Genomic DNA, 69,909 nt, shown 5'->3' on the forward strand with positions numbered 1-69,909 from the left:
CCCAGCAGTGGGACTTTAAGCATCACCACAACCCTGCGGGGAGTGTATTGTTATCCAAATTTGCTCCAGTTTGGCTAGCTACCTTTGTGTTTTCAAGCTCCACACCTCGGAGGAAGGGTGGGGCAGGAGAGAGAAGGTCCCTATTTTAGGGTCCAGGTTTCAAGAGACCCGAGGTGCGGAAATCACTTTGGAAATGCAGATAAGCTTTGCAGTGACTCCTCTTTCTGCCAGACTGCAGTTTACAGCGCGTGTATGATAGAAACCACCACTATTTATATCAAGAAATTCCAACTTGGATCCAATAGCGAATGCTTGTTGAATCGAAGTAACAAACTAGCATGCTTCCAATGCGCAAAGCAACTGGCCCGTGTAGTAGTGAGTCATAGGGCAGAGCAGGGTTTGGTGGAAAATTGTATTTTAAACAGTGGGGGGTTCGGAGGTGCATGGCAGGTTTGCCTGGGTTGGGAAGGGAGGAGTGCGTGCAGGTAACAGCTATGGTGCCTCCCGGGATAAGGTTCGCAGAGATGAGTTGGCGGTAGTCACGCTCAGGACCACGCACACAGTGGGCGCTCAGTAAGTGTCGCTCAAGACATAGAGTGGGGCTCGCGCGGGAGACGCGTGTCAGAGGGGCGTGTGTGCGTGTGTGTGCGTCTCTGTGTGTGTGTGTGTGTGTGTGTGTGTGTGTGTGTGTGTGTGTGTGTGTGTGTGTAGGGGGAATCCCTTTCTAAGAATTTGGCTCCGGGCGCACCCCACATTTGGGGCCAGACCCTACGTCTGGGCGGGATGCCCAAGGGCGCCGCGAGCCAGCCTCCAGGGCCCCGATGCGGCAGGGGAACGGGTGCTCCCCGAGTGCCGAGGGTCCCCGCGCGCGCCACTCCGCGGAGTCGGGGTCAAGGCCGGGGCGGCCGGGTGGCGCGGGCGGGGTGTCCGGACGCGCGGGGCCGGGATGGGATGTGACGAGCGGCGCGCTGTGCATTGTGGGAATCCCGGGGCCGCGGCGACTGGTTCCAGTTCACTCGGCAGCGGCGCCGGGCGGAGGGGGCGAGCGCGGGACGCGCGGGCGGGAAGCGACGAGAAGGCGGGCGCGCGGGCGGGCCGGCGACGAGCGCGGAGAGAAAAGGCGCGAGCGGACCCCAGGGCACTCCGGCCGGACCCCGTGCTGCTGCCGCCGCCGCCGAGCTGCCCCGTAAGTGCCGCGCGGGGCCCCCCTCGCCGCCGCGCGCGCCGGGGCCGCGGGAGCCGCCGGGGAGCGGCCGGGCCTGGCGCGCGGCGGGCGGCGCGCGGCGGTTCCCGCGGCCCAGGTCGGGGCCTCGCGGGCACCGGACGCGCTCCCGGGCCCGGGCCGTGCCGCGCGCTATTCCCTGGTTTTGTTCGGAGCGCGAACCCGGAAACCAACTTCTCCCGCGGCCGCGTCCCGCGGCCCGCGCCGGGGCGCTTTTGTGGGGAGACAGTGGCGCCCGCCCCGCCCGCCTCCCCCGGGCGACCCTGCCCGCAGCGGCCGGCCGGGCCCGAGGCCCCGGAGGAGGCCCCGAGGAGGCGCCGCGGTGCTGGCCGGCGGCCGGGGCCTGCGCGCCCGCGGGTGGCGGTGCGCGGAGTTGGACTTGGTGAGGCGCCCGCGAGGGGCCTCGCGGGCACAATGCGTGGGGCCGGGGGCCGGGGGCCGCGGCGCCGGCGTGGGCTCGGGGTCGGCCTGGAGGCCGGGTGTGCGGGTGGGGGGTGGGGGGCTGCGCGGCGGGAACGGAGCCAGGCGGACGCGGGGCGGGGATGGCCAGGGATGGGCCAGAGAACCGGCCACGGGATCCCCGGCCGCTGTCGCCGGGCTCCCGGGCCGCCTTTTGTTTTCTTTGTGGTTGGGAGTTTTTTTTTTTTTTTTTTTTGAAGGTAACTCCGGAAGGCTGCGGAATCCCAGGATGGAGCTGGCCCGTGGTGGGGGGTCGGGGTGGAGGAGGAGGCTCACGGGGTGGTGGGGTGGGGGGTGGCGTGAAGGGGCCTTGTGGCGAGGAGGAGAAGGTGAGCGCGCTGGACGCTGCTGGCCTGGTCACCTGACAACAGGTGTGCGCGCCTGCGGGGACCACCGGGGCGGGATGGTGTCAGCGGATGGGTCGGAAGGTTCTTGATTCAGGCCAAGATGTTCAGAAGCCTATTTTCTGAATTAGAAAGTGAAATTTTCTGTAGAACGCGCCCGCCCCCGAACCTTGATTTCAAGGATTACAATTACCATGCAAGTCCTTTTAAAATTTTAATGATCCAATAAACAGCGCATGAGAATAGACAATTAAAGAACGGGATTCCTTGTTAGCTTCTCGTTTTCTTCCACCTTTGTGGTTTGAGGTTTTACCATTAAAAGGGGTTGTGGCCAGGGGAGTGCTTTGTTCCAAGGCTCCGGAGCTCCAGTCAAGGGGGGGCGGGTGTGGGTAGAGACTGGGGGGGGGGGATTGTGAACTGCTTTGGAGTTGAGACTCCCACCTACCACAGGCCATCTCAGGGGCGTTAGTCTGCTCTGAGAGAGATTGGCAACTCTGCAGTGGACACCTCCTGCTACAAATGGAATGAACACTGCGTGCAACTAACCAAAGTTGGTAGTCATCTCAGTTCTGTGCAAGATGCTCCCTGATAAGGATGTCTTGCTTTTAAAAGCCATGCCTCCCCTCTCCACCAGACAATAACAAAAACAATCCTCAAGGCTTTAATTCCACCCCAACCTCCAGTCTTGGGAGCGTGGGAAATCTCTCCAGGTTTTCTTTTTCTTTTTTTTTTTTAAATGGTTGTTATTGTTAATGCATGAAGGAGCAGGAAAGGGGGTTCAGGGAGATTGGAAGTTGAGGCCGGGCCCTCAGGATAAAGAAGGGGGGGGGACTCACCTCATACTAAACATTTAGTTGTCTCCAACATTACAAACAGCCTTCTGGTCCACAACTTGGTGCCTCTGCTTTGGTCTTTACTGAATGGGCTGGGCGAGGCAGTGAGGGATCACTTCTCACTGCCATTTATTCTGGTTCTGAAGACCACAGAGCTAGGCAGGCTTGGAGTTCCTGCATCTGGGTCCCAGCACTGATATCTCTTCAGGGCTGACATAGCCTAAAGCCACTTCTAAATAAACAAAAAGCATAAACTGAAAAGCCCAAGTTGACAAATACCAGCAAGACTGTGTGGTACACTTATCAGATATATACTTATGTTGTTTTTTTCTAAAGCCCCCCCCCCCCCAATTTAATAGGTTGGAAAATGGCAGGGTAGAGTGGAGGCTCTCCTGTGGGGTCCCCCTTCATGTTCTGTGGGTTTAGAAGTACCCTGAGCCCCACCTAAACCCTTATGAATGATCTCAAGTGGGTCAACCCTGCATTCCAAAGAGTTGTATAGCTTGTTTGCTTGGATCAAGCCTGCCAGGTGAGGTGTAGCCGTTCAGCAAATATTTCCTGAGAACCAGTCATGGTGAGTCGCTGGGGGCACAGCCTTGACCAGGAGAGTCCTGAGGAGGGGGACACAGGCCTGATGGCTAGTGTCGTGCTCCCAGCATGGGAACTAGTCAGGAGTGAGCTCTGATGAGGAACACGAAGGACATGTAGAAGTTGGCTGGGGGAAGGAGAGCAGGAGGAGACACGTGTTAGAAGCCTGGGGAACCAAGCCCCATATGCAGAGTCTTACTCAAACAATGAGAGCAGAGTTCAGAATGGAGGACTGGCGTTTTCTCGGAATGGCTGATGCAAGTGGGGAGTCAGATAAAACTGGTGGGCCAAAGGGGCCAATCAAAGGATCCTGATTACAGACGAACCAAGTCAGGACTGTACAGCAGGTAGGATGCTTGCCTTGCACTCGGCAGACCTCAGCATCCCATATGGTCTCTTTGAGTACCAATAGGAGTGATCCTTGAATGCAGAGCCAGGCCCCCAAACCAAAATATAAAACAAAAAGACTGCACCAAAGGACATAGACCTCATCTGCAGAGCAGTAGGGTGTTATCAAGGACCCTGCACAGAAGAGAGATAATGTCAGATGTTCTTTATTCCTACAGGGAGCTTTTAAGGTTTCAACAAATGCTGAGTGCCACGCCAGTGCCCTGCCCTAATGAAGCTTGTGCTCAAGCTCTTCCTCTGATGGCCTTCCACTAGAGTGGTTATCTTAAGAGTATGACGCTGTCTCAAAGGAGAGACAGTGTGAAGTCAGGTTTTCTTTCTTCCCGTAGAGCAGACAATTAAAATTGAATGCAACTCTGGAGCGTGCAACATGGTGCATTCCAGAGGGGATGGTTCAATCCCGGTTGGCTGCCTGCAGATTGTTTCATGGTGAATCGCACTTGTTGTTTGCGTCTTACCCCAGCACTAAAACCTAACACACAAGGTAGTTGTGTCTGCTGAAACAAAACATGCAGTTGAGGAGTTATTTGCTGTCGACACAGTTATCCTTCTCTCCTTTTCTGCAGTCCCTTGGCTCACAGAGGCACGCTGAAGCTTCTTTCTTCATCTAGCTCACCCTGTGATGGAGTGTTTTATGAATGGAGAGAGCTGTTTTTCCTGATTGGCTTGAGTGTGAGAGCAGGTTCTTCGTTCTGAGCCAATTAGAGTGCAGCTTGTGAACCCCCAGCTCTGTGAGAGAGCTGTGGAGTATATCCACCTGCCTCTGGGGACATGACAGCAATGATACCGTTAATCACTTGGTGTGATAGAAGTAAACGAGTGCGAACACTGAAAACAGGATTAGTGTCCTGGGCTTTCGAATTAAGGGTCTCAGTTGCCTTCCTGATTGAAGTTGATGGGAAGGTGACAAATGCGTCTGGACATGTGGGCATTTATCCAGCTATAGGGAATGCATGGGGCTGTCTGCCCACCACAGTGACACATGTGTTGGTAGCTGGTTCCTCCCTCAACTGGGGATAGGGCAGCTGACAAGCAGCTCCCCAGCAGTTCTAATCAATATTTCGTTTAGGATCAATATGCACATGTTCGTTGCGGAGATAATAAAATACAAACTTCACAGTGACTCTTCCGGTGGGTTCATGAGTGCTGTGATGATCTGTTTCCCCATGCTTTAACGGGGCCTGTCTCCTGCAGATTGGCAATAGTTTCCTGTTGTCTGTGTTACTGAGCCTATTTTGTGACAAGAGGAGAGGTCACTGGAGCCATGGACTTGTCAAGGAGCCTTAAGTCCTCTGTATGGCTCCCCTTCCATGACCAGGCAGTTGGAGTGTTCCCTTTTTAGAAATCCCCAAGATGACTCCACAGGCCTCCTGCGTTTTGAAGGTCTGGGGCTCCCACGGAGATTTGTCTGTGTGGTGCATATTCATGGCTCCAGAGAATTCCCTTTCCTGCTTGTTCCTGCCACATCTCAGAGCCCTGTGGCCTTTGAAATTCTGTGTTTGTCTTTTGTCAAGAGAACCCCTCTTGCTGTAAAGTTCAACTGATAAGCTGCCAACCAGCCAGCATTTGTGAACCTAGCAGGGGTCAGTAGGATCATGGGGTCTTGGAGATGCAGAGGCGAGCATATCCCACAGGTGTGTTCATCATGATGGAGAAGCACGTGGGTAGATGCCACTACTGCGAATGCTGCCCAGGGTGGCTGGCATTGGGTGTTCCTAGCAGCAGGCGCTAGCGTAGTAGTCAGGCCAGAAAATGCATCTGCAGAGTGTTTCACGAATGCTGAGGAAGGAGGGAAAGAATGGCGGGGAAGCGAGGGGGTCATTCGGAGGGATTATTTAGCTGGGCTAGGGACCATAGCAGGATTGTCTACTGAGGAAGTGGGAGCAATTGGACCTGGCGGAGTCCTGGTTGCTGGGATTAGCAAAAGATGGATTGGCGGTGAGTGGGGGCTGAGTCTGCCATGGGGCTGTCCTGTGTGAGACGATGGCTGTGGGCACAGACAGCCACAGAAGAACCAGAGAAGGGAGTGCCCGGGAGGTCTGCATCAACAGAGAAGGCTCTGGGACAGCTTGGTCGCCTTGCCCCAGATGTCTGAGCTTGTCTTCCAGGCTGAGCCAGTGTCAGGTGCCAGACGGTGGCTGTGGGAGTGGAGGAAGGTGGTGTGTGATGCAGTGAGGAGCCCGGAGAGGTGTTTTCTGGGGGAGGTGTAGAGTTGTGGGTAGGTGGGTAGGCTGGCCCTCTGCCCCTCTGAGTGGTAGAGGGCTTGTTGTTTTTACGTCTGTCTCCTTCACGGGACCTCTCTCATTCCTGTGGGAAGATGCTGCCTCAGTCTTCCTTCCATTCCTCGGGGGCCTGTGCTTGGATACTTGGCTTCTCAGGCAAGCCTGGCTCATTGCTTTCTGCAGCCCCTGTCCAACATCGTCTAACCGCATGCCCAGGGGTGAGCTGCTAGTTTCTGCCAGCATGTCTGTTGTGCTTGATTTATAGTTGAAGGAGCGGCAGCGATAAAGACCACAGGGATCCCTGCGGGATCCACCACAGACTCTTCGCTTCCTGTGCTGAGAACTGTCACAGAGGACAGCGACCTCATGTAAAGGAAGCTGGGACCGTCACTGGCTTCAGAGCGTGGCGGCTCCTCCAGGGGCGAGGGCTTCTACTGTCTGGCCAGGCCCCTCATGGACAGTGAGTCCAGGAGGGAAGGACACTGCTTTGTCAGTTTGACAAGAGCGTAGCTTTCTTTCACTCCTGTGAGTAAAGCCAGATCCCTTTTCTATGATGTAGGATTGTCTTGTCTTCCAGGAGGGGTGGGGTACAGGACACGTGTCAGAGAGCGTCCAGCAGGTTTGGACTGGTCACTCAGCCCCGGCTTCAGAGTCAGCTTTCACGTTGGTTTATTGCAGGAGAGATGGTGGGTTTCTTTTTTGAGGGGTGGGGGTGGAAGCTAGGGGACGTTCCCTGCTTTTCTTGCAGCTTGATGCGGCCTGGTCTGTAGCATGATCAGGGTTGGTGTGCCTGCCTCCAGGCCAGCCCCGGAAGCCTCCGTGTGCTCTTCCATAGGGCCCCTTCCCTTCTGCAGTGATCCTGGGGATTGGGCTTTGAGAGATGGGAAGAGTCTGGATCCATGGATCGGCCTATCATGGAAACCCGCTTCCGGCTTGTCATAAGCGAGAAGGAAGCTGTGGAGGCCTGTCTGTGCAGCAACTTGTGTTGCCCTACAAATATCCAAGATCAGTTCCTGAAGATGCCTCCGATACATCACGTCCTCATGTGTGAGCTGTGCAGAGAGCTCAGTGAAGGGCGGGCCCCATAGACACACGCTTCTAGTCTGAGGGCCCGTGGGTCATCATCTCCTTTTGAGAGAGAAAATCAACCCATGGACAAGGGGCAGTAAGAGGCAGAGCGATGACTCGGTTTAGACCAGATCTGACTTTGGTTCTCAGGATTGTGTTGGCCATACCCAATAACTAGTAACCTCACAGTCTGCTCACCACGTGGGTGCTCTCACCTCTAGTGTGAGCAGAATGCAGATAACCGTGGGATTATCTGGGGATGGCCTGACTTTAAGGTGATGCTCCAGATGTTAGGAAGAGCCTGGCTTAGTCAGAATTACGTCATGGCTCTGGCTGCAGCTTGAGAATGCATAGTTACACGTGGCATGAGAACATGGGGTGGGGGGAGATGCAGGACTGCTTCCATGGAAGAGGACAAAAATATATTGGGGAATGCCATATCAGAGAAGATCTTGACTTGATGAAATGTGAGGATGCTTTTCTACCAACCAGTGGCACTTGGAGCAAGGGGAGCCCCGATGTTCAGCTCTCTCCTGGGACCTAGGCAGGAGTGGACTCCCGGGGAGGCAGGTACACAGACGTGTATTGGACAGTGCAGAGCGGCAACCTAGAGTGGCGACCTAGAGCCATTCCCCTTCATGCTCAGGGTCCAGCAGAAGGGGGCAGGCATGTGGGCGCTAGGTCAGCAGGTCGATGAGAGGACCAAGAACATGGCAGGCAGGAAAAGCAGCACCAAGAGGCTCTGGCCAAAGCAGCGGGTCAGGAAGTCAGGCAGCCCGGGGCATCTGGTCCTGGGCTGAGGCTGTTTGTGGCAGGCTCAGAGTGAGGGGGAAGCAGATGCCAAAGATACGTTGGAGTCTCGAGAGAGTGACACGAGGAAGGAATTGAGGCTTTCAGGTTGATGCCTGTCTGGTAGTTTGATGCTTGATGTTGTCACTGTGAGGATTGAGACATACAGTCAAAGTCCCTGGGGGACATATAAGTGCGCCCTGCGTGGGCAGTCAGAATACGGAGAGGCCTGGCACCCAGCGGACAGGTGCGCACTGCAGGGGGAACTCTGATTTGCCAGCACGTTCAGCCCTTGGCTAGCGTGGAGGGAAGCACCAGATTTAAGGAATAAGAATGTCTAGGCCTTCTATGTGTGCCTGCCACATCCCTCAGACACTAATGGCTCCTCTTTAGAACTAACACAGACGCAGCTCAAAACACAGCCAGGCAGGCCCAGGGGAAGCCTGGTGATGGGGCTGAGCTGGGTCAGTCATCACTTATCAGACCTGTCCTGCTGAATGAGGGGAAAGCTCTTAGATCAAAGGCCTTGGATGGAACCATGACACAAGTTTGGTAGTAAAGCAAGAGACTGCTGGGAAGCCTCCCAGTGACTCTCCCTGCAAACAGCCACGTAGATGTGTACATGTAGCATCCCCTGCCCACTGGAGCTTGACATTTGTTAGCAGGGTATTGTCAGAAAATGATGCTCTTACCAGCAACAGAGCCAATGGATTGCTCCAGAAAAATTAGAACCCTCGATAGTTCCCAGCAATCAATTAAGACTTGGTATCCTTTTGATAAGATAAAAGATGGGGTTCACGTCACAAGAGGCTTTGGCCTCTCCCCAGCACAGACCTGGGCTTGAGCCAACTTAATCCTATTGGATCTGTTAACCTCCACTCCCATCTAGAGGGCTTGGGAGTTCGGCTCTGACATTTTTGACCATCTGTCAGGCAAGTGAAATAAATACTGTTCTGGGCCCCTGAGGATTAGGTGTGTCCTTCAAAGAGGGGTGGGTGTCAAGGTAATGGGCACTCCTAAGTCTGTGGTGTCTAGGAGTCCACACACCTGACTTAAATGAGCCAGTAACCCAGAGGCCTGCTCATGGGGCATGTGGCCTGAGCGTCAGTGTCCTCTTGGAAAGGCTTGCCTGGCACCCAGGGCAGGCCCAGACTCATCCCATCCCCTCTTCCAGCACCCTGCACCGGCCTTTGGAGATGCTCGACATCCCCCTATCCTGGAAAGGAACGTGGCTTGCTTTATTATCTCTCTACCCCACATCTGCCGTATGCCCTGCTCCCTGTATTCCCAGCTCTCCCTCCTGAAGCCAGTGCCTGAATGTGTTGGGTGGATGCTGTGAGACCTCAGGGTGTGTGCTGTGCCTGGAGGAGGGGGTTGTTGCACTGGGGGAGGCGGGAGAGGCTTAGTTCTGACTGTACGGGGGTGGGAAGTGCACCTAAGTTCAGAGAATGGGGCACTGGCTGGGACCCTCAGTGCAGAGGAAGGTATGCAGAAAGGACCAAGGAGGACCTGGCAAAAAGGCACCGCCACTGCAAAGATGTGACATAAGGGGTCAAGGGGGGGTTTTTGGGAAAGCATGTCTGAGTTCAGATCATGGGAGGCACATGGTGACTTGATGGAGGTGCCAGACCCGGATTTACAGGGCGTTACAGGGGCCTGCCTTTAGCCCAGAGTCAGACTCTACTCACGTTTGAGTGTGCCGTGTGATCCACCTGAAGCAGGAGGATGGGAGGAGAGCAGGCGCGGGAAGGGAGACCTATCCAGGAGACGTTGGGGATCCTGTGTTCGATGCCCTGAATACAGTCGGAGTTGTGGTCGACCAAGGGTCCCGCCAAGGCTTCCTGGGGACTCAGCAGCACTATGGTTGGCGACTGATCAGGCCAGAAAAACACTCTTCTCTCTGCTCTGAAAAGAAGCTCATCCAGCCAACGCAGTGCTCAGAGGGCCCCTAATTCTAACTTGCACCCCAAACTCTGGGGAGCGTTCTAGCCTCCCCAGGTGAAGTGTTGAAAGGTAGACACAGTCCTGTCAGAGAGACCCTGGGCCCGGCTTCCTTCTACGAAGGCTTCAGCAGACAGGCTCGCCGCAGCCTTCGTGTATAAAGACACAATTATTAAGCATCTGGGGAATGTAGCCAATAAACCCCATTTTCTTTTTAACTGTGTGATGCAAAAGGCAAAGCTCTTAAGAGCAGGCATGGTCAGATCCCCTGTAAGTGGAAGTGGCCCATAAAATTGATGTCATGGTATAAAACATGGAGAGACAAATCATTCTTCTTTTTAGGGGCCACAAAACACTGCCTTGGAGTGCGAAGGCATGGGGTTCTCAGGTCCTGTGCCACCCAGGAGATTGGGGTGCACTGATGGGAGGAGAGCTGTACCCGCGAGCCTGACGCTGTGTCTCTTGCCTCTGCAGAGTGCTTACTGAGCCACCCCCAGGACCACCGCCATGTCGAGCCGGGGCGGGAAGAAGAAGTCCACCAAAACCTCCCGGTCCGCCAAGGCGGGAGTCATCTTCCCTGTGGGGCGGATGCTGCGGTACATCAAGAAAGGCCACCCCAAGTACAGGATCGGAGTGGGGGCCCCTGTGTACATGGCTGCTGTCCTGGAATACCTGACAGGTGAGTGCCCGAGTCAACCATGGACTCTGCGGTCTCAGACAGAGCCTTTCCACACAGCTCTGTTGGGGTTTGCTGGGCCTTTTCGGGTGGCCAGTGAACAGTTGCACTGAGACTCATGGGGAGTGGATGGCTATTTTGTCCCCTTTGCTTTGTCCACCCTGTTTGGGTCTGCATATGTGTGTGGGTTTGCGTGTTTATATTTTGGTTGTTACACCTTATCCAGTCCACTGTGAGTGTCCCCTAGTGTTCAGGTAATGTGCTGTACACCTGTGCTTACTTTTCTTTCCCAATCCAGGATCCGTTTCAGGACCATGCTTTCCTCTTTGATTTAATCAAAGCAGCTCTCTGCCTTTCCCCAAGCCTTTGGTGGCACAGGTGTTTCAGAAGTGCCCGGGCCAATGATCTTGCATGGTCTCTCCTTCTGGGTGGACCTAGTGTTTGGGATTAGAAGTTGTGACAGAGGGTCAGCGAGGCTAGCCTGTCCCTGGTGATGCAAGGTCAGTCCTTGGTGAAGGTGTTCAGCTGGACTTCCCCACCACACACCCTCTCCCTCCGTGTCAGCAGCACCCTTGGAGATCTTTCTTGGTCTGTGGCTGCTAAGGTACTTTATAAAACAGCTACTTCTCTGTCTTGGTCGTTTGTTCTAACACTCATGAACTAGTATTCTTCTGTCAAGAGGAACTTTCCTTGTCCAACTCCCCGACTCCCTTTTCTTCTCTTCCATACTATTGGTTTTGGTTTACTTATTTATATCTTTCAAATGTAATGAGTTATGCACTACCATGTCATTACTCACTTTGGTGCTCAGATGGTCCCAGATTTGTCCTACAAGCTGATTCTTCTGCCCATTTCCTTCCTTGTTGACACTGAGCTGGCCCTGCCCGGGACTCGACCTGCTTGCTTTGAAACAAGCTCTTTCTGCAGAGGGACACTGGACCTTTTCATGGTTAGACTCTGATGGGTAACTGCCTAGCCATTGTGGGACACCAGCTGGTCAGGCCTTCCTCTCCATTTTCAGCGATGAGCCCAGCCTCAGAGCATAAAAGGACTTCCTTAGGGCCCCCGAGGATCAACACAGGCCGAGGAGGAACCCAGATCCCTCTACCCTGTTGTAAGGTTTTTCCCATTTAGTGCTTCACACATGATCAAGCTGGTGACAGGATGGACACCCTTAATTTTTGTAGCCACCTCTCCTACTATCTTGGCTGGAGCGATAGCACAGTGGGTAGGGAGTTTACCTTGCACGCGGCCGACCTGGGTTCGATTCCTCCGCCCCTCTCAGAGAGCCCAGCAAGCTACCGAGAGTATCCTGCCTGCATGGCAGAGCCTGGCAAGCTTACCCGTGGCGTATTTGACATGCCAAAAACGGTAACAACAAGTCTCACAGTGGAGACATTACTGGTGCCAGCTCGAGCAAATCGATGAGCAACGGGATGACAGTGACAGTGACAGTGACCTCTCCTACAGCTAGAGAGGGGAGACTTAGCTAGACAAGGTGACTCTTTCAAGGTGGACAACCAGACAGCTGAAGTGCTGGGCTGCTCCTTCCTTGTCCAGGTCTCTCAAGGAGACTGAGAGCTCCCCCAGGAGGAGAATAAGTATCTTCCTGCTCTGTGGGAAGCCGCTGTGCCTGAGAAGTTGTCGCAGTACTGGAACGAGTCTGTGCCTGCTCTAGAACTTTTGTCCCTCTGCTTATCTGAGACGCTTACAGGCAGCATGCCCGGGAACACGAGCTATTCCAGATTCTCAAGATACAGATGAGGAAACAGGTGCAGAAATTGTGTGATGCCTCCAGGAGGGCCATGTCTAATGTGAGTACCAGCAGGAGAGCTGGGGAGACAGAATGAGACAGGAAACACAGAACAGCCTCGTTCTTGTAGGAGGCCTGGAGCCCCAGAGCCTGGAGAGACCCCCTCAGTTCCGGGCTCTGGTGTCCTTCCAGCTAAAGGGGCAGCAGTCTCTGTTCCACCTCCCACAGAGGGGTTTGGGTGTCATGGGGAGCTGCCCTGCTGGTCAGAGCTAACCCATTTCTGCTTCCCGGGTCCCAAGTACCACAGCATCCCTGTCACAGGTATCTAGATGGTCACTAGACTCTGTAGGTCAGCTTCATTTTCTTCCACAGTTTTCTTTGTTCAGTTTTCAGCGCCACAGGCTGGAGGAAGCCTATTGCCCCATGACACAACTGCTCTTGGTGCCGCAGAGAAAACCTGTCCATTAGCCTTGTCTGAATCTGAGCATGGTGCTCATGGGGCCAAAGTCCATGGCTCTGTTCTGGAGGGGCGGAGACCTCAGCTCTGCACCACACCCCTCATGCCAGGGAGGAGTGGTGCTGAGCACAAAATGCAGAGGAGATGGTCTGGCTAGTGTAGCACAAGGACCCAGTAGAAGCTCAAGGGTCGGAGAGATTGTGCAGGGGGTAGGGCTCTTGCCTTGCATGCAGCCTGCCCAGGTTCAACCAACCTGATACCACACATCACACATGGCCATCTGAGCCCTGGGAGTGATTCTGAGCAGAGAGCCAGGAGTAAGCCCTGAGCATATTGGTTGCCCGCCCCTCCCCGGCGCTCACCCCCACTTAAAAGAAAAAAGTGGTAGCTGAAAGCTAATCCTTCCTCTCTGGCACCTGCCACAATGACTTGACGTTGGCAGAATAAATAAGTATATATTGCACATATGCTGCCTGAACCCATGTGCTGCTTGTGCCTATATGGCTGGGCACATGTGTTGCCAGATGTGTTGCCTGAGCACATGTGTGTACTGGGGCTCTCTCTGCCTATGGTGAAGCCCACATTCTCCCTTGAACACCTTATTCTCTCTCCCTTTGCTCTCCCTCCTTCCCCTTCCTATAAGCCTTCAAAAAAAAAAAAGTATACATATATACTGGGGATCAAGCCCAGGGCCTCGCACATGCCAGGCACATGATCTACCACGGAGCCGTATCCCCAGCCCAAGATCAGTGTGGATCTTCAGGTCATGCCAGCAGAGGTCCAGTGAGGTGAATCTGAGCTGCATCCTCGGCCTGTGTGTGCAGCTGTTGTGCAATAGCCGCTCCAGATGGTGGTGTTCAACATCCTGAGCCGTTGGTGTGCTCAGTCACGACTGCGGCCACTTGTTTCCTCTTTGCCTGATGGGGTCGGAACTGAACTGAAAGTTGACGTCTGGTGTCGATGTTACATCTGTTCTCTCAGTGTAACAGTGCTATGGGACAGTGTTTCTCGAAGCGCCCCTCCCCCCAAAGGGACACTGGAACAATCTGGGGAGCAGATTGGGCCTTGGGCACAAATTGGGGAATGCTTTCTGTTCATTTGCTTAAAGACAGTAGATTTCCAGGGAGCACTCACTGCATTTGGATTTATTTTGCTTTTTGGGCCACACCTGGCAGTACTCAGGGCTTACTCCCGGCCCTGCACTCAGGGATCACTTCTGGCAATGCTTGGGGGACCATATGGGGTGCTGGAGATCAGACTCCGGTTGGCTATGTGCAAGGCAAATGCCCTCCCCGCAGTTCTCTCTTCCCAGTCCCCAAAGAAATTTATTTGAGCTTAGGAGCCTCTGAGAAGTGTGTAACGCTTTTTTATGGAAGGATTTTTCAGAACCTTTAACATACTAGTGTTGCCATGGGTCTCCAAGGGGCGGGAAAGGGGATCTCTCCAGGTTCCCCCACTTTTCACGAAGGGCCGTGGAGGCTCACATCCTGCAAGCGTGGGACATGGCACTGTGTGAGGGACATGTGTGGACTGGGCCAGGAGCAGCGGCAGTGTGAGGGGAGCTGGGTAGTGAGACAGAACCGAAAGCCGCGAGAAAGGATGAACGTGGCTCTGGTTTGCTGTGGCGTCCGGCGTAAAGCTTGGCCAGTTGACTAGGACGCCTGGGTCTTCCTGAGGCGGGGGTGTGGGAGCCGTCCCCGACCAGCTGAGCTGAGCACCCTGGGCCCTGACTTGGGGAGGGCCTCCTGGCCACCAGGCCCAAGGTAGTGCCCGCGTTTCAGAAGCCAAGAGCAGCTTCCGGGGAAGCGAACCCAGGAGGGAAGAGGAATCTGAATCTTTTCACTCGGCTCCTGAGAGAACAGGCCGGCCCCGAGTCTCCAAGCCCACAGAGATGTCTGTGCATGGCACCTCTCTTTCCGGGGTGGGGGTTTAGAAAACCCATTCATGCTCTAGCCTGGTCATGTGCCACGCTCTGCCTCCTTGACCTCCTGAGACCCTCTCTCAGAGGGTTTCTGACTGGGGAGAAGGTGGGAAGACTGCAGAGCGGGACTCCAGGTGACGTTGCATGTGGTGGCATGGAAGGAGGCCCGCTGGCCTGGAGACATGTTCTCTGCCCCGTGTCAAATCCCGCTGCCCGATAAGGTCATGGCGATGTGCATTTGTTTCCTTCTCATCTTTGGATCTTCTCTACAAACCTCTGAATTGCCTCTGCCGATTGTCTTCTTTCCTCCCTCCCAAGCCCTGCCCTGCTTCTGTTCATGTTTAGGAGCTCGGCCTTCCATCTCCTTTCTTCTGAGGGGCCCAGCAGGTCTGTGCCCTCACGGCTTGCACCCTGTTGGAAACTGCCTGGTGGCCTTTTGCTAACCTGCTGACGTCTTGCTCCTAGCAGGGCCCTGCAGGGGATCTCATGGCCGCTCAACAGAGGGGCTTGGGCCAGGCTCTTAGACCTCACATTTACTCAATAAAATGCCAAGGAAAAGGTATGGCTGTTAAAATGACCCTTGGCTGTCTGGGTTTGGCTCACAAGACAATTATCCTCAACTTGGGTTTTGTCTTATTTGGTATCTGACCCCTCAGTTGCTTCAGAAGTGTGCGTCCTTTTGTTGTTAGTCACTGGGCCACTTTCTGTCACCAACCCCCCCCTCCTGTAAGTGCCGGAGAGAGTCCTGCTGTGCTGAAACTCATTTCCCAAATAGTCATCATACTTGACATTTCTGACATGGGAGGAGAAGGGCCCGCAGGGTCTGGAGGACCGAGATAGGCAGAGCCTGTGGCCGGCTCAGTCACGTACCAGGCTTCTGCTCCACAGTCCTGCCCAGGACAGCCGAGTGCTCCCTGTGGGGACGTGCATGCCTGAAAACAGAGCAGAAAGAAATGAAGGGTCCACCTGGGGTCCTGAGTGCTCTGAGGCCCCGGGGCCCTGCGTCCCCAGCTTGACTGTGATCACACCGGCCCTCCAAGGCCAGGGAGCACTTGAAATCACCTGTGTGGGCACTTTTGCTGGCTTTGCTGCTCAGCCCTCCCTCCAGCCTACCTTCCTAACATACCTTCTACCATATCCTTTTCCTTCAAACACATGCAAACACAGGAAGGGTGGTGGGGGTGGCGAGAATTTTGAGAAACCAGAGGATTGCAGTTAGAAAAAGTTGGAAGCTTTTTTTTTTTTTTTTTCCCAGCTAGGAGCTGAGGAGATAGTTCAAATGGTCGAGTAACAAGGCTAGAATGTGGAAGGCCCTAAGTGCAGTCCTGGACATAGTACCGGGAGCCTCCCCAGTGGACACGACCAGGCCTCACCCCAGCCTCTCCCCGACCCCCTGCCTCCCCGGCTCACTGGGTGTGGGCTCCATTAAAACAAAAGAGAGAAACACCCAAGTTGAAACTCTGGTGTGTGCTGTACCTGGCACGTGCAGATTCATATTCTCTCTTCTGGTTAGCAAGGAATTTGTGCTCAAAAAATTTAAGAAGTGAAAACTTACTTACAGTTTCAGGGGCAGAGATGACAGATGCTAGCCAAATAGATGACAGCCTGCCTTTTTTGTGTATACGTACATGCACGAAAGGGGCGCGGGCTGGTCTCATTACTTGTTTTATATCTGTTCTTCATTGATGCCAGTCATGGAAGGTTGTCACTCTCCATAACCGTACATGAGGCTTTCTGCACCCTCCCAGGGGGACTGTGGAAGTCTCCCACGGTCACTGGAAGAGAAGATGTTTAGCTCGATGAGCCTTTGTCATTTCCCCGATGACGTGGGTCAAGGCACCAGCTGGCTAGTAGACCCTGGTGGGCCAGACCTCAGGCCTTGAGGCTGAGGCTGGAGAGGGGGGATATCAGCGGGGATGACTTCCCCAGTGCCTCCCACCCACCATGTGGACGTGGCAGCCCAGCTGTGGAAATCTTTGGGGTGCACAAGAACCTTCTCTGGGGCTCAGACACCAAGCTCCCAATCTCCTCCAGTGTTTCTCAGTCTATTTCTGACGGTGCCCGACCTTGATTCCTTCCTTGTGCCCCCTGCCCCGGATCCCTACCCTCATTCTTTGGCACCACATTGATGCAGTTTTCACCTATATTCCCTGGAAATATCCTGGGAGCCCATGGGGTTCCCCAGTTGAGAATAGCTGCTCCAGTCCTCATCCCATTCTTCTATAGTCTTCTCAAGATTGTGCAGGAGGGTCAAAATGGGACCTGGGTCCCCTTCATGGAACTATGGCCCCATACTCTCCTGTTCGCTCGGGACCCCAAGCTTGGACGGCATCCCTGGGATCAGGGAAAGGAAAGACCTCATTCTTTCTCCTTAGGAGTGTGACCTGTCTCCTTTTTCTCTACGTGCCTTTTGCACAGCAGAAGTTTTAGATTTTAATGGAGTTCGTGCAATCAGTTCTTTCTTCAGTGAATTGTGCCTTGGTGGTGTGTCTCAAACAGCCATCCATAAACCTGGGGTCATCTGGGTTTTCTCTTCCATCATTTCCTAGGAGCTTTGTAGTTTTTGTGTTGAGGCATGTGATCATTATCAGTTCATTCTTTTGCCTAGGGTATCAGGTCTGTGTCTAGAGGCCCCGCTGCGTTCTCGAAGACGAGCCTCCCGCCCAGAAACCTCTGTGGCCAAGGAGTCTCTCTTTGCCTCGCTGCTTTTCCCTTTGAAGGGGCAAATGCAGCTTTGTTACTGCCGCTGCGGTCTGCGCGTGGAGAGGAAGGAGCCACAGCCGGAGCCCTGCTGTTGCTGGAGCCAGAGGGAAGCACACGGCATTACAGAGCCCCTCTCTGGGGTGAGGTGAGGGAAGAGGGGTGACCCAGACCAGAGCTTTGCCTTTCATCTCAAGTCTTCCATCTGGGATCACTTCCCTCTGGATTGGAGTCTGTGCTTCAGAATTCCCTAAGTGAGGGCTTTGTGTGCTGATAATGCTTTCTTGCCCCCCCCCCCCCGTTTTTTTGGAACACAGCTATAAAGTTTTTGGTGTTATTTCTTGAGTTTTTCTTGTGTCTCTTTCCTCGTGGAGAACCAATTCAATGTCTGCTAGCATTTCATTCTATTCATTAATATTGGTTATGCTTCTGCCTCTCGGGACCTCTTCCAGGATAGTTTTTCTGGGTAGTTTTCTGTAACGCTCTGCTTAGTAATTCTCTCCACTATATATCTTAACTGATATCTAACTCAGCCACTGGCTCTTGAATTTCAGTTTTAGATACTTTTTATTTCTAGCATATCTATTGATTCTTTCTTGAATCTCATTGGTCAGCTTTTATCTGGATGGTCTAATTTTTAAATTTTTTTTGGAGGGGGTGTTTTGGGCTACACCCAGAGGTATTCAGGGGCATTACCTGGCTCTCTACTTAGGACTAACCCATGGTAGTGTGCAAGGGACTAGATATGGTGCCAAGGATCAAACCAGGGTTGACCATATGCAAGGCAAGCCCCTTATCCTCCATACTATCTCTCTGCCCCTCTCATTTTCTTCTCATTTATAAAGTCTTCTTTTTATTATAATATAGTTTTTCAATTTATCTGAATATTTTTCCCCAATGTTGTTTTTTTTTTTTTACTTTTTTGGGAAACACCTGGAGATTCACAGGGGTCACTCCTGGCTCTGCACTTAGGAATTACTCCTGGCAGTGCTCAGGGGACCATATAGGATGCTGGGAATCGAACCCAGGTTGGCCGTGTGCAAGGCAAACACCCTACCTACTGTGCTATTAGTCCGGCTCCTTCCCAATGTTATTAAGAGACGTTAAACATAATTGTACAGTATTTAATGTGTCCAACATGCTTATAAACATATTGTGAACTGATTACTACTTTATCTGAATTATTGGAATATCTGAAGCCTTTTTGAATGCATAGCTGCTGGATTTTAAGTCACTGCTAGGCAAGCCACAGTCTTCAAGGTCACATAGGAGTTCTCTCATGTGTATGCTACTGCTTTTTCTTGCTTTAATTTTCACCTTTTTAAAAAAATGAACTTGATCTGTTTGGATTTTAGCCCTTTATGTTATGGAGGATGAGAGTCAACTTGGTATTGTTCTGGGTGTTTACCAGTTATCTCAAGAGGAAAGTTGAACTGATCCTCTTTTTCCTGGTGATCTGAGATGCTACCTTTCTTGTGCATTTCTAAATGCAACCAGAGTTGTTTCTGTAATTTGTTTTCTGTTGCACTGGTCAGTCAGGTTCAATACTTCACGGTTCTCATATCTGGCAGGTCTTCCATTGCCATTTTACTTTTCTGGAAAATGCAAGCAAATATCTTACCCCCTGTACTGCAGACACAGAAGTAGTCATTTTCTTTAATGGCTGATATGTACCTATGTACTCAACAAAGTCCATGTGATCACAGGGGATCGGTAGTGAGGCATCCATCATCCCGTGTTTTTGCAAACCTGGTTCTTCTTCTCCAGGAAACAGTGGTAAAAGTTCATCATATGTCTTTCTACAGATACCCTTCTTTATTTCAGAATAAATACAGAGTATAAAGTGCCAAAAATTAGTGACTCAAGAGCATAGGTTTCTAACATTTACATTTGGGGGAATCAGCAGAGCTACTTCTCCCTACCTCCCTCCATCCCTCCCCCCCATCTCGATCCCTCTCCCTCTCCTCCCCTCACTCCCTCTTCCTCTACCTCATTATCTCCCTCTCTTTCCCCTCTCCCTCCTTCTGATTTTTTTTCTCTTTTTCTTGCTGTCCTGGGCATTGAATTCAGGGCCTCATACCTGTGAGACAAGTGTTCTAGCATTGGTTTTTACCTCCAGTTATATTTGCCCTGACAATTATATCTGAGCTAACATCTTGATTGGGTGGCCTCATGGAGCACTGCTCTATTTCTCAATACTTTGGTGCCCTCAGCCAGTCTAGGGTCCTGACTTGGGTCTGTGAGGGGTACCTGCCCATACCCTGGCCAGGCACCCCTGAAAGATTTATACTTCTTGTTGCTTACCTTCCCGCCATGGAGTCTGAGTGTTTGTTCTAATACAAGAAATTAGGCCAGCACCTTGGAGAATGTCCCTGTCCTTCCGCTCTATCACTGCCTGAAGGGGACAGTGCTTGGTTTACTTGTTTAATAACTCATCTTGTCATGACCTATTTGTGAAAGAGTTAGCAGGTCCCAACTGGGTCTCAGGGGAGGAGCTGGATGCTGGGGGCCAAAAGAACCACTGTGTGTCTGTGACGGTTGGACTGTCCCTGAGCCCAGAGCTGACCGTGCCTTCCATCACACTGTCCCTCTCTCGGTACCCTGTGTAGTCGGCTCCCCGAACTGAGCTGATGTCCCGTGGCTGTGAATAGCTTTGAGTGGGAGGATCTGGAGAACAGCTGGAGGAATGGTGGGTTTCAGGCAGAGGGAGGGTTGGTCATGGTGGATGCTGTGGGGAAGGGGATGGACATGTGAGCTGAATGACAGCGTGTGTTATTTATTATGTGAAGCACCACCAGAATAAACAGCAGGGGGACAAAGCTGTGCAAACAGGAGGGTGGTAGAGTGGCTCCGTGGTGCCCACCCTGGCTCCGTGGTGCCCACCCCTTGGTTCTGTTGCAGCAGCTACCGAGGGCATGTCAGCCAGAGCAGAGGGAAGTGGGGCTGACTAAAATGGCATTCAGGGAGGGGTGCTAGAGGTACGATGACTAACAGGAATGGCCTTAAAAAAACGACCTACTTACCCAGAGGAGATAGAAGTGGGCAAGAATCCTACAAGTATCATCTCTTCCAATATCTTTCCATTAAAATATCAGCAACGAATAAAACATATTTATAGCCCTCTTGCTCTCTTTCCCTGCCGGCAGGCTTCTGTGTCTCGTCAACCCAGAATAAAATATCAGGAAAGCAAAAAGCCACTGCTCAGAGCTATAAATAAGTTCTCGCAAGAAGACAAGCCCAAAGGGTATTAAGCACAGCCGGCCTCCTGCAGCTCCCCAGCCTCCGCCCCCTCCCACTCTCCCTCCTGAGAGTTCCCGGGCTGCTCAGCCTCCCCACCTCCCACCGTGCATCTCTGACCCCTTTCTCTACCTGGCCACCTCCCCCTTTCCCTTCACGGCGCGCCCCCACCCCACTGTCTCCCTAGGTAGGCAAGTGTCAGGGCCTTTCATCCAGAGAGCCTGTGTCTGATCCTTGGCCGGGGCCCCAATGCAGAGCTGTCCTCTCAGGGGATGGATGTCACCCCCCCCCCCCCCCCATGTATCTGCTGGGGACGTTTGTTGAGCACCCGTGATGGAAGAGTGTCTTTCTTCCATCCGGCCATCTATAGACGCCCTGGCCCTGCCAGAGTTCTCAGTTCCTCCTACAGTGATGGAACCATACGGCACTTGGCTCATCTCTCGATTCTGAGGCCCCAGGGGGCTCTGATGGATGCGGCTGGGGGTAATCAGGACTGGAGGGGCCTTTGTTTAACATGTAGCTCTCAGCTTGTAAATCTGAGTATTGACTGCGGCAAGTCGATTTCTCTTGTTCATTCAGAAAAGGCAAGAACCTAGCTAGAGTAACGTAAGCTCTTCTCGCCGCCCAGATGTGGGCAGTTTCATGCCTGGATGCAGGCTGTGGTTAGTGAGAGCTTTAGTTTTGGGGGTGGGGTGGGGTGCAGTGCTCTGAGTGTGAGGCCAGGGCAGAGCATTTTAATAAAATACCCAGGGACTCATCGAATCCTGGGACTCATCGAATCCCCACCTGCTCAGGAGGGAACAGAGGCTCAGGGAGTTTAAAGGACACCCGGAATGGCACAGGCGTGGCCTGTGCGTTTCCAGGAGTTTCTTGAGGGGGCAGAAGCTTAGCAGTGAAGAGGAGCGCCCCCAGAGTCCCCGTCCCCTGTCCAGTGCAGTGCAGCTAGCCCCCGCCCCCAGCAGAGAAGGACTAAGTGGGGGCGGGGCGCGGGGAGAGCCGTGGATCTGCAGGCCGGTACACAGCCCTGGGATCTGAAGTGGTCACTGAGGACACTGTCCTGCAGAGTGGGCCAGAAGGGCAAGTGGGCACCAACAAGAGACCAAGGAGGACGTGGGCGACAGGACGAGACAGCGGGTGCTGGAGTCTCTAGGGTGGACAGTGTGGTTTGTGTGGGTGCTGGCCATGGCCCTTTGCAGGGGATAAACTCCCAGGTGGCCAGAGGTAGCCTGAGGGCTGCTGTGGGGTGCCTGGAGAGAGGAGGGGAGTGGCGCTCTCTCTCTCTCTCTCTCTCTCTCTCTCTCTCTCTCTCTCTCTCTCTTGCGCGTAGGGGATTGCTCAGTGCCCTCTGCTTCTTGCCCTGGGTCCCTTCACTGTCCTCTCCATGGAGGGGAGGTGGAATACCAGTTGGCAGAGCTGAGACAGGCCACCTTCAGCACTGGAGTCCACAGGGGCAGGGGGCAGCGGTTGGCTGGTACAGATGGTCCCGGGTCCAGCTGTCCCTCTTGGGGCCCCTCCCCTACTCAGACACCCTTGTTTTGTTCTCAGCAGTCAGGTAAAGAGCCTGAGCGGTCTTTGTGGGCCCGGGCCGGCCTGCAGCCTGGCCGCCGCCTCTCCGGAACTCTGTGTTCCAGTTACAGATTTTCTGCTTTGAAGAGGGCCCGTGTGCACAAGGCAAACTCAGCGGGTACAAGAGAAGGCAGAGCACCAGGCCTCGCTCGGACCCAGGGCCCGTTCCAGGGTGCGTGCGCATGTGCATGTGTAGTGCTGGTGGCCCCACACAGCTCTCCTCGCACCCCTGCCCCCTTTAAAGCCCATCTGGAAAGTGGTACCATGTCGGGGCTCTTTGAATGAGCTTCCTCTTTACATTATATTTTTCAAATCATTTCTTTCCAGCAAACATCTCTGATTGTTCACCCTTTCCTGAGATGAATTAAGAACAAACGACCCTAGTTTTCCATATCAAAACAAACATATAGTAAGCATTTCCTTGTCAGTTCGGGCCCTCGTGCGAAGCCAGTGGGGACTGCAAGGGCAGTGGGCTCGAGTGGACCAGGCTGCCTGGACTGTGCTGCCTCAGCCGCTGCACTGGAGCTGCCCTTGCTGAGCACACCCTGCGGGGGTCGCCCCAGAGCCCCCGACCCCTCCCCAGGCACTCTGTCTATGGGGTCGCCCCTGAGGCTGTGTTCTGTCAAGGCGAGTCTGGCAGCATGAGGTTAATCAGGTTCAAGTGCATTTTTCAAACATATGCAAACCGTTAAGTGGAACAGCCAAGAGTAAACTATTGGGGGAGGGAACCACAGTGCTTCTCTCCTCCTCTGGGCTCTCACACACCTCAGCTACCTATTTATGCAGCCGGCCAACTTTAAACATTTTTACTATAGAGTGCGTGTGTGTGTGTGTGTGTGTGTGTGTGTGTGTGTGTGTGTGTGTGTGTGTGTGTGTGTGTGTGTGTGTGCGCGATCCCTGAGCACAGAGCCAGGAATAAGTCCTGAGCATCTCTGGGCACGGCCCACAAACCAAACCCACTCTCCCCAAAAAGTATAGTTTTCTTTCCCTGGAAATGAAGCCTATTCTACTTAAGAAAAAGAAAGAAAAGAAAAGAAGAAGGAAGGAGGAAGGGAGGGCGGGCAGGCGGGCAGGCTTGTGGTTATAGACTCTTAGAGACTCGTTGGTGACTTGCTTCCATTTCCCAAGTGGGCTAAGTGTGATAACGCAGTCATCACAAAGGCTGATGGGGAAATGGAGGCTCAGGTGCATCTACCGAGCCTCAAAGCTGAGTGATTCCTGCCCTGAGACTTAAGCAGCGGTGCTTGTGGGTCCGGTTTGTGGCCATTGCCCTCCCCGGTAGGCAGATGGAGGAGGTGACTTTACACACAGAAGTTTTGGAGATTTGAGGAAGGTTTTTCTGAAACGGCGAGAGAGTGGTGCACGGGGCTGATTGTGTGGATGTAATACTTGCTCAGTCTCTTGTCAGTGTGGCTAATGCAGAATTGCTTAATTTTTACTTTGACATGGAGAGGAGGGGGTTTGGGCCCCACCAGGCTGTGCTCAGGGCTTCCTCCTTACTCTGTGCTCAGGAATCACTCCTGGCAGGGCTCAGGGAGCCGTATGGGGTTCCGGGGCTTGCAACAGAGTTGGCGGTGTGCAGGGCAAGTGCCTTACCTCCTGAGCTCTCTCTCTGGCCCTTAGATTTTCCTTGGATACACAGTCGGCTTTAGAGACTCACCAGGCACCCTGTTCTGCTGTCTTCCTGGGAGACCGTGGGGAAGGTGGGGCGTGCCTGTATATGTCTCCGTGCTCCTGTGGCTGTAATGGCAAAGGGCGACTTGATCGCTGGCTTGAGCACCTAACGGTGAGCGTGGTGCTTCCCTCCACGCCGCCTTGTGTCCTGCGCAGAAGACGCCCCTTTCAGTTCCCGCTGGAGGTTTGCCCTGGGCAGCCCTCACCGTGGCCCCCCATGAGGCTTAGAGCCCGTGGTGTTCTGAGGGCGGTAGCCCTGCCACTCATCCCCCAGGAAGGCGGGGTGCGGGCCAGCGGGGGAATGAGAGGAAGCAGTGGTGAGTTAGGGCACAGGAAGCCCCCGCAGCTGCTCCCCGGTTGGGTTGATTGGGGTTAGGCCTTCCTGAGTGGTGTTGCCCCGCGGTGAACGGAATGAATGCTGAGGGAAGCCTGATGAGTTGAAGGAAATACAATAAGCAGATTCCTTGTCACGTTGTTGGCTTTGTAGCAAGTATCCGTTTTCTCTGTGGGATTATGGGAACGTTTTCTCTCCTTTGATTTCTGGTGGTTGCCTCTCGCTGTTCCTTCTGTTGGAGAAGACGCTTCAAACAGCGGAGTGGAAGCCCAGGCCTCTGTCCTTTGCAAGGTCGGTGTTGATCGAGTTTGGCGTGATCGCCGCGTTCACTGTTAGCTGTTCGCGCTCTAATTCTGCAAACCATGACTTCATCTCCCCGAAGGCAGGCAGACAGACAGAGTGCTTTGGCACAGCAGTGAAGGTTTAGTTCAAGATGTTTGGACGGGGGTCCCTCAGCCTTTGGTCTTCAGGTAACTTGGAAAGCAGACCTGTCAGAGGCGTTCCCATTCACACAGCTGGTCTGTGGCCGAAAGGCAGCAGCCAGGTGACGCCACTCACCAAGGCTGTGGGAAATTTGTCCAGGGGCCTGGGGACAGTCCTGTCTGGATGAGGCTGGGGAAGACTGGGCGCCGGGGCACCTCTGCAGAGCCTGGGCTGCATCCGCCAAGCCAAGTGTGGGAACCACTTACTGGCCAGAGGCTGGTCCCAGTCAGCAGTGCTTGGGTGCTTTGCAAGTTAGATCAGAAGGGAAACAAAGCAGACCTTAAGACAGAAAAGACAAACCGGCCAGTGATGTTCGTCAGCCTTTTCCCCGAAGGCAAGGGGGTGTTACTACGCTCTGTCCTCTCCCGACTGGTGCCATCCCAAGCTGGACTGTCAGTGGCCAGGACTTCGCTCTGAAGGGGCAGAGAGCCAGGTTAGGGGCTTTGGGCCCTCACTGTGTCCCAGTTTCTCCCGCTCCTTCTTAGCCTTCCCTGTGTCTGGGTTACAGAGGCCCCCAAGCCCTCTCTAACAGTATCCAAGCGCTGAGCTCTGGAAACTGGAGAGGTGGGATTGTGCCTGAGGATCAGGTGCTTTCCTGGTTCTCAGAATTCCTTTTTTTTTTATTTCCTGCAGCCAGCCAGAGGCCACAAAGCAAGCCAGCTGAACATTTTTCATATTCTGACCCGAACTCAGGGCAGGAGACCCTTCCCATCAGAGGCATGTGTGAGGCCCTCTTGTGCAGAAGGTCTCAGAACTGAAAGCTGCCCTTGCTCCCCTGGCATGTGCCCCCTTGCGGCTTGAGCTCTGGGGTCTGGGTGGGAGCATGGTGGGAAGTGGCAGGAATTAGGTGACAGCACCCCCAGCATGGGGCTGCCAGGATGTTTCCTGTGCTGTCATTGCAAAGCAGGACTTATGTCACTTCCTGGTGACCAGGAAACCTCTGTTGGTGGCCTGTGCTCTGCCCCAGTTCCTCCTCTCATACTGTCCCCACACATGCCCCAGCAACAGTGGGAGCTGTTTGCTGTGTGCTGTGGCTGGAATTTTGGCCGCTCCTGTCTCCGGCTGTAGGCAGCTTGTCCCAGCGAGCAGGTGAAGCCTTTCCTTCTTACAGGCGGAGAATGTGGGCATCCCCCCCGACAACAGTGGAGCTGGGTGCCTCTGTGCCCAGCAGTGGGGAGCACTCACTGGTCCTCCACCTTCCTTGGCAATGGTAATTGCCCCCGGGATGGAGGTGAGACCCGAGACATCCCTCTCATGAAAGATGTGTCTGAGGGGCTCTGTCTTGGGTCTTCTCGGGGAAGGAGTGATACAGTACCTCTCCATCCCGGAAACACACACAGGCAAGTGTGAAGCAGGGAGAGCACATGGCCACTCGGCTGGAATCAGTTGCCCTTTGCTCTTGGTTTCCCTGCTGGGCCCAGCCCCCAGCCTGCCCAGCAGGACCCAGAGCCCACTCTTAGGCAGGAGGGCCCCTCTGCGTGCCCTGTGCCCATTGCAGGTATTGCAGAAAGGATGCCCGGGCTCTCTGGCTCTGTGGAAAGAAGGCCACGCAAGGAGGTCTGGCTGCCCAGCTCTTTCCCAGGAGCTGAGCTGGGCTTTGTCCTGCTCCAGCCCCTCCACTCCCATTTTGTGGTCACTTCCAGGCGCATCCAGTTTAGGCTTTCTGAATCCAGAGCAAATCGTTAGTGAGTGGACACAACCCTCGAAGTGTCCCAAGTGGGGAATCTCAGGCCTATGGAAGGTTCAGTCTCATGGGGCGTGTTGCACTGGGAGATGGGCCTTCCTGAGAATTCATCTTCAAATTTTGCAGTCACGATGCTGCTCATGGGACCCCCTTCCTCCACCCCCCTGACTGTGCCTCCCGATGTTACCACCTGCCTCCTCCCCAGTAGGGGCGCACACACCCAGGCAGGGTGTTCTAGAGACCCCCTACCATCTGCCCTCACACACACAAAAAAATAAACACTGGCAAACATAAAAGGGCACATCCCTTCCTTCCGGCCCCACCACCACTCTCCTCTGTGCCTTCTCTTGGGGTGTGCAGGAAGAAGAAATGGGCCACTTTCTGATTCAGACAGCACCGTGCAATCCTCTCTGCATAGAGTGTGGCTGTTTCTCTCTCTCAATGGTGAGCGTCCCCCACCGTTCCCAGAGAAGGGGACCACCTGCCTCCCTGGATTATGACTCTGCAGATTTTGAGTCTCCTTGTGAAGGGGTGCAGGGAGAGGAGGCCGGGAAGCCATGGGCCGCAGCTCCGGGATGCCAGCCGCCCCTCACAGGCCTTGCCCTCACCTCTGTGTCCTTCCTCCTCCCTCCTGCACCCTTCCTCCCAGGCTCCTGCGCTGGCATCTCTGGGAGCAGCAGGCAGAGGTGATGTCTCCTCTGTGAACTGCAGAGAATGAAGATCAGGCATTTCTGTTCACGGCACCCGGGAGCCACATGCTCTCTGGCCAGTCGTTTCAGTGGCCAGACGAGGGCGGGCAGGGACGCCTGGCAGTAAGTTGCAGACATCAGGACGCTTTACCCAGGGTTGCTCCCGCGTCCCTGTCCTCAGCACAGCCTCTCTCCTAGCAGAAGCAAGGGCTGATGCCCGCCCACACCAGGGCACTGATGGAGGCCCCGTGTCTGGTGTCCAGTTTGCTTTCACTGTTCATCTTGTGTGTGTGTGTGTGTGTGTGTGTGTGTGTGTGTGTGTGTGTGTGTGTGTGTGTGTGTGTGTGTGTGTGAGACAGAACCTGGGCCGCATCCCTGTCAAGCATGGGCTCTACCCCCAAGCCACCTCTGTAGCTTCCTGACGACCTTCATAGCCTTTGGCATGTGTTCAGGATTCTCTGGGCAGGATTCCCAAGGGTGTGTTGGGTGCGTAAGTCTCTTGAGCCTCTTTTACTGCCACCATCTCTTAGACATTCATGTGATGTGGGGTTTGGGGGGCCACACCTGGCGGAGCTCAGGAATTGTTCCTGGCTCTGCACTCAGGGGGTCACTCCTGTGGGGCTCTGGGAGCCGTGTGAGGTGCCGGAGATGGAATCCAGGTCAGGCACATGCAAGGCAGGCAGCTTGCCTACTGTATGATCTTCCTGGCCATGATGTGGGTTTTATAGAAGAATCTAGTCATCGACCTCTCATTTAATCATTGTGGAGAGGGAGCTTGGGGGCTCTTCTCTTCACCTTAGTCCAGTGTTAAGCTTGGATTGAGCCCAGCCTCGGTTTCTTCACAGAAGGAGAGGGTCAAAGGGCTGCAGTGGGGGCTGGAATGATAGCACAGCGGGTAGGGCATTTCCCTTGTAGGCAACTGATCCAGGTTCGATTCCCAGCATCCCATATGGTCCCCTGAGCACCACCAGGGGTAATTCCTGAGTGCAGAGCCAGGAGTAACCCTGTGTGTTGCTGGGTGTGACCTAAAAAGAAAAAAAAAGCTGCGATCCTTTGCCTGCAGGAGCCCCTGCTTTGATACCCACAAGGCATCATGAGACAATGAGCACCAAGTTCGAGTTACTGCTGAGAAAGGCTCAAAAACCAACAAATAAATAAATAAGGCGTTAAGCCAGGGGCTGCTGTGCAGCACCTCCAAGAGTGGCCAGAGTGGCAGGGACATGGCCTGGAGCTGTGCTCTCTGGGAAGCCACTTGGCGGGGCCTTCCTGGGACCCCTCCCGGCACCCTGAGTGGTGGGCTGGGGAGACTCGGGATGTGAGGCCAGACACGCTAACCCGAACGCGTATTCTTCCCCTGTGCTCCCGTAGCGGAAATTTTGGAGCTGGCTGGCAACGCGGCGAGAGACAACAAGAAGGGGCGGGTCACGCCTCGGCACATCCTGCTGGCTGTGGCCAACGATGAAGAGCTGAATCAGGTAGGGGTCACGGGGCCCTTGCAGGGGCGCTCCTACCTGCAGACAGAGTATCCACTGTCCGCCCTAGGGAGGGGCGCTGAGGGGAGTCGGGAAGAGTGTGGCTCTGCTCAGCATCCTCGCAGAGGCCGCAGAGGAAGGAGCTGTGCCAGCCAAAGGCGAGAGGGTGGGTGGGCCCTGCAGTGCCGGGCAGCGGGGAGGGGGGGATGGTGGGCGGGGGTCTGGCTCATTCGCCACTGCGTTGCTTCTTCCTGCTAGCTGCTAAAAGGAGTCACCATAGCCAGTGGGGGGGTGCTGCCCAACATCCATCCCGAGTTGCTAGCGAAGAAACGAGGATCCAAAGGGAAGTTGGAAGCCATCATCACGCCGCCCCCAGCCAAAAAGGCCAAGTCTCCATCGCAGAAGAAGCCAGTGTCGAAGAAAACAGGAGGCAAGAAAGGGGCCCGGAAATCCAAGGTACGTGCTTGGGGGGCCCCGGTTATGTGGGGTGGGGTGGAGCGGGACAGGGCTGGCAGGGGGCCTGCCTCGAGGAGTCTGTGTGACACAGGAACTGACCACTGAGGGGCTTGTTCTGTCTGAGTGGTCAGAGTGTGCCCATAGTTGGGCACTGCAGCTTGGGAGTGTGACAAGTACGAGGCAGCCGCCCCCTAGCTGGAGGGACTCTTCCTGGCCTTCCAGGGAGAGCTCGTGTCTCTCCTGGGTGGCCCTGATGTTCTGACTGCGCCTGCCCGCCACCGATCGGGCAGGTGGCACTTGAGCACAGTACCCTGCCCTGGGGGAAGCACACACTGGACTCAGAATCTCCCTGCCATGCCCTTTGTGGACCCAGAGCGGACCTTTATAGGTGGTGCAGCTATAAGCCATGATGCCCCCGGCTTGGGGGAGAGGCAGCTCACCTGCAGGAGGTCAGAGACTGCCGCTGGCTGCACGCACCTGTCTGGGCATTGCCAGGAAACCTGGCATTGCAGGGCCCTGGGGTGTGTGCTCGGGCCCCTACTTCCCTGTGGGACTCAGCCCCAGCACCCGGCCTCACCCCCTCCCGCTCCCTGGGCCAGTGAAACTGGGGAGAGGGCGGCTCAAGGCACGTCGTTTGTGAAAGGCACGCGCAGAGCTGCTGCTGCCCTGTCCCCTGTCTGCAGCAGCTCTCAGACGAGGACTCTCTGGTGCAAGGTGCCCACGGTGCTTTGTCAGACCCTCAGTAGTGACTCTGGAGATGGGTCGGGGTGTTCTTGCTGAACCCGAAGCCCGCCCCAAGGGGAGATGGTGAGGGTTCCTCTCAGGGTCTGCCCCCGTTCCCGCACTGCCCACCTTCTGTGACACGTTGGCCTTCACCCTGGGGTGGGGGTGGGGGATACCCCCTCTGACTTTTCACTTACACCCGGTGTCTGCGCTGCTGAGTTCGAGGCTGTTTTCCATACAGCCATCTGGGTGCATCCCTGAGAACCTAGAAATCTAAATTCCTCTTGCCAGCCCCCCCACCTCCCTTCAAGGCCCCATTCCTCAACCCTGCTACCTGTAAAATTAGCAGGGGGGTCTGTTGCTCCCCTACTCCCTCTCTTTTGCCATATTCAGTTTCAGTGAGGAATGGCACAGGGGAGGCAGCGAAAGTACCTGTGCAACCTTTTCAAATGTCAAAAATGACAATTCGCTGGCAGAATCCAGCATCTCCTGACCACGGGCCCAGCAGCTGGCTGCCCGTGGGAGGACGCTTGGTGCAGGAGCAGGACATGTGTCCCTCTGCCAGGCCTGGTCGTCTTCTGGTGTGGACAGTCCTGGTCCCCTGCTGCTGCAGGCAGCTGGGGGTTATTTGAACAGCCTCTGCAAGTCGTGGGCTCCGAGCAGACCCCTCCCCTCCACCCTACCCCAGGTATTTTGTAGCCCATGACTTTGTGAACTTCTCAGTTCACTCAACACTAGGAATGCGGTTTTGGGACTTGGGCTAGAGAGTGAGTAGATGTCGAGGGGCACTCCTAGTAGCTATATTTGGAACGCAGTGTTTCTAATAACCATATGTCAATAATCACTCGAACACTCAACTTTTCCCTTGATTACAAAAGCAGGAAGTCTGTTATGGTGGTCTGTTTTTCTTCCACACAATAAAACACATTGTCTGCTTACTGTACCAGTCTTTGGCTAACATTAAACTCTGGGGGAAGCTGAAATTGGAACCGTGAACAGCTAATTTTCAAAACATTTGTTTAATGTAAATTGTGGTATCAGCTCCCAGAAACAGCGGAGAACCCTGCATGTCCAGGTTTAAGTGGAATGTTCTGAAAATAACCTTTCCGGAGACTTGCCGAGAAAACCGTAGTAACATGCTCAAGTGCTTGTAGTGAAAGGGAGTTGGTATTTTTCAAGTGTCAACACTTGAATTCCAAATCATAATTTTCCCCCCAATTCTCTGTAATTGGAAGGGTTTGAAAGTCTCCAGTTGTGACAGCTGAGTCAGCTACAGTGGGAGCAGAGACGGCAAGAGAACTGTCTCGGCACGGTGCGAGCACTCTTCCTTCTTACGTGGGTGGCCGCAGGCAGCTCCGTGCCTGGGCCTCCCTACCCAGAGATGAGGGATCCCTGCCAGGCCTGCATCTCAGTGGCGGCATGTTTTCAGATTTTGATGAGACGCTGTGTAAGAGTTGGACGGGGGCCGGAGAGATAGTACAGTGGGTAAAGTGCTTACCTTGGATGCAGCTGGCCCAGGCTCAATCCCCAGCACCCCATATGGGCCTCTGAGCACAGAGCTGGGAGCAAACTGAGTATGTCCCAGACACCACCACCGTGCCCCCACCCCGTGCCAAAGAAAACAGAAAATATAAGAAAAGCTTGGTTGGTACCAAGGATTATGTGAGAAACCTCACTCTGGTGTCCTGTGCCGTCTAGAATATCTGTGCAGATGAAAATGCATAGACAGGTAAAACCTCCCCCTTCACCTGCTTGAAAAAAAACCCACCTAAATCTCATACAGCAGCTGCCCACCTCTTGGCAGCCCTGCCCCGTAGTGGTGGGTCAGCATGCTCTCTGCCTCGGTGCTGGGTCCTGCTATTCTTAGAAAGTCACTTCCAGGCCAGAGCAGTAGCACAGCGGGGAGGGCATTTGCCTTGCACGGGCCAACCCGAGTTCAATCACTAGCATCTCCTACAGTTCCCTGAGCACCGCCAGGAGTGGTTCCTAGTGCAGAGCCAGGAGTAACTCCTGAGCATCGCTGGGTGTGACCCAAAAAAGAACAAAAAAAAAAAAAAAAAGAAAAAAGAAAGTCACTTCTCTGGCACCGCAGTTTCCTCATCTATAAAATGGAGACAAACTGTAGATGGTTGGGAGACTTGACAGAGAATCCAGGAGGGACTCTGGCCTGTGCCCGGCCCAGAGGTGAGCTCTGCAGCTGCTGCTAACTGGGCCCTTCTGCGAGTGTCTCTCACTTCATGGTTGGATAGTCACGCACAGTGGGCAGATCCACCAGGCCATCCTCTGTCAACAGATCTCGGATTGTCTCTACATCCTCTTGAACACAGAGCCACCAGGGGGCCCTTCTCAAGGCGTTCAGATGCATAAGTTGAAATACTAACAGTGTGTACCTAAATCCCCCAGATTGGGGTTCGACATATAGTCCAGGGGTTAACGCTTTGCCTTGCTGTGCAGCTGAGGTCTGTTCCACCCTCAAGGTGACATTCTGTGCCCCAGCCAGGGCCACTCCTGAGCACAGAGGCAGCCCCTGAGCACCGAGCCCCCAGTCCCCCGAAATAAAACTCATAGAAGAGCCTTACTACTACTACTACTACTACTACTACTACTACTACTACTACTACTACTACTAAGGAGAACTTATTAGGAGTCATCGGATAATTTTTAGGAGGTCTTTAAGAAGATGGATTTATCCAAAATCATTAGATACAAAATGATCTCACCTAGGAGTTTTCAAATGTAAATCTCAGTTCCTCCTGTCTGCATGTACAGGTCCCTGTCCTGGACAGGAGGTTTTGCTTGTTCCTTATTGCCTAGTGCATGATGATTAGTCTTCAGTGGTCCTGGTAACAAACTTCTTTAGACAAATTTAGTATTCCAATAAGGGATGCCAGAGAAAGGATTGATTTTTTAAGAAGCTGCCATCCATCCTTGGGGCTGGATTCAATCTCCAGCACCTCATATGGTCCCCAGAGTCCTGCCAGGAGTGCCCCCCGAGTGCTGAGACAGGAGTAAGCCCTGAGCATTGCCAGGTTGACCCCAAACAAAACAAAAAAGAATTTTGTGGTTTCAGATTCTGTATTCAAGTTGTTAAGTCACTTAGAGTTCATTTTGTGTATGGTGTATGATAGTGCGGTTTCATTCTCTCGTGTACAGCTATCCAGGTTTTTCTAATGCCATTTATTGAGGATACTTCCATTTCTCTATTCTTTATTCTTATTTTTTTTTCTTTCTCTATTCTGTGCTCCTATGGGTGCTGCTTAGGAAGTTTAAGAGCCCCACAAGCTATTCTTGGTCAGCTGGGCCAGCAATTCAATGCAAGGACTCAAGGGTGCCTGAGGATACCTGGGCCACCTCAGAGTTGCTGGCGCCCTCTAAGTGATGACGTGATGCTCAGGGACCATGTGGTGTCAGGAATGAACCCCAATATGATTACATGAGCTGTACTGGCTCTTTCATTGTGTACTCTTGCATCCTTAGTTGTAATTGAATGTGTGTGTGTGTATTGTGTATTTCTGGGCTTATATTCTAATTCATTGATCTGTGTCTCTTTTTTTTTTTTGGCAATACTATGCTGTTTCATTTAAATTTGAGGTTTTCCAAATGGTCTCATTCAATTTAAGTTAATGGTAACTTAGTTTTGAATGCACTCTAAACTCAAATCTTTTTACTCTCTTTGTCACCTACATTTTGTTTCTGCTGCCACATATTGCAGTTTTAACATTCTGCATGTTCCTTAATTATTGTAGCTATAATTTTTTACTTTTATCACATCCTTTATGCTATTTTTATAAGTAGTTATTCTACTACTTAACTATAAATTTCTTTTACAAGTGAGATTTATCTCCTGTTTTCTTATTGATTTTTTTTAACTTAAAGAAATCTCAACATTTTTGTAAGACTAGATCATTGGTTCTAGCTTTTTTTTTACTTGGAAAAAATTTTTCTCCTTCCTTTCTGAATGATCACTTTGCCAGGTAAAAGAAGGTGCTTTTTTCCCCCTTGTATATATTAAGACAGGAATATTTTATCCTTTTGACCTACAAAGTTTCTACAGAAAAATTTGCTGATATTCTTGTGGAGATTCATTTGTACATGACAAGTCCCCCCACCCCACCTCCCCATCTGCTGCTTTTTAACATTCTCTTTCAGTAACTTTGAACATTTTAATTATTGTCTTGGTGTGGATTTCTTTGGGTTCATCTTTTTTGGAACTCTCTATGCTAACTCAGTCTGTATGTCTATCCTCCCCTCCACCCCACACCCCGTGTTATGGAAGCAGATTTTCTACCCCCAACCCCCGACCTTGTATCTCAAATTATATAATTGGGCTTGGTATTGTTTCCTAAGGCCGCATTTCTCAACTGAGGGCCATATGGGTTCCTATGGGCCCCAGGATATTCCCAAGGGGGAATATAGTGGTGAAATAGTGGAAATGGAGGCCATGGCATGAGATTAGGGGACCAGCTTGTAGAAATGGGACCATTGGAAGGAAATATGCTCAGTGGGAGGTTGTGGTTGGAAAAGGTTGAGAATATTTGCTGTAAGATACCTTTATTAAATGCTTTTCTGTTTTACTGCTCCTTGTGTGAGAGCTCCATCCTTTAGTTCCATCCTCATCCTCAACCACCGGTCCATGGACTGGCATGGGTCTGCAGGTGTGGATGGGTAGAAAACCACTGGTTCTAACTGCTGGTCTGTGGACTGTATACAGGACAAGAGCTGGTCCTCAAGTATAAAAAGGTTGAAGAATGCCATTTGAGATTGATGATATACTCTTTAGCATAATATGATTTATTTTTGGAGTTAACTAGTACATTTTTCAATTTGGTTGTTGCTTGGAGACTAATATATTTTTCTCTCTTTAAATTTAAACACTGATTTAAAAAGTTGTTCGTAATACAGTTGTTTTGGCATTCAATGTTACAACACCAATTTCCACCACCAGTGAGACCTTCCCTCCAAAATATCTTCAACTTCCTACCTACCCCAAAGCTTACCCACTTAGGGAGGCACAAACACAAAAATATGGCAAATAGAATTATCAGAAAATAGGTCACCAACAGTCAATTTGTGATAATTGTTCTATGTCACAATGGTTTTACTGAAGTCATCGTCAGGGTTGGTGTTGGCTGAGCCTTCGGTGTTGCTGATTTTGCTCATTGAGCTTGACTGGGTTCAACACAACTTTCCCATCAGATTTGCTGTGCTCCTAGTGGGCTGTCAGTACTGTGATTTTGGAGAAGCTGTTGTGCAGCTGCATATGTAGATGCATGCTTTGGAGATTGGCATTTTCTTATATTTTCTGTCCCTGCAAATTCTCACTGCATTTGCCCATTTTTCTCCTTTGTTAAGTGAGCATTCATGACCATTTTTTGAACTACCAGGGAGACTATATTGGTACTTTTCTGAGAATTTTATCTCATTCTTTTGTTTGGGAAATGATTCTTTATTTTCTCATTTTGCTTGGGGTGTTATGTTTGTGTGTTAATCCAAAGGGCTCCCTTTATCACTCTCCAGGGAATGGGCTTGTCTAGGGAATAAGCTGTATCTTTCAGGGTTGTCTCTGCCATTCCTTGTCTTTTGAAACTGTGATAGTCTGAGCACCCTGATTGACTTTTAGGTAGGTATTGGCATACCGTGACAGCAGAGACATATCAGTGATCCAGAGAAATCAATCTCCATTAGCATCTGTTTCAGACTGTCTGAAAGCCAGACCCTTGGAAAATCTTTTTTTTTTTTTCTAATCCACAGATGTATGTGGCCCCATGGGGCCACAATCGCCATGATAGTAAATTCTGGCCTCTGGACCAGACAATCTAGAGGTGTCCTGTGGGTCACCTTTGCAAATCATGGGGCTCTAGAAGACAATCTCAGTGACAGTTCCAGGGTTACAATCCCAGGATGAGAAACCTGAAGTCTTTCCATCACACTGACGTTCAGGACAGCTTCCCCCCTCCCCGCCCCCCACCCCGCACCACCTCCACCCCACCCCTTCACACAAGGACATTGTCTTTCCAACCTTCACATCCCACGGGCTTAGTAATTCATGTCCCGTTAGCTGTCAGGCCCTGGAGGGGTGTTCCCTGGCTGGACCTTCTGACTTACAGCCTAGGCTATGCTGCTTCCTATCAAAGGAACATCAGGGTATGAACCAGCTGCTGGTAGGTGAGCAGAGGCAGTGGAAGCTGTTCCCAGCCTTAGCTCTTGGATGTCTGTGGCTTCCAACACCTGCGTGTTTACTCTGGGCCCAGCCATGGAGTGGGGCGGGTGGAGTACCACTTTCTTGACTCCTCACCCTGTGGCCCTCAGCAATGAGCTCGAGGGGAAATGTAAGAAAAACGTGGCACCTACCAGCACCTCCATCCCCAGAGACTCCCAGCTAGTTCCTACCCTGGCTCAGTCACCCTTGCGTCAGCAAGTGAGTTTCTTTCACACAAAGTCTTGGTGCTCTTCACTCTGTGGCCTCTGTGCTGGGTCCCAGGGCGACTGGGCCCAGATATGGGCACTTAGTGAAGTAAATAGTTTTCTGTAGGAACTATGTGAGAGAAGGGGGACTCCCAAAAGAGGAGTGAACACACTCCAAGTTGGAATGTGGGTGATTCTGAGATGAAATGCAACCATAAAAAGATTTGCATGGGTCTGGGTACGGCAGGGAAGGCACTTGTTTTGTATGCAGGTGGCCGGGGTTTGGTCCCCTGAGCCCTGCCAGGAGTGATCCATGAGCACAGAGCCAGGACTAAGTCCTGAGCACAGTCAGTATGGCCCCCAGACAAAGATGCCAAACCAAGCAAAGTTGTTCCGTTTTCTCAGAGCCCCTTGGTTCCTGTGTCCCCACGGTCTCTTGAATTTCACAGACAGATGTTTCTGGGTCTTCGTCCCTCCAGTCCACATCCCAGAATTCCCTCAGTCAGAGAGGGAAACAGACCCCTCTCCTCTGGGAGAAGCACCAGGCATGTGAGAGCCTCCTGTAGTGGGGTCGCTGGCCTGGGGAGGGAGTCTCAGGCTTCTTACGTCTCTGACACCCCTTCTTGTCTTTCACCCTTAGTTTCCATGGGGCTGTTCAGCTCCGAGTGAGTCAGTGCCACGTATGGGTGTTTATTTGGGGTGAGCACAAGGTCTCCAACACTACCATCTAGCCTCAAACCAGCTGGATGTTTGTTTTTTTTTTTTTTAACAATTTCAACAATTGAGACTTTAAAAAAAAAAAGCAACCCACAAAACTCTTTAACATACTTTTTAGGGACAAGTGCCTGGAAAAATCTTGTTCACAGAAACACTTACATGGAAATGGAAAAGTTTTTTTTTTTTTATAGCAGCATCCCTCAGTCCTCTGAAATCTTTGTTATGTGCCAACAATCACATAGTTATCTGTCATCAGTTTGTTGTAATAAACACTTTATTTTAGAATCATTTAAATTTACAGAAAAGCTACAGAAACGGTACAGACAGTTCCTGAGTTTTCTCAGCCAGTTTCCCTGTTGTAAACATTTTCCGTAACCCCAGAACATTCATCACAACTAAGAATCCAGTAGTGGTACATTACTATTAATTTCATCAAGCTGCTCCTTAATGATCTGCCCACACTTAATCTATTTCTCTAGATTTCTTGGAAGCACAGATTTAAAAACATCTGATTTATGAAAGTATTTGTTATTCAGCCTTTTCCCTTCTTGGTTCCTGTAAAGTACAGTTAATAAAAAACTTTATTAAGACTTCCCATGTATTGTTGCTTATACCTGTTTCTCTTTAACATGTCAAATCTGGTATATTCAAAGTATTAGAAAAACCAAGAGTAAATTTTAATTTATCTTGACTAATTCTCCATATTTCTTAAAATGCTTTTGTCTTATTTTTTTTGTGGGGGTGAGGGATTGGACAACACCCAGTGATGCCCAGAGCTTCCTCCTGACTCTGATCTCAGGGGTCACTCTTTGGTGGGCTCCGGGGACCATATGTGGTATCACAGATCAAACCTGGAGTAATCACATGCAAGACCAGCGCCTCACCCACGGTATTATCTCTCTAGGCCCTCTTATCATTTGCATAAAAAACTTTGATACTGTAGATTTAGCTTATATAATTTGGTGCAAAGCATTCCATATTGGCCTTGCCCTGTACTTACTGACTGTCCTTGACCAAGGCCTGGCCTCCTGCCATATTTTCTCTTCTGGTATTCTGGAGTTGCTCCCTCAATGAGGGAGGTACTCAGAGATAATAATTGGGCAAGAGAAGAAGTGAAGTGTTTAAGAACATAACATTATTTTGTTATTTTCTTTCTATAGTAGGTCTTAATGCAAAACACTTCCCCTCCCACCAGCCTCCGAATGTGTGAATGACTATTGAGGCCACACACACACACACACACACACACACACACACACACACACACACACACACACACGTCCCCTGTGCCCCAGGGATGGTGGCACCATAGCGTTCATTCAGAAAGCGGAAAGGTGCTTAGAAAAGAGAGCCAGCATGAACCCTTAACTAGGGATATAGACCATTCCAGGGCAGACCTGTCTGGGAACAGGCATTAGGAAGTTGGGGATCTGGAAATTAACATGATTAACACAAGGACACTAGTATGTGCCACCGGTGACTCACACGTGAATGCTGTGTAATGAGTACAGTGTGTTGAGCCGGTGTCAGTGTGACTTCCCCATAACTCACATCCCCTGGAAGGCCTCAGGAACCCTGGGGTAGACATCCTTCACTCCGAACAGTGCAGTGTCTGGACGAGGCATCCTGGGATCAGTGGGCTGTCAGCACCTACACATCAGCGCATCTCTGAGGGGACATGGGAAGTGTTGGGGGCTATGGCCTTTGCGTTCTTTGAAAAATAGTTTGTTTCTCTGAAGAGTGTGAAGACATTTAGGAAGTGAAGGTCCCTAATTAAAAGCCTGCCCCATTCACATTTATGAAACTGGTTCTTTCAGGTCATTTTTTAGAAATGTTTGCCTTTAAGTAGATAATTTTTTTTTTTTTTTAGCTTTTTGGGTCACACCCGGTGATGCACAGGGGTCATTCCTGGCTCTGCACTCAGGAATTACTCCTGGCGGTGCTCAGGGGACCATATGGGATGCTGGGATTTGAACCCGGGTTGGCCACGTGTAAGGCAAACGCCCTACCCGCTGTGCTATCGCTCCAGCCCCCTAAGTAGATAATTTTTTTCAAAGAAAAATTTTGTTTTCAAAAAAAGCCCACAGCCCCTCCTGGAGAAAGGTGGAGAATATAGGCCACGGGTTAGTTTTCTGAGGGACAATGGTTGAGGGCAAGGCCTGGGATCTCCTCCCTGGTCGAAAAATGCGTGTGTGTCTGGGCTCTGCGGCCTCTCACGGATGCTTCTGTTTGTGCAAGAAGAAGCAGGGAGAAGTCAGCAAGGCGGCCAGCGCCGACAGCACGACCGAGGGCACGCCCGCCGACGGCTTCACGGTCCTCTCCACCAAGAGCCTGTTCCTCGGCCAGAAGGTAGGTGGGCTTGGGCAGACGGGGACAGGCCAGCTCCCCCACAGGGAGGGCCTGGGGGTTCTTGGGTATGGGTGGCGAGGGGGCAGCTGGGGCTTCCGTGGGGGACCTGGCGGGTGGGGATGGAAGAGGAGCCACCGTGAGGGGCGGAGTGAGGCTAACACCCTGGGGGGTGGTCTGCGGAAGAAGCTACTTTATGTGGCCTGGTCATCATGTGGTTCAGACCAGGATAACAGCCAGCTGTCAGCACCCGGCCTAGGAGAAGGGTCTGGCAGGCTGCCCCCTTGTTCGGGGTGCTGGGGGCAGACCCCTGGTTTTTTTATTTGGCGGGGGAAGGGGGTGGTGGTTATTTCTAGATGTACTGAGCAGTGCACGGAGCCACCCGACCACTCCTCCAACCAATGGTTTGTTTTTAACCACGGGCAATGTATTTACAGCTGCCCCCGTGACGCCACTTTGCCAGGACGCCATGGTTTTGTAAAAGATGATTCACTTTTGTTGAAACTAAAAATGATGCAAAGGCTTGAGAGACCTGAGGATGAGAGAGATTGAATATTTCTCTGTGGACACCAAATAGCAGGTCGAGAGAAACGGAATTAGACTTTTCTTAATAGTTTTATCCTACACTGAAAAAAAAATTTTTTTTTTAAGGACAAAAATTTGAACTTTCCTGTAAATTGCATTAAACTCACGTCTAGTCACAACTTGGTTCTGAAGCTGCATCATTTTTAAAACTTCATCTTCACCCTCGTTTCGCATCTCAGTGACTGCCTTCTGTTCCTGCCGTCGCCCGCTGCTCCCCACCCTCTGCCTGCCGCTGGCCCACCCGGGCCCTCCTCACGCACTTCCTGGGCCGGGCTCTGTGTTCCGGAAAATAACCATTCCAGTTGACATTTGATAACCATTCTCTGTATTTCGTATGCATTTTTCAAAGGAAAAAAAAATAATCAGCACTAGTTGTCATCTTAAGGTCTGGGGCTTTGAAAAGGTTTTTCTTTCTTTTTTTTCCCTCTCACTTATATATTTTCATTTCTTTTTTCAAATTCCTGGGGCTACTTTCACACACACACACACACACACACACACACACACACACACTTTTTTTTTAAATGCCTTTTGGGTCCTGTGTTAACATGGCCTTTTTGTCAGGCGCTGCTTTTGTTTGAATTGAAACAGGAAAATCCTGGTACTCCGCGCTGGCTCCTGGCCTCCCCTCGAGCCTGGACCCAGAAGCCCGTTAGGGAGGTAGAACAGTTTACCCCCAGACCAACCCCTTCTCTCTCCTCCCTCCCCCACCCGTGAGTGCCCTGACCCTGACCTCTGCCTTCTCTGGGTTCTTGCGGTCCCCGCTGACCGCCACCTCAAAGTCAGCCTCCAATCAGAACTCGCAGCAAACACTTGAGCACTCAGCCATTCCATGGCCTGACTCTGTGGCGGGGCCTTGGGTGGCCAGAGGCCGTGAAGACCCTGCTGGCTCCTGGGCCAACACGCCTGGCGGTCATTCAGCCACTGGCAGTGCTGTCTTTGGGCGTTTGGGGACGTCTGTTGTTCTCAGGTCAAGACGAGCTGTCTCAGAGAATCTAGAAAGTAGTAATCCCGCGAACACAGGCTGTTCCCCCACTAAAGGTTAGAGGTAGTGCTGTCCAGTACTGGACAGGTGTGTCCTCTAACGTTACCTAAGAGATAGGTTACAGTGGAAGAAGTGGGCCAGGCAGCCAAATGGACGAGCCTATTAGAAGTCAGACATTCAGAGGAGGGACCTGGGGGCCTGGGGGCCTGGTCCGTGGTGAGAGGGAGGGCCGAGTGTAGGAGCCCGAGCAGCCTCTCTGGCACACCAAGAGAGCATTAGAGAGTGTCAGTGGGAAATACACCCCCTACCTCACCCCTGGCTGTTAAATGTACCCTCAGTTTACAGACACGAGCATCAGGCCCCAGAACTGGGCACCCCCAGTCCCACCCGAGGGGCTCGCAGTGGGAGAGAGGAGGCTGGGGGGAGCCACCCTCTTGCCTCAGCGGCTGTCCTGGGAGGTGAAAGTTCCCGCAGAGCGTGCGGGAGGGGCAGAGCCATAAACCCGACACGTGCAGCTTTACACCAGGCGCCCTTCTCCGTGTTTTTCTTGCTGACGTTAATCTTGCCTGGGGTTTGAGCAAATGTTTCGGAAAGGGTACTTGAGCACGATGGCTGTATGGTACCCTGTGTTCTCTGAATCTCATTTTTCCATCTGTGACGATGAAACCAACACTTGCATATTGCAAGCGAGCTGGGGCGGAGAAAGGTGATACTGTCTGGCTTGGCCCGTAAAGTGCGGTTGCTAAGCTACTCCCCGGAGCAGCCGCCTGGGCTTTGGAGCCGGGGTCTAATTGTTGTTGTTAATGATGTATTCCACATACTGCAGTCCCAGGAGTCACCGCCCTCTGGCTTTACCCAGCGTCCACACACATTGTTGAATTGTTTTCAAAAAGAAAACCATGCTGGGAATTAGAACTAAATAAATGCATTTGCTGTGTGTTTCAAAGGAGGCTTGCAAAAAAAAAAAAAAAAGATTATTTTTTTTTCAAAAGACATTCAAAAGACCTGGTGGTTTTATTTCCAAACCTACTTTGGGGTGCGCGTCTGTAAATGTGGAACCGTGGCAGTGAGTGCGGCCTCGGAAGGCAGGAGAGAGGAGGCCCTGGGCCTCTCAGCCTTCCACACCAGCAGCCCTGGCCACGAAAGCCCCCGGCACGGGTGTTCTCCCTGCAGTCTAGACACCCCCAAGCAGAAAACTGACACAGCAGTGGGGAGGGACAGGCTGTCACCCTTCCACAGTGACCCTGACAGGAAGTGGGTGACTGCCATGCAGGATTCCACCCCAGGGCCTCCTGCCGCCCCCCCAGGCATCCTTGTTTATGAGTAGCATGAAAGCCCCCAGAAGCCACTGCCCCCCCGCCCCCATCCCCGAGGTTCCAGAGAAATTCAGGCTCGGGCTGAAAGCAGAGGGATGCCAGAGGCCCCCTTCTCCCAGAGGTCAGGCAGGGCCGGAGGGACCCTAGAGTGAACGCAGAAAGGCCACAGCTACCCCGCCCGGGGAGCTCACTCAGGTACTGTTTAGACCCCCGGGCCTGTGCCGCCTTCTGCAGTTGGGCTGCATTTTCCTCGGCTGGTATGGGGAAGTGAGACGGGCCGGTCTGCTTTCTGGTCTGTCAGAGAGAGAGGCGCCAGGCTAGGACAAGGACAGGCCAGACAGCCGGTCACTCCGACGGTCTTTAACCCTCACTTTCGTTTCCTGAAGTGGAGTGGCAGCGTTGCAGGCCGCAACGGCGTGGAACTCTTTCCTGCGGCCAGCTAGGTCATGTCAAGACAGGATAGCTTGTATGGCCATCTCGTGTGTGGCCGCCTGCCTCCTCACTGGCCCTAAGGTGACAGACGGGGGGTGAAGGGGGTGCAGGTTCCCGTCCAGGAAGGCCAGGTAGGCTCAGGGCCACAGGGCCCAGCCAGGCTGGAAACGCCTGAGCTCTGGTGTTTCCATTAGCCCCACCTGAGGCAGGGGCTGCTCACGCCATCTCAGACTTGGGTCAGGGTACTTGGCACCCAGTCCAGTGGTGGTTGTGTGCCTCTGGCAGAGTGTGGCTCCACTTTGGCAGCCAACTCTGCGTTCCCGATTCCCCAGCCGGCGCACACCTAGCACAGTGCAGCAGGGGTCCGTGTGGGCACAGGAGAAGAGAGAGTGGGGATGCAGAGCCCCGGATGGGAGCCTGGGGCCCCCCGCCGGGGGAGGGCATCTTGATAGACCCCCGCCTGAGTCCCTTTCTTCTAACTGCGCCCGAGAGGCGTTCCCCTGCACCCCACACCTCTTTGCTTCACCTCAACCTTTGGTTACTCTCCACTGACGTCAATTTATAGTTGGCGTCAATCACACACCCATGTGGTGATTTAAAAATCATCTTTTCAATGAGATTTGATTTAAAAACGTGCTGAAATCACTGACGACTCTCCTTCCTCCTGGCAAAGCCGACTGAACTTGGGAATTTTCATTTCCCAAGAAGCTGAATGTCTTGGCCCCAAGTCCCGTTAGTCTGCTCTGCACTTCAGATAGCCACAGGCACCTCTGAAGAGCCAGTGAGTTTGACCCCTGTCAGGGGGAGGGGCTCCCCCTGCCCTCCGGGTCTGTGTGCTGGCCAGCAGGGCCTTTCCAGACCTGCTACTGTGGGCTTCCCCCTACCTGAGGGGCTCACTGTTGCCTGCTGCCCCCTGATGCCCCCTCCCATCCCTAGCTGACTGCCTGGGCTTCTTCCTCAAGTCCCTGGAGCACACACAGCTCCCATGCAGCATCACTTAAGGTGGTATCGGGGCTGGAGAGACAGTCCAGTGCATAGGATGCTTGTTGCCTTGCACATAGCCAGCCCGGGTTCAATCTCCAGCACCCCGTATGGTCCCCTGAGCAAAATCGTAATTCTGAGTGCAGAGCCAGGAGTAACCCCCGAGCATCGTCGGGTGTGGCCCCAAACCTCCACTCCAAAAAAAAGTGATTTCCCCTATTTTTCTCCTTGTTCTTCCACCCCCCAACCATCTCCTGCCACGTAACACAGTAGGTGGGGAAGCAGGGAATATCGGCTTACTTTGAATTTTTCAAGTAGCATTTATTTTGAGTCAAGTGCAGTGCTTGCAGGCTCTCTCACACTCCTCCTTGTCTGGAATCCTGGCCTTTCCCTGAGAGCCCGTGGTCTGTTCCCCTGGGACTCGTCTCCCTGTGAGTAGCAGTTAGCACCTTGGCTCTGGGCTGTATTTCTCTTGACCTCGGCCCTGGCACCCCAGCCTTTGAGAGCCAGGCTGTGTGAATTTCCCCCTAAAGGGTCTTCTCCAGCCTCAGGGATGGGGCTGGGGTGGGGCAGAAAGTCCAAGTGAAGGGGAAGTGGTCCATTTCTCTGCGTGAGTCTTTAAACACCAAGTCCTGGAGCAGGGAGGCCAACTCTTTCTCTGGTGATTTCCAGCGTAGTAGGTAGAGGCCGGGGCTGAGAGCCTCGCCGCTCTCCTCACCTGCCTCTGGGCCTCTGCCGGGTGGGCATGAATGTCTGGTGCAGAGAGCGAGTCTGTCTGCTCCTCTGCAGGCTGTAGCTGTCCAGGGCTGATGACACAGGAAGGAGCCTGTAGGGAGGAAAGGGCTGGGCCCAGGATGGCAGTCTCTGCCCTGCGGTGGAATCCTGTGTTGAGGCCCCCTCCCTCTCCCTCTCCCGTGGAGGATCCTTGGCAGCAGAGGGCCCGGGGTCAGAGAGGATGTGCTCAGAGACAGCCCGCGGGTTGGCTTCTCCGGAGAGTCGCACAGGGAAGATGCTCTGCTCTCTGGGGCTCGGGTGACTGCCCACGCGGGCAGAGAGATGCTCTCACTAGAGAACAGCTGTTTTCCTTTCCGGGGTTCGTGAAACAGACTCCAGCATGAGTTTATAGGGACGTGAGCTGAGTTTTCTCCAAGAACAGACCAAACCTGAGGCAGCCAGGATGGCCCCGTCCCAGGGTGTGAGGCAAGGCGAGGCGAGGACAGTCAGAGTGGCCAGCCCACCTCGTGGCTCTGGGTCCTGACAGCTGCTGTATGGGCTGGTCCCTCTTACGGAGCCCCTGAAGGAAAAGTTAGTCAGCCAGTCCAGAGAAGCCCTCTGCTCCCTCTTGCCAGAAGCTCTCCAGGTCCTGACTCCTCGGCCCAGCTGCTTCCTCTCAGCCTCCCGAGCAGCATCGGAGTCTTTTAATGGGAACGGATTTGTCGTAGCCAAGGACTCCCCATCCCCTCTGTAGTGCACTCGGACTGTCCCTTCATCTGTGTCCCAAGGCTCACTTCTCTGTGACTTCCCAGCTGCCCTGTTATTTCCCACCTCATGCTTTTCTTTTCAGCTGAACCTTATTCACAGTGAAATCAGTAATTTAGCCGGCTTTGAGGTGGAGGCCATAATCAATCCTACCAATGCTGACATTGACCTTAAAGATGACCTAGGTAATTGGGAATGGGGTTTGGCACCACCAGCTGTCAGATGAAAAGTTATGGAACCCAGAATTTAGGCTCTGCATCTTCTCAATCTTAAGAGGGCCAAGCCAAATTCCCCAACGGGAGATTGAATTTCTAGTATAGACATGAAACATCTACTCCAAACCATTCCAAATGGAACAGATCGATGTCCCCTTAAGGGTGATTGGATACTTTCCCCTTGATTGTAAATATATCCCCATCTAAATTCTCTTCCATAATGATCAAGCTGACTGCTGGTTTCTTGGGGGGGATTTTTTTAATGTGACTTTTTTTTTTTTGGTTTTTTTTTTTCCTTTCCTAGAATCGAAAAGTCTCAGGTAACTACAAAATGATAGTTTCTCCATTTAGGCCTTAATTCAAACTGACCCTTGCAAGCAAATTTTGAAAGTACTTGAAAAGGAAGCTAATGATTAAGGCACTTTCACATGCCATTAAGCTCCCTTTAATCCGCCAGCAAATTGGTTTCCCCCAAATTGTCCAGGTCCTGTCATTTTCAATTCTTTCTCCCACCGCAGACAGTCCATGACTGAGTAATTTAAATTATTCGTAATTATTAAATAACTTGTATGAGGTATTTGACTCGTGGCGGGTATCACACAGAAGGGCCATCTCTCGCTCCTCTGAGGAAGCTGCCAGAGCCACAGCGTCGCCCTGCTCAGGGTGAGCTGAGAGGTGCCTCTCAGACGCGCTCCTCCAGGGCTGCTCCTTGCAGAGAGCTGTGGGCTCAGGACCGAGACACAGATCCTGGCTTCTCTGTCAGCGTGAGCCCCGCCAGGGACCGTGGCTGCCGGGTGCCAGTGCTGACTGTGGCATGCGAGCTCCGTCTCTGGCTGCCTGTGTGAGGTTTCCTCACTGGGAAGGATGCTTATTGGGGAGCCCAGGCCTGCGTACTGGGGGAAGGGTCGTGGGGGAAGACATGGGGCCTGGGATCCGGAAAGCCCAGCTGAAACTGGCTTTTTCAGCTGCCTTAGACAGACCATTTCTTTCCTTTCTTTTTTTCCTTAAAAAAGGCCCAAATTAGCAAAAGCCAGAATTTTATTAGAGCAGATGTAAAATATTTAGAAATAAGCTTGGCGAGAATTAGAGGGGTGTCTGGAAAAATATTTCCTCTATGCATTCTTGTACTATTTTCTTGATTTTTAAGCAGCGCTCCTTGAAGTTAAAAAAAAAGTGATCAATATTATAAGACAAACAAATAAACCGCCACCCACCCACCCCCCCGCGCCCAAACCCCCAAAGCCTGTTCATTGACTACTGTCCACAAAATGGAGAAACTTGTTGTTTTGGTTGGCCTGATAGTCCACTTTTTCTTTAAGAACAGACGCCATGTTTTAGTAGCCTTCTCAGTGGGGTGCCAGTTTTATAGGCTTTTGCGCAGTGAAATGGGCATTCGTGTTTTGTTATTTCTTTTAACCTTTGGAAATGATCTCATGTGTGTGTTTCTCTTTTTTTGGACTTGTCATTCAAATGTTTAATTTAAACATGTCACATTTGATATTCCTCCTCCTCCTCCTCCTCCTCCTCCTCCTCCTCCTCCTCCTCCTCTGCCTCCTCTTCCTCCTCCTCCTCCTCCTCTCCTCACCCCCATCCACATGTGCGCACACTTCGTGGACTGATTGCCCCTTTGGCTCATATGTTGGACTCGACCAGGTAGGCCAGCCCTGCCATTGGGGCATTAGTAAATGTGCCTGTGCGTGGGTCTCGGTCCAACACAGTTGATATACATTTGTTTACCTGTTATAGTTGCAAGTTGTACAGGCTGACATTGCCTCGATCGACAGTGATGCTGTCGTTCACCCGACAAACAATGACTTCTACATCGGTGGTGAAGTAGGTAATGCCTAGCCGGGTGCTGCCGAGTGTGTGTGTGCATGGTCAGTCGGCCGCCGCAGACAGCTTGATCCTCTGACAGCTATGCAGGGCTGCATTCATTTCACACTTCCAGCTGTCCCGACCTTCCCCAGGCCGCCTGGGCCCGGGCTGTGAACGAGCAGTGCAGCTGACGGCAGCCGGGGCGCACCAGCAGCTCACCTGTGGGCACACGCTGGTTTGGAATCTGGGTCCACCGTATCCTTCCTGGGTTTGCTCCCTGAGGCCCCGCTTTGCTGGAGACTGGGTTCACGCAGGGTTCCAGCAGCTAGTGACAGCCAGGGCCACTGCAGGCCTGCTGTGACAGGGCCTTGGCTTCAGAGCCAGCTCACCCTGAAGGTGGCCGTAAAGCCTCAATGTGGATGAAGTGCTTTCAGAGCACCCTCACTCATGCCGAGGCCGGAAAGCGCCTTTCGCTCACCCCTGGCAAACTGGTAGGAGTCCAGCCATCATCGCCTTGTGGCATTAAGTAGCCAAGGATGGGACGGGGTGCAGAGGGCCCTCAGCTGTAGCCTCACGGCAATATGTCAGGCGGGGCTTTGCTATAAGACCTGGCTGAGGGCCAGAGAAAGATCTGGGGGGTAGGACACTTACTTGCCTTGCATGTGAATGGCACCTTATATGGTGCTCCAGGGACTGCCAGGAGCACAGAGCCAGAGCCTGCGGAGGCACCCTGGACTAATGGCCAAAGCAAAACCAAAGACCAGAAAACCCCACAAAAACACAGGCTTGAGGCTCCATTGACAGGAGCTTGAATCCCAGCCTCACCATTTGCTGGTAATGGGGCCCTGGGGCGGGTGACTTATCTCCTAAAGTCCCCCGCCTGTAAAATAACGGTCATGATGAGAACTGCATAAACTACTATGAGCAGAGCACCTTGTTTTGTGCCTGACCCTTGGCTGGTGCTTTGCTGTATTATTTTTTCCTCTCGTCAGTATCTGATTCTTACAGTAGATATACCACTCTCAAAAGCAGCATTGAGAGCCGAGTCAGACCCCAGTTTCCAGAGAACGGGTACGTTCCTGTTCAGTGCGAAAGTGAGCTCCTCTTGCCAGTCGAGGCACTCAGCTCTTTGCGAGTGTCCTGGACACCAGCAGCAAAGTGCAGCAGTCTGGCGTCCAGCTCTGCTTAACGTCACGTGCAGAGCCTGCTGTTCAGGTCGGCCTCGGCCTCAGTGCTTTGGGCTAATTGCTCTCCTGAACATTTTGCATTTCGGACATGGCTGGAAGGACCAAGTGGATAGAAAGTCCGGATTTGCCAAGTCTGCCAGGACAAAATGAAATCAGGCTGTAGGCAATTAAAATGAACTCCCCTTCCACAATGTTTCGGAGGAGTTTAAGAGCTCCTAAGTCAGGCAGCCTAAGAGGAAGATGCTTTCTTTGTTGACCAAATGAAAAGTTGATGGGAAGGAAGTGCTCATTTGGAGCAAACACTGAAGTGAGCAGCTCAGGGCTTGTCTTGCTGTCAGTCAGGACTGACAGAGGCCTGGGCTTGCTCTGCCACTCAGGCGTTTTGGTGCGGTGGGGATGGTGAGCTGACCAGGCTCAGGGAGAGCAGCAAGTTGGCCCAGGGAAGCCACGTGCTCAGCAGCACTAGACTTGCCAGGAGGTAGGGCCGAGGCTGGTGGGATCCATCCGAGCCCTCCCAGCAGAGCCCCGTGCTTCCCAGCTGGGAACAGATCTCATCTCGATGGGTGGAAGAATGACAGTGCGGAGGCTGCTCTCCCCCACTGATGGGCATTGTCAGTCCCCGGGCTGGCCACCAGTACAGTGCCCAGCACTCCAGACACCTGACCTGCCCCGTGAGGACAGCTGGAGCCCAAGCCAGAACCCGAACCCAGATCTTCCAAAGCCTACCTCAGCGTTCTTTCTGCCCAGTGAACCAGTCCAAACCAGTATTGAGCCCAGATAGCTCGTATAGTTCCAAAACCACGGCAGACCCGATTCATGCATGGTCTCAATTGGTTCCAGCTCTCACTCGGATATGTGAGAGGGAAAAAAAAAAAAGAGGAAGCTAGGACATAATCACTCCATTTCTCATATTTGGTGTGAATTCCTGAGTCCTGAGACTGCTGGAAGAAGGAATGCGAGTGCAGGAATGCTTAGCCCCAGTGATTAACTTTTGCCCATCCGAAGTTCTTTCTAACAGTGAAATAGACCACAGGCTTAGCCTGACATTTGTCCAAGCCTAAATTTTCGCTTAGGCTGTTTTGAACACTGATATTTCTGCCTGCTTTCTAAGCATGAAATAATGTCCTTGTTCTCCTGAGAGTAACACATGTTTATGCTTGGGGCATATAAGCCAATTGCTTCATGATTAACCCTGAAGTTAAGTCTAAAAAGCAAGAGTCTTCCGTTAAGAGTGTTGACAATACAGCTGAAATGGGCCTGTTTCTTGTTAAAAAGTACACGTGTGTCTACATGAACATGTGCATACATGTATGTGTGTAGGGTCCATCCAGACCTGGCTGGGTTGATTGCCTGCAATCGAAGGTTCAATTTTTAAGTTTGGGAAATGCATTCAGTATATTTTAACTTGCAAATTTCACTTCTAATTAAAGTAAGATTTAATTATAAGTAAAAAAAAATTTTAAAGTAAACACTCTTCCTAAGATTAAATATATTAACATAGAATTAGTGACCGATACAGATTATAAATCAGCCCATTTTCTTAAGACACATTTTGTATTTTAGAAAGGGGCATTCAGTGTCAATGCCCATTTTACTTGGCCCTCCAAATTCTCTACTTCCCATCAGCGTGTGGCCGTCATAGAGAAAGAAACCCCCAGTCGGCCTCTCTGGGCACGTGGTGTCCACCCCGCCAGCTTGGGGACAGGCTGGGAGAAATCCATCCCTGGCAGAACAGCAGCGCCCAGCGTCTGGCCCAGCCCTTAGAGCCGTTTTTCCTCAGCTTCACGGATGTTTCCAGTGACTCTGTAATCAGGACTCACTGGGCAGGGTTGCCTCCTTCAGCCACCCACCCCCTGAGGCATGCTGAGTGGCTGTCCCTGCCCCCAAACTCAACCAGACACACGGCTTTGCCCTCCTGCCCGTGCTGCCATCGGCAGGCTCCTCCGCTGCTTCTCCAGCCAGGAGGCCATGCAGGCCTGCCGAGGGGGCGCCCCTCTCTGCTGAGTGGCCCCGACTTCCTGCAGAGGGGCAGCTGACAGGTCAGTGACAGGTCTGCCTTGTGACAGCACCCAGGCTGGCTGCTTTTTCTTCCAGATGCTTCCTGGGGGCTAGTTGTTCCCTCCAGAGCCAGCATGCCGAGGGAGGCGGGTCTATAAGACAGGCCTCCAGGCGACTCCCAGGGGACTCTGGGCAGGGGCAGGGCACTGCGGCCTCACTCACCACACCGCCACTTGCCAGGGCACCTTGAATTTTCTAAGATAAATGGTGAATCTTAAGGGGAGTATTTCATCCTCTGGTGAGGAAAAGTACTTTAAAATGTGTGAGGCGGAGGAATCGGAGCTTAAGGAAGACCCCACTGTGGGGTGGCACGGTGGCCCGGCGGTGCTGGGCCGGTGCTGCTCACTGTCCCATGGGAGACCGGTGAGGAGCTGCTGATCTTGTTTGGGAACCTGAATTTGGAAAAGGTGGTGTTCCTTCTACTGCTATTGCATTAAAAAAAAAAAAAAATCTGTTCCCTAACAGTTCAGCATCATGTGCCCAAGCTTTTGCACAGAACTGGTCAGTCTTTAAGCTCTGTTTCCAATGCTTCTCTTCTTTACCTAAAATGATTCTGAATCATCAATGTGATTAAAGAAATACTGTCTGAGGCCATTATTTTGGGGTGTGTGTGTGTGTGTGTGTGTGTGTGTGTGTGTGTGTGTGTTTGCATATGGCACCAAAGCTGCAAAATAGGAACTAAGCAGAGCCAGCCTGCTGGACCTTGGGCGCTGGCATTTGGACCTGCTGCTCAGATCACATGCCACTTCTGAAACTTCCACCGTGGAGGGGCTCCCCAGACAGTTTGCAGGGGAGGCATTTGTCTGGAAGTCTAGCCCTATGGGGTTCTTCCTGCTGATAGTAAATAAGCAGGTGGAGCAGGCCTCTTGCCCTTTCCCTAGCCTGTTGGAGTCCTCCTGAGTCTCCCCTAAGTACGCAGCAGCAAAGACGGCTCACCAGGTGAGGCCTGACCGGCCCCCGAGGAACCCCTGCTCCAGGGCTCACTTTTCAGACACAGCCAAGGCTTGCTTAGTTGCTGTTTTGCCGCAGAATGGAAATGGAGCTGGTCAGATCATCTGAAGTATGTGACACCTGACATGCTGTGTGTGTGTGTGTGTGTGTGTGTGTGTGTGTGTGTGTGTGTACATGCTCTGCCAGAGACACCAGCATAGCCATCTCACCACTCTCCGTCCTTGTCTAGGAAATACGCTGGAGAAGAAAGGTGGCAAAGAGTTTGTGGAAGCAGTTCTGGAACTCCGGAAAAAGAACGGGCCCTTGGAAGTGGCTGGAGGTGAGGCGGGGCCACACGGGACTAGGTGACCGCTTGGGAGAGCTGAGGGCCCAGGGGAGCATGCGCGAGCTGGCAGTGCTTCAACTTAGAATTGTGGCCCACGCAAAGTGGTCGGGGGGACGCAGCAGCCCATCAAAATGCCTTCCCAGCTAATTTTCGGAAGCTTAAAACAGCCTCTAGGTGCTGTCCAGATCTTAAATTTGCAGGAATTACAGAACCCAAGCCTGGCAAATGTAAGAACTTGAAATTATAGACTGTGATACTGATCTGTAGAACTGCGGGTGAAATATGCAAATTAATAATTGTCCTTCAGTCATCTGATTTTTAATCGCAAAATATTTAACTGCACATTATTTGCTAACAAGGAAGCAGCTAAGACGTAGCGAGAATTCTTGCTACAGGACAGGATCCTCAGTGCTGCCAGCCTGAGCACTGGACCTTTAGCGGACTCTGGGCCGGACTTTGCCCGGGGGGCCTGAAGCCCCGCTACACTGAGGGCAGGCTTCCTCTCCCCCGGGCTCTGGTTCTCTCCTGTTGGATGCTTCCCACATGTCCATATGTCCCCCAGATCCTGAACTAAAGACGACTCTTCACTGAGTGCCACATGGCCAGTTACTGTGTCATGCTGTGTCCTGGCTCCCCAGCCGAGCCACAGGATCCTGAGGGGATAACAAGGTTCCAGAACATTCGTCATTGAACTTGCCCTCGTCCTGTGCTCTGCCTGGCAGTTCCTTCCATGAGTGTCTGGTACCAAGAAGGGAGGCCTCACAGCATTAACGGCGACCCAGCCAGGGTCACCTGGCCCTTCCCAGCACCTCTCTGTGCCAGCCTGGAGGTCTTTCCTCTAAGTAATTTGGCTCAAGCCCATTTGGTTACCAGCAGCACCAGGTCTGACTGGCCTTGCAGCAAACAACTAGAAAAACTGTAGCTGCTACAGGGCCCAGAGAAACAGTACAGTACAGTGGCCCCAGCGCGTGCCTTGCACATGGCTGACCTGGGCTCAATCTCTGGCATCACACACAGCCCCCGAGCATCACCGGGTTAGTCCTGAGCACCACTGGGTGTGGCCCTAGAACAAAAACACAAAACACACACCCATAAATGTCTGCAGGACAATATCCATGTTTGATGATTTTCATGATGTCTTTTGAGGAAACATTCCAGAGAGGGTCTTCTTCCATGCACCTTTCAGCTGGGACTTCTTGGGTGGACACTGCCACCCAGAGTGCCTGGTCAGTCTTAAAACAGGCAAACAGACCACAGCTCAGCACTGTACCCACTAGGGACCCGACCGTAACAACCCTGCTGAGATGGTGCCCAAAGGTGTTCCTCATAAAGGAAGTTTCAGATACACGTGAAAACATGTGAGCATCTCAGCATCATGGCACACGGAGGCGTGCATGCCCCTGTGTAGGCATAGCAACGGTCAGGTGCCCAGAACCTCCACCTCCACTGCATCTCCTGTGCAGGACTTCTGAAAGATGCTGCTCTGACGCAGACCTCAGGCCAGTGTGGTTGGAACAAAGGCTCCTCATCCTGGAAAGGAAAATAGTTGCACCCTGATAACAGTCTGATTAACTCTGTTAAAACTAAACAGGGTCAGTTAGGAATAATGCACTGGGATGCTTAGCAGCTCATTAAAGGGGGCTGCTTTCCTAATACCTTTATCCTGGACTGTGCCCAGGAGAGTCGCAGCTGTAGCATGATTATCGGCACAGGGATTCACTCGAGGAAAGGAGAGTGGAGACCCCAAAAGGCAGTTAATCTGCTCCATTTGGGGGTTAGGTGATCCATTTGGTCGGGTTGGGTGGGAAAGCTCTGCCTTCCAGGAGGGGGAGAGGGGCGCCCTCGGCTCGTGGCTGAAGCTGCCGTCCCTTCGCATGGAGATGCTAAGGAAGATCGTCCAGTTGGGGGTCCGGCATCCCCCTCCGAGAACTGAATGAAGATGAGCGTTTTCCAGCTCATGCCCAGGACCCAGAGCAGATGTGGCCCTCCCTGGGCACAGGTTGGGGTGGGGGTGGGGGGGGGTCAGTGTGTGGCGGCCTGTGCTCCGTGGCGACACGGAAGTCACTGCTCTCGTCTCGTGCCCTGCAGCTGCGATCAGTGCTGGCCACGGGCTGCCCGCCAAGTTCGTGATTCACTGTAACAGCCCCGTGTGGGGTGCAGACAAGTGTGAGGAACTTCTGGAAAAGACAGTGAAGAACTGCTTGGCACTGGCCGACGACAAGAAGCTGAAGTCCATCGCCTTCCCGTCCATTGGCAGCGGCAGGTGAGGCTCAGGGCGGCAGCGCACAGGGTCGGCTGCGCCTCCTCGCAGCCTCTCGCCTCCGGAGCCGAGGTGCGGGCAGGTCTCTGCGTGCTCTGTGCTGCCGCGCCAGTGGCTCGCTCGGGGCCTCCCTGTCAAAAGGAGAGAGGAATACCCTGGCCCGAGGTGTGAGGAGGGGCCCTGGGGGAGGACAGGAGGAGCTCCCCTCACCCCTGCACCCTGGGCAAGGGGTGAGGGGAGACACGTTTGTGTACGCTTGGCTCTCAGCCAGCAGGCGCGAGCAGCCCTTTACAGTTACTCTGTTTGGGTGCCCAGAGGAGAGAGAGCTGACGGCAGCCGAAAGACCTGTCCTGGCTCCATGTAGGCGGTGAGGGGCCTGTCCCCCAGTGGAGTGCCATACTGCTGTGCAACCTTTGGTAACTAAGTCAGCCTCTCTGTGCCTCCTTATCAGCGGGGGCGGCCATGTGTGGCTGTTCATTAGCGCTTCCAATGCGCTTTGATCTGTACTGATGAAAGTTGCTGCTGGAGGGAGAAGCACCGGGAGTGATCTCACACTCCTGCATATGGCTATTGGGGACATTTTAATTGAAGCGTAAAAGTCATTCCCATAAAAAAAAGCATATGTTATTACCATCTTATTTACATTATTTTTCATAGAGGAAAAAAAGCTTTTGATTGATTCCTTTTTTTTTTTTTTAATAACTCAGGCAGGCAGAATGCTGAGGGCAAGCATGTGCAAAGGGCCCCAGCCCCACATCTGCGGGGCAGACCCGTGTGCACAGCTGCCCTCTCTTTCATGAGGCCAGAGCGGGATTACAGCCGAGCTGGTCAGTAAATCAGGGCGGGTTAGGAGGGGAAATAAAACGGCTTGTTTGTGGTGGCATCCAATAGCTCCGGGGGAAACCAGGTTGGAATTAAAAAGTCTCAACACAAACAGGTTGAGAAATAGCCCCTTCCCCTCCCCCCCCCCCCTGCATCTTGCCTTTGGACAGCCCCACTGCCGGGGTGACACGGGGCGGGAGGGGGGTGGGTCTGCAGAGGGGCTCGCTGAGGGGCCAGGAGGAGCTCCAGAGGCACAGCGTGGTTTCTTTCCCGCCCTCCCGTGCACTGGGCAGGCACTGGGCTGACCTGGCTCTGCGCGGGCTGGGGGAGGGAGAGAGAAAGAGGACAGGAGCAGAGTCCCTGGGGAAGGGTCATTTCTGCACTCCAGACCCGAGAGCCCGGGGAAGAGGCCATTTTGGCTTGCGGCTGACTTAGGGGCAGCCCGGGGGCAGGGGGTACGCCCAGGGGTGGGTATGTGTCCCCGGTCACCCGAGCTGCCTGATCTCAGTCCTGCCCATCTTGCAAACGGCCAGGACAACCCGAAAGGCGGCAGGGAGCAAACAGAGGCCACTGCTTCACAGCGTCTCTGCCCACAGGGCCCCTGCCAGCCTGCCCCCGTGCAGGTGGCGGTGCAGGTCGCCATCCAGCACCAGCTTGGGGAAACTGAGGCTGCTAGTCAGCTGGAGGGACTCCAGGAGAGATGCAGATTTCTCGGGCTCCTGAGTGAGCTCCGGGTGAGGCCAGGAGCCAGAGTGCTGGGCGACCCCTGAGGGGTGCCCATCCCCATGTGGGAAGTGGCAGCTGCAATACCACCTGGGCGCTGGCTGGGGGTGTGGAGGCTCAGCCCTCACTGCAGCCTTTGAGCCGTGGGGCTTCCTCGTGGGGCCAGGAGTCAGGCTTGGTGAGAAGCTTGTCTAGGAACAAAGCAGACTCACACTCGAAGCTAGGGACAGCAGGGCCGGAAGCCCCGCCTTGCCCCCCTCCCCCCAGCAGCCTGCACCTACATGCCAGAGGGAGCCCCGGAGGGTGCGAGTCCAGATGTGCTGGGCACAGGTTGGGAGGCTCGGGGATGTACCCCACGTGGGTTGGGGTCGGGGACCAGCTGCAGCCAACATGGAGATGACAGTGACTCAGCCAGGGCCCTCCACTCCCCATGCAAGTGTGGTGCAGAGACAGGCTGGCGGGGCCCCATACCATGGGTTTCCGTGTGAAATTCCGTCCTGCTCCACTCTCACCCACACTCTGCCCAGGCCTTTATCAGGGATGAACTGGGGGGGGAAGGGGGGATAAGCGGGGGGCGAGGTCTGTCCTCTGACAGTCCCCAGCAGCATTTGGAGTTGGTGCTGCCTGTGCTCTGGGCTCTCCTAGCAGGCGTGGGCCCAGATGGAGAAGGCAGCCCATCCCTTAGGTGCCCTGGCAGGGCGGGGCGGGGGCCAGGATTCCCACCACACTCACTGGAGAGATGCCCCAGACTCAGGAGGCCACCCTGGTGCCCACCGTGTCATTCCTGATAGCTTCCACCTCCCAGCAGCCCCCTTGTGTGGGGCATTGCACACCCCACGGACTCCCCACCACAAGCTTGTACCCCTCTGCCCATCTCCACAGGCTTCTGCATAAGCAGGCGTGTGCCCTGGGGTGACGCCTGGAGTCTCTGGGCATGTGCGCCACCCCTGTGCCTCCGGGGGCTCCATTGCCAAGTGGGGGGACCTGGTGTGAGCCAGAACAAGCTTCAGAGATGGTCCCTGCACCTCTGGGAGGTTCCGAATGCTGCATGAAGAACCCGCCCCCACGCCTCAGCACTCGGGTCCATGGGGGATGGCAAGGGGTCCCTCACTGCAGACAAGAATGGCCTCGCCTGGCTGCAGGTGCCCCTCCAAGGGCGAGTCCCAGCTGACATGGGCAGGCTGGCCCGGCACTTGGCATCCAAATGGGTCCACAGACTCAGGCCGACCTACAAGCAAGGGACTCCCCAGGAAAGTGGGCTCCAGCCTCGCTACCAGGACCCTTCGCTGTAAATGCTCGTTGGTGAGGGGTCTGCACCCAGGACGCGGCCCGGGCCTTGTGCACACCATGCTGACCAGCCCTCCAGCCCCAGCTCCAGAGCCGATCAGGGTTCTGACCCCTCCTTCCCGGACCTTTTAGAAGTGGAAACTGGGTGATGTTCCTCCTGATTATGGGGGGGGGACCCGGATGCTCTAAAGAGAAAGAACCCCCTTGGGCCAGAGTTGTGCCCCACTTGCTCTGGGTGGGGCAGGCTGGTGTGGGATGGGGTGGGTTACCGGCCCATGGCCACCCTCCGTGTGGCGCCCGACTCCCGAGTGCGGGCGCAGGGCCGGGGCCCCCTGGCAGCAGTGTGTCCTCCCCGCAGGAACGGCTTCCCGAAGCAGACGGCAGCGCAGCTGATCCTGAAAGCCATCTCCAGTTACTTCGTGTCCACCATGTCTTCCTCCATCAAGACGGTGTACTTCGTGCTCTTCGACAGCGAGAGTATAGGCATCTACGTGCAGGAAATGGCCAAGTTGGACGCCAACTAGGCTGCGGAACTCAGAGCCGGCCCGCGCCTCTCCCCGCCTCCCGTCAGAAAGAAAAGAAAAAAAAAATCCCCTGCCCTCCTGGGAGGCGGGGACCCTCCGTTTCCATTTTGCTCATCTAGGGAGTAAAGGCTTTGGTTCCAGTCTAATTGTTTTTGACCTTCTACCATGTTTTTCGTTAGCACTGATAGTTGGCATTGCTGTTGTTCAAGCACTGTGTTCCAGACCGTGTCTGACCTTAGTGTGACCTAGGAGAGTTTCTAGTTTTGTTTTACCGAGATCCTGCACGGCAGGCGCACGGCAGCGGAGGGCCACATCCGCTCTGCGGGGCAGGACCCAGGAACCCCCGTTTTTTTTTTTTTTTTTTGTAACCCGTGTGTTGTGGTGCTTTATCGTACACCCAGTGGCGTTCTTTTTACTATAATGTCCTCCCTCATCCCCCGTTTTTTCCCTCAAGAAGAAAAAAAAATCATGAATTTGCAGCAGACTTAATTTTTGTTTACTTTTCCTTTTGTCTTAATGATGGATTTGAAAATGAAAGATTTAAAAAGGCAGAACAGAGATCTGCTGTCCTTAATTATATTTGCAATTGGAAATTTCTGTGAATCGATTTAGTAAAATGCTAAACTGGTGTGGTGACTGCTGAGCTTCAAGCTGGACTCTCTCCCTACAGGGCTGGGGGGGGGGTGGCCGGAAGTTGGGGGACGCAGCGCAGAGCACGCCAGGGGCGGCTGCAGTGGACAGGGGTTATCTCTGGACACCAACAGCTTGGGAAGGGAGTTGAGGTAGAGTCTCGCCTTTCACCCTTGAGACCCAGCAGGGGGAGTGAGCCCCATTTCTCAGAGGGGGAGCAGATGTGCCGAGAGCCCAGCTGTGTGCCACAGGGTGGGCTATCCCCAAGCAGGGACTTCTCAGCCTGAGCCCATCTCTCCCTCTTGCCCTCGCCCTCCAGCTAGTCTCGTGGGGGTCCACAGTAGGTGGGCTGCAAAGTCTCGGATGGACACTGGGCTTGGTGTCCCTGAGGCCAGGACCTCTCTGAGTGTCCCCCAACAGTCCATGCTGCCAACGTTCACCTCCCCTGGTAGTCAGATCCATTTTGGCAGCAGCTTTTCTGGAAAGATCCAGCTGAACCAGAGCAGCCAAAGGCTGTCCCTGAAACCTGCCAGCAAAATGCAGACACTTTTCACTGAGTTCTCTGCCTCACTGTGGACCGGCCTACGGTACACACGCGATTGCTCCCCTCCCTCCTTCTAACGTGGACTTGAACCCTGAAGAAACAGGCAGAACGTGGCCCATCAAGTGTGGATGGGAAGGACCTACTTGCTTTCCCAAATGAGCCAGGACACGCAGCCCCGGAGGCCCCGAACACCACACAGCCCAAACTTAAAAGGTGATCGTTGTCTAAGTTTCTCCTAAGTATGTCCTTAAAACTTAAACCAAGTTCTCCCCACCTCCATCAAGGTTTTAGCTGGAAGTGATCACTCATTTCTACAGCTTGATTCTACAGCTCGCAAAAGGAGAAGGCTTGACCTTGTCTCTTCAGTCCTGCACCTCAGCGGGCTTTCATTCCAGATTGCAGATTGCTCTTCCAAAGCATATTGCGTGGTCATTCACCCTGGAGCATAGTCTCCACGCTTACAGATGGGCGCGGGGTGAGGGGCACTCACAGTGGGCTTCCAGCTGGCAGCCCTGGTTATTGGTGTGCGCCAGGGCTGCACGAAGCCCCCGGGCTGGGACATCACGTGCAGTAACACAGGTCAGTTCGTGTGATTAGACCAAGGAGGCCAAGAGAAATAACTTGCTCGTGGGACGGGGAAGGTGGCTCAGTGGTGGGGCACAGACCTCAACTGTGGGAGACCCTGGGCTCAATCCCAGGTGCCAAACAAAAAGAAACTAACATCACACGAAAACATCTGTAGATTCAAACACCAAGATTCTTCCCATGGAAATTTAGGCCCCGATGGGTCTCTCTTAGGAGAGACAGGCGCGTGCACTGGCCCTGGTGGGTTTCTGAGCCAGGTACTAAGGCTTGGATGGAACCAGGGCTAAGGTTAAGGGATCGTTTCCTTACACCACCAGACTCAACCAGACTCTAACCCGTCCTTAGCCGGGATCCTCCACTAGGTGTCGCTAAAAGGATTGGGAAGCTACGAGGAAAGGGCCCCGCGTCTGCTCTGCCTTCACTGGGCTGGCACCAAAAAATAAATTACATTTGGCAGGATCGACACGTATTACTGACTATGATCATCCAAATATTTCTAAACTTTCAATAACCCAAAGAGCATCGTGCCCCCGAGGTAAGGGCTCGTCGACAAAGTTCGGTGAAATCAGGAGAGCTGCCCTGAGTCCCCGTCATCTCTGAAGCAGCCAGTCAGTTTTGAAAACGGGGAGACAAACTGTGCTCTGATAAGAGAGGGGAAAAGTGAAGATGGCGACTTACCTGAACCAAGTTCTGGGATGGGGGCTGGGGAGCGTACAGGGGTGAGGCGCTTGCCATACCTGCAGACCCTGGGTCAGTCCCTGGCTCTGCATGGTCCCAAGCCTGTCCAGGAGTGACCCCTGAGCACAGAGCCAGGGGTCTCGTGCCAGGTAAGGTCCAAACCCCGTTCCCTCAGAGTGCTGACAGTACACATACGCCTTTAGAAAGAAAACACGTGTGTAGCTCCGTGTCTGTCTCTGGGGGCACCCTGCAGGTTCTCACAGCTCTGGGACTGTGAGAGGCAGACAAGAGTGGGCATCACACATGCCCCTTCCAGATGACAGGCACTCTAACTCGGCCACGGCTCCATGGGGACTAGACTTTGCATCTAAACTGGCCACCCTTGAGGTTCAACAGCCACGGGGGGGGGGGGGGGGTTGTGGGGAGAGGGAGGGGAGGGAGTAGGGAGGGGAGGTGCGTCTGGTCACAGCCATCTGAATTCAACAGACCTCTCCCCAGAGACGCAGCTTTTGGAGCTGGCGCGTCCTCCGTCTCCTCTGCTATGCACCCCGAAATTCGACTCCAGTGAGGCTTCTGCCTACTAGGCCTATGCAGCTAGTCCTGAGGGCCGGGGTGGGAAGTGTAGGATGTAGAATGGCTGGTGCACAGGACACGGAGAGTGGTTCTCCTGCAGAGAAGTGGCCCCAGGGGTTCAGGGATGGTTCTGGAAGCAGGTCCCCTGGAGCTGGGCTCTGCACTGCAGCTAGAACAGTCCTGTCAAGAGTGAGGTGGTGGTGCTAAGGCACCGTGGCACTTTGGGCCCTGCATGTGGGCTGCTCCTTCCTGGCCCCCGCCCCCCACCCCACTGCATGTCTGGGCCCAGCTGAGAGGCAGCCGAGAAGGCCCAACACCTGTTCCCCTCCATGCACGCCCCTTCCAGTCTGGGGCTCCTGTGAGGCTCCATGGCCCACAGCAGGGTGTGTGTGTGTGTGTGTGTGTGTGTGTGTGTGTGTGTGTTTTGGGGGGGGTGTTGCCTGCTGTCCTGGTTGTTGCTCAGTCGCCCTCTTGTCAGAGCCACTGCATCGCAGCCACTGAGGTGTTTGATCTGCGTTATCGGGGCGCTGGCCTCAGTGGCACCTGCCTCGCAGCCAGTCACCTGAAGCGTGGGGCGGAGTGGGGGCCTGGCTGCGCCGGAGAAGAAAGGGAAACGCTCAGTGGCAGGGGGCGGCCACCTTTGCTTTGGCCTTTCTTCCATTTATAAGCTCACCTGTGGTGTTTGCCCCCGCCCATATCAAAATAATATCACATGACTCCCCTGACAGGCGAAGTAATAAAACTGCTCATTAATCCCGGCCCCCTTCACCGCCCCCCGTGCTCCTCAGCAAAGGTGTGTAAACAGATTGGCCTTTCCCTGACCCCTCAAAACCAACCCAGCCGGGGCCGCTTTGTCCAGCAGAGAAAGGACGTCTGAGAATAGAGGCACTTTCCCCCGCAACCCCCTTCTCCCGCCTGTGCCACCCCCACCCACCTCCACCAGGGAAACCCATGTGCACACCCACACAAGTCATGCACAGGTATGCGCCGCCGCCACACGCACACCCACATGTACGCCTGGAGCCGAGGCCTGGTTCACAGGGCCGGGGCCTGCAGAGCGCAGCATTCAAGGACGCGACATCCTCCACCTGAGTGCACACCAGCAGCTCCCACCAAGCAACCGCGGGTTCTCCTCACTGCCTTCTCCTTGGTCTATAAGTGTAGATCTTCTGCATGCCACCAGGTGTTGAGGATGCTGAGGGGGGGTGCACCCCAGTTGCCCCCAGAGTCTGCTGGGGGCCCCGGCTCGCATGGCAGGCATGCCACTCCTCTGATCTGGACACACGGCGTGTAACGCCATCAGCGAGGAGCGAGCCTTGGGGCACCCTGCAAAATGGCACAGCGGCAGGCCTGGGACCACCGGCTCTCTCGAGCCCCGAGCCCAGGAAGCAGAGTCTGGGTCACACCCAGGGTGCCAAGTCCTCTGTGCCCCGCTGGCACCCTGGACCCTGGGCAGCGTGTCTGATGCAAACAGCACAGAGCACCCCCGCCCCCGCCCCTCGTTCCCACACACGTGGCTGAGCCCTGCTGCTGGCCCTGCCCAGGCCCACCGCGGCACAGGCGCGCCCCCACCTAAGCCGGCCTGGTGCTCCGAGAACTCCACGCGCTGGAACCAGGAGGCCCCTGAGGCAGCAGAGAATAAATTAGAGTCGAGTTCCCGCCGGCTCAGCTGTGGCAGATGGGCAAATTGATCGGCTTCCCACCTGGGAGATTAAGTTCCACCACCCAAAATGGCAGCAGGGTAATGAGCTGTCAGTCACCCCGTGCAGAGCTGGCCCAGCGTGTCATTGAAACCCAGTAGCCCCTCATTAGGCCCCACGGAGGTCCTGGCTGCAGGTTCCCACACTGAGGCAGCCCCTCCCCCCATGGAGGATGCACCCAGTCTGGTGGAGCACCCTCACTGGGGGACGCGTGCTGGACCAACACGTGCTGATAATGCTCTCCTCACTAGCCTGGTGGCCCCATGAGCTAACTGTGGGAAAATTCCAACATCCAGAAGGGGGCAGATTTCCTCCTCTGAGCTGACATCAGGGGTCCCGATTCCCCGGGGGTTTTCACCCATACCTCTATGTCCCCTCCAATGTCTCCTCCCTACCCCTCTGACTTCACTCTGAGGCCATTGACCCCACACGTTATAGGCAGGTACATCGGCAACAGGGCAGCTGTCCCTGGGTCCTGAGCAGCATGTCCTGAGTCTAGAAGCTTCTAAGAGCCCTGCCTGGATAGGAGGCCACGTCCAGCTCCTATACCAGCAGCACCCAGCATGCCCCAGGACCTGAGCACAGAGGTAAATTCACCATGGCATGGGGTCATGAGAGCCATCTGCTACCCCTGTGCTCTGGAGGGAAAATGTTAGCCACAGGGCTGGGCCCGTGGCTCAGAGCATATGCCTGGTGGGTATAAGTCCTTGGACTTGCTCCCTGGCATCAGCTGCCCCCCCCAGCACCGTTGGGCATCACCCTGGTGGCACCCAGCACTGCTGGGTGCACTTGCTGGATCCACACTGATGCACCTGTTGACTGAGCATTGCTGGGAGGCCCCTCCTGAACCAGGGCGTCTGGAGAACCCCCAGCCCTCCCACGAAAAGCCAAACAGGTCAACCCAAGCAGAGCCAGAGCTGTGAGCCTCGCCGTGAGGAGTAGCACCCCCAGTCCAGAGCTGGGGAGGCGAGGGAGTCCACAAGCATCCTGTGTCCATCCTTCTATGACCTGGCAAAGGGATCATTGTCGCCCGGCTCTTCAGGCGAGGGAGCTTGGATGGGACAAGTAACCGGCCCAGAGCACAACAGGAAGTGGGCGGAACAAGGAGTCCCAAGGCAGAAGGGAAACTGATGCCAACTCCTTCTCCTCTGCCACACTGCCGCCTAGTGGCCGCTGTGGGAGCTTGCCCCACTTTCCAGATGCGAAAAAGCGAGACCAACTCCTGCAGGCGCAAGGAGCAAGGACACGACAAGCCTTGGCTTTGTCCCGGGCTCCCCTGCATTGAGGACTCCGGCAAAGCTCAAACTGACACTGGGATCCGGCGCGGCGGGGGAGCTTCCAGTAATTAGTGGGCTCTTGCTAAGACCCAGTCGCGCCAACGCCGGGCCAGGCCTTGTTTTTGCTCCCGCGCGGAGGCCCTCGCAGGAAGGCCAGGCGCACGTGCGCGGCCCCATAAATCCAGCCCGCGTCGCTCATTACAACGTTCCGCTTCACGACCCCGCCGCCCGGCCGCGTGCGCGGCTGCCCGGCCTCCCAGCAGCCGGGCTGGGCTCCCCGCGCCGCCCGCAGCCTCAGACATGAGCTCATCCAGCCCCGGCGGGCGAGGAAGTGGCCAGGAGGTGCTCCGGGCAGCGCGGGGACAATGTGCCCATTAAGCTGCTCGCTGACAGTCCCCCCGCCCCCAGAGCCCCCTGTCCTGCAGAGGCAGGACCACCTCATCCAGGGTCCTGTTCAGGCTCCAGCATATGGCCGCGCCGTGGGTGGGAGTGGAGCCGGGGCCGTGGGCTCAGGGAATCCCTGAGCGCTGATCTGCTCACACCCCTGGGCCGACCCCCCCCCCCCTCGATCTCGGGGGAATCTTGTGCTTCCTGCTACAGCCAAGAAATGAGAAGCTACTCCCTGCCCTGGTCATCCCACTGTCAGACTGTCAGGACAGGTGGGGGGGCGGTGGCATAAGTGGCCACACATGGTGGAGACTCCATCTCTGTGTGCCAGTTTGGCTGGGCCAAAGTGAGAGGAAGTGTCTGAGCAGGTGAGCTCAGGACTCAGCTCCTCTCGTGGTCTGAGGGATGGGTAGGCACAGGGAGCAGGGCCCACCAGCCCTCTTGGAGCGAGGTCCTTCGGGAGTCAGTGGGGTTGAGGGTCCCTCCTCTGTCAGATGGACTTGGCTTGCACAGTGCCGCAAACGTACCCATCGCAGACTTCGGTTGCTCTGATAAAGGCAGAGGTCAGGAGCCTCCCAGGGCTGGAATCTAGATCTGGCTCATGCCCGCGTCCAGTGCCTCCAGCTATCTACACATGGGTTGATACCCAACCAGGCGGCTCTCAGTGTCCCCCACATTCTAAGGCAGACGTGGCTGTGTGCGGGAAGGTGCTACTGAGTTAGGATGAGTTGAGCCATGTCCAGAATAGAGGGAGATTCGGAGAAACGGTACAGAGGGCGGGGCACTTGCCTTACCCTGCAGCCCTTGTCACCAGGATCCTCAAACTTCCACCCAGAGGAGGGGGGCGGAGAGGAGGGAGGGAGAGGTGGCCCTGCAGTGCTTGACTTCATCCCTCTGCTGTTGACCCAGGCTCGATTCCTGACATGCAGATAGATGGTCCCTCAAGGACTGTCAGGAGTGATCCCTGAGCACAGAGCCAAGTGTGGTCCTAAAGCAAAAACCAAAAAATCGACTGAGTGGCATGTCTCTAGTTCTGCTCATGAAAATGCGGGTTCAGGTGAGGGCACTTGAGCATGAGGGAGAGGCCAGAGCAGTGTGCTGTGAAGACAGTCTGCCCCTCTCCTGGGCTCTGACCAGAGGGGCCCTGAGAGTTGGCCCTCTTTCCAGATTGTTCCCTTCCTGCTGTTTTCCTCCCTCTGGGCATTGCCTGGGCCTAGAAAAGTACAGACTGGAACCTAAGCTCGGGCTGAGGGGCTACGCTGGGACCATGTCGGGGGACCATGTCCGGGACAGAGTATGAAGGGTCACTCTGGCTAGGGGGCAGCCCTGTACTGCCAATCCACTCTGTCCTCAGAGGGACATGGACTTACTGTCCCCCACCCCAGCAGGGCTGTTATCCCGCCCCTTCAGCCCTCTGCAAGGGCCAGGCATGCAGGGCTGACTGGACCAGCAGCATAAGGAGGGGACGGGGTATCTTGTGAACAGCCAATCCAGGTGCTTGTTCTCCAAGCATGACCGAACCGAGGAGGGTACACAGGTCGGGGAGTGGACCCCCATTCCTGTCAGCTATGGACTAGGCCTGGGGCTCCAGGCAGAACAGCTGTCTTTCCTGTACCCCCCCCCAAGCCCTCTCATCCCTTATCCTGTGGCAACCCCGAGATATTGACAGCTGGGGCAGGGACAGCCACCTTGCCACATGGCAACGGGCAAAAGGGGGCAAGACAAGCAAGTGGAGTTTCCCAGAGTCGGGAAACTGCTGCCAGATCGCCGCCCACCCAGCGGTGCCTCCTGGGGAGGTGGCCCAGATCAGGCCCCCAGGAGCACAGCAATAGCCTCTGGGAGCACTCCCCACACACAGGGCACCCCAGGTCCCAAGTCCAGGGAGCATTAGTCCTGAGCTCACCTGCTCAGACACTTCCTCTCGCACAGGACCGGCTGGTTCATATACCCTGGGGCCTGGGGCTCCCCTGGCCCGGGAAAAGGTTCCAGAAGAGGAGCTGAGCTGGCCTTCTTGGGGACTCAGAGGCCAGCCCCACAGTCACCAGCACCAGCTCTGTGCTGCAGTGGAAGCACCTTCCCCAGGGCTGACCCCAAGGCTGTCTCCTTGCAGCCCTAGGATTCCAGTTTAAGAGCCTTTTTATAGACTCCTATAAAGGAGAAAGTGAACCTTCCACATGTTTGCGCTGTGCCCGGCCAGGATGCATGAAAGGGACAGGGCGGCACTCCCTCAGCCACATGTGGCCCAGCAGTGGCTGTGCCACCCTGGTCCCTGCAGATATCTCTGTGCCTGTTGCATCCCCCACTAGCCTGGGGCCAGGGCACAGCACCCCCTAGTTTACAGAGTGCTGCCTGTGGGCCCTCCCTGGCCCAGCTTATGCTGGCTCCTGCCTCACTTGGCTAAGGTGGCCCCCCCAGATGCGCGGCTTCGTGGGAAGATTTGGAAGAGGGGAAACGCGGAAGCTGTAAAATTTTACTAGGAATTCTCAAGCATCCTCCGTCAGCCTGACACTCCCGCTGCCCTTGGCTTTTAAGACAGCTTCCTTTCTGCTTTGAACTTACGCCTTCCATCTGAGCCACCTCGCGCTCGCTCCTGCCCCCGCACCCCGCCACCCTTCCCAGCCCGCAGCTCCTGTCTCCAGGACCCAGACTCAAACATCCACCCAGAGGTGGGGAAAAGGGGGGACAGAAGCTGGCACTGCAGTGCTTGGCTCGGTCCCCCTGCTGCTGAGGGTGGGCGTCCTCCCACCCAGCCCTGCCCTGGACGCTGTTCCCGCATGCTCGTGGCAGCCTGCCACTGTGCGGGGTCAGGAGCACAGCATGGCTCCTTGTGGCCGGGGCTGCAGACACTGCCAGCAGCTCTCTCCCCACTCACTCACCCGTGCCCAACTGGCTAGAGACACCCAGAGCCACCTCTGGCTGCACCCTGCTGGGTACCAGTGGGCAAATCTTGGAGGCTAAAAATACGGAACGCAGGCGTTTCTGGGTTCAAACTACAGCTGTACCGCTTGGCAGCTGAGACTTTGGGCAAGTCACTTATGTACTGAGTTTATAATCATTTATAAAATACCACACACACACACACACATATACACATACACATACACACACACCATAAACTTACTGTGAACATTAAACAACATGACTACAGAGATAGTACAGCAGATAGAGCATCTGCCTTGCATGCAGCCAATTCTGGTTTGATCCCTGGCACCCCATGTGATCCTAAGCTCTGCTAGGAGACACCCCTGAGCACAGAGTCAAGAGTAAGCCCTGAGCACTGCTAAGTGTAGCCCAAAATTCAAAAACCAAAACCAATGCCCATGAATGTGTATATGAATGGCAAATACTTGGTAAACGATATTGAGTAATTAGATCATTAACAATATCGAATAATTATAAATTGTGGCTAATTATATTATGGTAATATAACAATTTGATACTTTTAAATTTTGTTTTGGTTTCTGGTCCATACCTGGTGATGCTCAGGGCTTACTCCTGACTCTGTGCTCAGAGATCACTCCTGGCAGTGCTGGGCAGGTGGGGGAACCATTTGTGGTCTCAGAGATGGAACAGCATGCAAGGTAAGTGCCTAATACACGGTACTAGCTGTATGTCCCCCAGTAATTAATATAATTAATGAGTGATTCTGTGAGGAACAGCCCTCCCCATTTTGGAGAACATAGACACTGTAGTGTAAGAACTTAAATGACCTCCCCAACGTTTCATGGCAGGAAAGAGATAGGACCAGTAGTAGGTACGGCAGGTGACAGGAGGGACACTGGGGACATTGGTGGTGGGAAACGGACACTGGTGAAGGGATGGGTGTTGGAACATTGTAGGACTGAAACCCAATCACAAATGGCCTTATAACTGGCCATTTGTATAACTTATGCTAACTTATAACTGTGTATCTCATGGTGATTCAATTAAAAATAAATAACTTAAAAAATGTAAAAAGAGACAGGACTAGATTGAAAAATTCCAGCTCTTTCACACTCTAAAGGCCACAACTGCACGTACTAGAACACAAGGTGCTGAGACGAGGTTGCAGAGTAAACTCTGCCGAGGGAAGCGCAGTGTGGCCGAACTGGCTATGGGTGTTGAAATCAAGCACCTCTGCAAAGGTTGATTTGGGCCTTGCAGTTCAGCCTTAGTCTGAGCTGGCCATGGTAGAGGGGGTCCGATGAAGATCTTTCCAGCACTTGGGAGTCAGTATGAGTCCACGAGGCCAGTTTATGATGTGCTGCAGAAGATCAACCCCACAGACTGCAGATGGTTAACTGTCAGGGCCTCCCGAGAGGGCAGGCCTCAGGGCCCAGCCCAGGAAGGCCAGGGTGGACATGGTCCAGGAGGGCAGGGCATGGCGGGACTGGCAGCAGGGATCATGACTGAGCGGGCCTCTTGGTCACAGCCTGATCGGGAAGAACCTGGAAAGCTGATTCTCTTTGCAAATCCCTGTCTGGTAGCCACCTATGTGGAATTCTTACTTTCTAGGAAAAATGTTTGGACATACTTGTGAAACAGTTTATCCTTCTTTCTGAATGGATCAAGAACTCCTGAGTGTAAAGCTCTGTCAAGCAGAGATCTGGGGTGATGTTTCACATGCTGAAACTGGTCCTGTGATTTCTGTTAATTAAACCATTAATGGGGCTTCCAGACTCTCTTGGGCAGAGAGAAAGTGCATTTTGCTTGCGGTTGCAGATAGGCTGTGGCTATGGTCATGTGCAGTATTTTTTCTCCAGCAAACCATCCTCCTTCCTCAGCCCATCCAAGAGGGATGTGTGGCTTTTCTCCTGCCTGCCAGGACCCTAAGCTGATGAGTCCTTTTGGCCAGTGGAAAGAGGAGGAATGATGTGTGCGGATATTCAGCCTGCTTCTGGGGCACCTCTTGACCTCTCATGGGCCCAAGAATCCGCTGTGGTCATTGCTACTTCTTCCATCCATGTAGTGAGACCCAAATGGATCAGACCAGAACCTCAGCCTCAGAATGGAGGCAACCGCCAGAGCCAAAGCACAAGCCCGGGGCGGAAAGGTAACACTCCCAGCCCTGAGCTCACGGGAACCTGACTGAGCCTGTGTGCTGTGTGGCTCGTGTGGGAGGCCTGGAAGGAAACCATAAGGGACTAATGACCCTTCTCTGGAATTGGTAAAAGTGGAAGCCTAAGATTTAGAAGCCCAAGTAATCCCACGAAGTACAGAGCAGTTCACACCTGGATATACTGAAATGAATCCACACAGCCCCAAAGACAGCAATGTCCATAAAGGTAGCTCACAGGGCTGTGCCACCTTTCTGGGGGCTGCCCATAGATCCTGGCGTCCTTCACCGAGGAGAGAGAGCTGGCAGGCAGCTTGCAGGAAACATGTTACCTGCATGGGGCTGCATGGGCCTCTCCTGTGGTACCCTCCACAGCAGCCCCCCTGAACTCCTAAGGGTCCGAGAGGAAATATCTGCCTACATTGGTTTCCTGGCAGACCTAAGCGAGACCTGAACCCCACCTCTGCGCCCACGTATCCAATCACATGCAGAGAGCTAAAGCTTCTCAAATCTGCTGGACAGGGCCCAAAGGAAGGTTCTGTACAGGCCACCTTGACTCATCTTGTTCTGAAGAAACTGTTGTGCCTGGCAGCAAGCCGTTCGTGGGGCTGTTCCTGACACCTTCCTAACACAGTCCCTGGCCTAAATCCAAGGAAGGCCCATCTGACTCTTCCAGAAAATTCCTTGTCCAGCCAGCTCCTCCTTCTGGAAGTGAATGTGGATGACCTCTCCTTTCTTGAGCTGCCCTCAAATTGCTCTGAAGACCCCGGCATAAACTACACCTCCAGGCCCAGGATGACAAATGTCTTATTTCTGGGTAACATACCAAGCTCCAGTTTTTTTCTCCTGAAGCAGAGCTGTTGTGACCTCACATTTGCCTGACACTGTCTTATTTCTGGGTAACATACCCAGAGAGAGCTGGTAGGCAGCTCTGGAAGTGAATGTGGATGACCTCTCTATCCAGGGCCCCCTGTCCTATCATATTTTGCAGGCCAGAGCGGTGGCCGGCAATGTGGTCTCCACAGAAAACAATTGTCTTGGGAAATCTTCTGTCACCCAGAAATCTTCTTTCTGGGCTCTGGAAAGGACAGAAGGGTGTTGCGGGCATAGAGCCACAGCCCCTGGTCCACATACGGGTACAGAGGCTGTGGAATGCGCGGCTGGCAGTGATGAAACGGCATTCATCCTGGCGACAGCACTCAGAGGTGTGGCTGAGGCAATGGCTTGGCTCCCCCACAGCTAAGGATTTGCTCATTTTAACTCAGAGACGCATCTGGCTGGTGTTTTCCCTGGACGGTCTCCCTGGAGTTACCTCACAAGTGGCTGCCAGTGGACAGGTCCCTCAGAGCGGGCTGCTCATGTTCGACCGCCTCTGAGCTCCAGGGCTG

At 53.7% G+C, this 69,909-nt stretch overlaps 1 protein-coding gene across 4 annotated transcripts; it reads left to right on the top strand.

Annotated features, from left to right (window-relative positions):
* Positions 1 to 981: 981 nt before the first annotated feature.
* On the top strand, positions 982 to 57,741 carry LOC101537829 (core histone macro-H2A.1). 4 transcript variants are annotated; one of them, XM_055141430.1, is made up of 9 exons: positions 982 to 1,186; positions 10,349 to 10,553; positions 28,417 to 28,523; positions 28,779 to 28,976; positions 39,060 to 39,170; positions 45,031 to 45,130; positions 51,401 to 51,490; positions 53,585 to 53,759; positions 56,947 to 57,741. In XM_055141430.1, exons 2-9 carry the CDS (start codon positions 10,382 to 10,384, stop codon positions 57,110 to 57,112), a joined length of 1,119 nt encoding a protein of 372 aa, XP_054997405.1. In that variant the 5' UTR covers positions 982 to 1,186; positions 10,349 to 10,381; the 3' UTR covers positions 57,113 to 57,741. The 4 variants fall into 4 exon arrangements, with proteins under 4 accessions (XP_054997405.1, XP_054997407.1, XP_054997406.1 ...); XM_055141432.1 differs by lacking the exon at positions 45,031 to 45,130 and adding an exon at positions 46,907 to 46,997; XM_055141431.1 differs by having other exon boundaries at positions 983 to 1,186; positions 39,063 to 39,170.
* Positions 57,742 to 69,909: the final 12,168 nt, after the last annotated feature.

This window comes from Sorex araneus, chromosome 6 (assembly GCF_027595985.1).
Source record: "Sorex araneus isolate mSorAra2 chromosome 6, mSorAra2.pri, whole genome shotgun sequence".
NCBI classification, from domain to species: domain Eukaryota; kingdom Metazoa; phylum Chordata; class Mammalia; order Eulipotyphla; family Soricidae; genus Sorex; species Sorex araneus.

What these genes read in the sequence shown, in the direction of transcription:
- LOC101537829 (XM_055141430.1), top strand. Translation starts at nt 10,382, where the DNA reads ATGTCGAGCCGGGGCGGGAAGAAGAAGTCCACCAAAACCTCCCGGTCC. An exon ending in GCCCTTGGAAGTGGCTGGAG is followed by an intron (nt 51,491 to 53,584) that starts GTGAGGCGGGGC and finishes CGTGCCCTGCAG; the next exon opens with CTGCGATCAGTGCTGGCCAC. An exon ending in CCGTCCATTGGCAGCGGCAG is followed by an intron (nt 53,760 to 56,946) that starts GTGAGGCTCAGG and finishes TCCTCCCCGCAG; the next exon opens with GAACGGCTTCCCGAAGCAGA.